The sequence below is a fragment of the Prinia subflava genome, chromosome 10 (assembly GCF_021018805.1).
Source record: "Prinia subflava isolate CZ2003 ecotype Zambia chromosome 10, Cam_Psub_1.2, whole genome shotgun sequence".
In the NCBI taxonomy this organism is placed as follows: domain Eukaryota; kingdom Metazoa; phylum Chordata; class Aves; order Passeriformes; family Cisticolidae; genus Prinia; species Prinia subflava.
The window spans coordinates 8,465,647-8,518,676 of record NC_086256.1 but is presented as its reverse complement, the minus strand read 5'-3'; the positions used below and the strand labels follow the sequence as shown (position 1 = coordinate 8,518,676).

At 44.2% G+C, this 53,030-nt stretch overlaps 1 protein-coding gene across 2 annotated transcripts; it reads right to left on the bottom strand.

Annotated features, from left to right (window-relative positions):
- Window positions 1-27,289: 27,289 nt before the first annotated feature.
- On the bottom strand, window positions 27,290-49,712 carry MKNK1 (MAPK interacting serine/threonine kinase 1). 2 transcript variants are annotated; one of them, XM_063407143.1, is made up of 14 exons: window positions 49,609-49,712; window positions 48,628-48,737; window positions 46,079-46,161; window positions 42,987-43,085; window positions 42,218-42,315; window positions 40,679-40,758; window positions 39,182-39,255; window positions 36,062-36,166; window positions 33,029-33,084; window positions 32,414-32,509; window positions 31,455-31,649; window positions 30,684-30,848; window positions 30,036-30,079; window positions 27,290-29,115 (listed from the first exon to the last, which is right to left on the bottom strand). In XM_063407143.1, exons 4-14 carry the CDS (start codon window positions 43,081-43,083, stop codon window positions 28,887-28,889), a joined length of 1,239 nt encoding a protein of 412 aa, XP_063263213.1. In that variant the 5' UTR covers window positions 43,084-43,085; window positions 46,079-46,161; window positions 48,628-48,737; window positions 49,609-49,712; the 3' UTR covers window positions 27,290-28,886. The 2 variants fall into 2 exon arrangements, with proteins under 2 accessions (XP_063263213.1, XP_063263214.1); XM_063407144.1 differs by having other exon boundaries at window positions 30,036-30,076.
- Between the last annotated feature and the right edge of the window lie 3,318 nt (window positions 49,713-53,030).

Here is a 53,030-nt window from a genome sequence, read left to right as displayed (position 1 = left end):
CTAAAATTAAAGGCTAGATTTCCCACTGGTATAAATCAGAGCAGATTCATTTCCTCGCAGAGCTTTGATAGCTCATGAGCATTCATGATTTGCCAAGGGGTTTCTGCCAGACTGATGGTTTCTAGCTTCAAACTTGCCAGCAACTGGGAAGCCCAGCCTTCTTTAGAGGAAAGATCCCAACCCTGTGCAGAATAGAAATAATATTCCTCTGGGAGAAACTGTTTGTTCCCAGCTTCTGCTGAATTCAGAAATTAGCTGAAGTCAGAAATTTCTGAATGTGAGGAAACATTGCCTGCTTGTCTTTTCCCACTGCCTGTTCCTGACTGTGGTTTCAGCCCTAAGAAATCTGTCTCAGGCACTCTTGCACCCACCAAGGCTGGGCTTTAGTGTCACCATGTCCTGCCCTGAAGCAGGTCAGCAGAGAGTGCCACCATATGAAGCCCTTGGACATCACACTGCCTCTGAGAGGTTTTTCTCCATGTGAAAATGACTGAAAAACAGTGGGAAGGGTGAGCATGTTCCATAGAGGTTCCAGAGGATTTTGGTAGGGACTGACCCTTGAGGGAAAGCACACAAGCAGTGTCCATGAGAAGAGCAGCAGGCCAGCAGCCCAAGCCCTCAGCACAACACAGCAAACTGCACAGCCCATGCTGCTGCCTGCTGTGCCCATCACAGGCTCAGGGTCTGGGAATTGATGTCCCTTAACAAGATCATTAGACAAAGGTCACTGCAGAAACCTCCCTCTGCAGATTTCCATGAGGTCTCCAGATCTGGCCCTCTCTGTGAGTTTACACTTTAATTGCCTCCTAAGGGAAGGGAATGGCAGGCTGAACCTGCTGTTGCTCCACACCAGCTCTAAATGCCATCATGTCTGTGTGAAAGTTTGCACTGCTTCAAGATCCTCACTGGCTCGTGGTTCTGTGTTGCCTCTGGAAATTCAGAAGAGGCAAAGGCCAATTTCTGCAATGTTTATGGGTCTATAGCATAAAAAAAGAGGCAAAAAAATAGCATTTTAGCAAAAAAATATTAGTCATTCCTACAGGCAGCTGTGAAATTACTATGCAGAAGATTTAAACTCATGAAGGACACACCTCCTTGTACATTGTATAATTAAAATCACAGGACTCCACTGTGGACAACAGCAGTATTAATGTGCTCAGACCCAGAACACAGACACAGCTGGACCTGTCCAACACAACAGACCAGCTGCAGCTCCAGGAACATGATGTTATCACTGGGAATGACCTGGGGAGGAGAGCCTGCTCTAGGTTTGCCACCGTCCTCCTAATCTGTGATACTGACAGCTGTTGAGGCAGAATAATAGGTACCACCAGCCTGACATTCAGCATCATTAAAGCTTTGCCTCTACCCTCTGATCTGCTGGTCTACCAGAACACTTCTGTGGTTTTTTATGAGTTTTTTTAATAATCTGGAGATAGTTTTTTCCCCATCACACAAACAAACAAATGAACTAAACAGGCTTCCAGAATTTCAAACAAGTTTCTCATTCCTATGACATCTCCTCACAACACTGAAAGATTACTGGACAGGAAACATCTGTGCAAGTGGCTGTCCTGTTACACAAACAGCTCAGTAATTTTTTATAAAGCTTTCTCAAACCAGAGGAAATCAGTGGGTCAGTTATCAGCCAGGGGCAAATATTTTTAATTACCTTGCAGGGAGGATTGGGTCTATTCTGTTTAGTTCTCAAAGGTTCCCACTGACAGTCTAATTAGCAAGCAGTGTCACTGGAAGAGAAAGGCTGAAGTTACATGGGTTTATTCACCCAGGAGGCAAACACCCAGTTCATCCTCCTCTGTCACATCGTGGTTCCTTCTCTCTGCCAGCCAGACCACACCAAAGTGCAGCTAATCTGGAAGAGAAAAACCCACACACTGTGCCCATCAGTAGCTCCACTTCATCATGTCAAATGCTATTCATCAGACATTTCAGTATTACATCTTCTTCTTTAAAAGAAGTGCTGGTAGAGATTTTAGTTGAAGGACTGTTTGTTCTTCATGAACTGAAATCAGAGTGGGCTTCACATCTTAGAGATTATACATTAGAGGTTACACATTACATATGATAATAGCTTTCCTTCTTTTCCCCTGCTTCCCCAGGAAGAATACACCAATACACCTGACCTGCATTTGGGTATCACCACAAGAACCACTGATGTACATGGGAACAGAGTCAGGACCCAAACATGAGACATCACGTGGGCAAGGAACTGTCCTTCCCAGAGGATTTATGCTCTGCTGTTGGGAGGATGCCTCAGGCGAATTTGAAGACATTCCTGAGGATGGGATTCAGGTGGCATCACAAACCAGCACTGGAATTTTGATGCTGAAGAAAAACAAAGATGATGGAATCTGAGAGAAAGCAATGCTTGGGGCTGAGCACTACACACAGGGAAAGGCCAGCCAGCTCTGCCTCTTTCTGACTGTTCACTTGGGAACCAAATCCACCCAGGGATCCATTGTCCTGCCCACAGAGTTTCCTGTCCATCCGGGCACTCCAGTACCCCTTTGAGCAAGGCTCTGCTGCCCAACTGAGCCATGGACAGCATCAGAGCCTGACTGCAAACGTGCTCTCAGGGGCCTCAGATGCAAATACATTCACTTCTCTCATCCCTGTGGGGAAAAGCAGCCACATGGTGATTGACCATGGAATGGTCCAACAGAATGGATTTTCTAGTGGAAGCAGGCTAAGATACTATGTGAAATGAGGGATTGATTGATACTATGTAAAATGAGTAAAATGAGGGATTATCACTTTCCACATTCAACCTCTCCCTGGACATGGAGACCAAACCCCCTTTGGAACAGGTCTGCTCCTGCTTTGTGAGCCAACAAAAAGAAACTGAGTTTGTGCCTGTTACATCCATCTGATGGTCAACTTGTAGCATGCCAGAGCACAAGAGATACTAATTACCAGCAGCACAAATCACATTACTCTCGCCAGTTTGGGTTCCTGGAAAATCTTGCTTTGGGGGATGTCAGACTCAACATCATGAGCAGATGGTATTTCTGTCTGAACAGGAGACATGTCCTTGATTAGTCTGTCACTGCTTAGGGCACTGACATTTTTGTTTCTCATCCAGCAGTCTTCACCCAAGGGCTGAGGCTTCACAAGGCAGCCCACAGTCTACAGGGACAATTAGGACCTGGAAATACAAGCAGGAAAGAAATGTCGGGGTGATAGAGTCCATGTCCCTTCAAAATATCTAACAGCTTGGATGCACGTGTGACCTCATAAGTTTTTATGGCTTGCAAAAACTCGGGCCCCCATGGCTTGATCTGCAGTATAAGAGTAGAACAGTCCTTAAGGTGAGTCCTTAATTCTTCAGCACAGCAATATAGGCAAGAATTAGGTGAAAATTAAAGATCAGAATTAGAAGGCCTTATGTGAAGGTCTGAAAAGCTTTTCACTGAGTATCTTATCTCCTCAGCTGCGGGGTACATGAAGAACCAGACTGTTCGGATCCTTCTGGGGCTTATCCAGATCCCACAGAACTTCATGGAAGTGGCTGCAGTGACTTCAGCAGGCTGTGAACAAGGTCAGTAGATGCTGTCCTGTGAGTATTGACCCTGTGGCAGGGAGCAGATGTCTGCCACCTCAATGTGGGATATCAAGTTATACCATGACAAAGCACAGTCATTAATCACATCCTTCAGTGAGGTGGCTATAAGGTCATCACGTCAATCCCTGCCTAGCACCATTGTGCCTGCACAAGTTTTATTTTACACACAGCCTGGGGAAGCATCTGTTTAAAGCACTTGACTCCAACTCATTAGCTCTGCCACAAAGCCTCCCTCCTAATACACTTAATCTTTCTGCCTCTCTGTTCCTACATCGCCCTCCCAGCACCATCAGCGGACACTGTGAGCAGCTTCTCCTCTCTCTCCAAGTACCTGCTGCCAGGAGGGATTCAGGCCTCAGACACCACAGAGCAGAAGTTCTGTTTTTGTGTGCAGCAGACACAGAGAAGCACAGCCCCCTCGAGTCTCCAAAATCTCTCACTGGGCCACAGGGAGCACCTGCTTCCCACAGGTTTGAGGTTCACTGCTGTGGTAGACGTGCAGGTAAGGCCTTCAGGAGCAGGATCCAGGGAAGGAAAAGAAATCCCACAATAATTATGTGCTATGAAAACAATGGCAGCTCATACATGATTAACTCAGCAGGCTTTGGCATCAGATCCTCATCAGAAAGCAGCACTGTGATCCAATAACTCTTGCAGAGTTTTATCTACAGCAGCTGAGGAGAGAGATGAGGTATCCCAGGTCAAACAAGTTCCAGGTCCTGGAAAGTGCAATCACCTCTTCTTTCACAGGCACACAGCAGAGCTTCCTGTTTCCCCACACCACTTACAGAGTGATGGGGTCCATAAACCAGTGAGTTAGGAAATGTACCTCTCTGCTGTGACCCCATTTCAGAGAGGTGTCAGGAGGTGTCGTGTCAGTGGGTTTGGAGCAGAGGGATCTGCATGAGCACCACCAGCCTGTAACTCTGCCACAAGGAAGTGCTGCTCCCCTGCTGCAGCTGAGTGAATCACTGATGGGGCAGGACAGGAGCCAGGCAGAGACACCTTTCTGGAGACACTGTTTAGTGCTATTTAATTTTGTAAGTCGCTGACATTGCACTATTTCCCTGTCCCATCCCACAGGCAGGCAGGGAAAAGCTGCCATGAGCATCAGTGAGACCCTGCTAACTCCTCACCCAGCAGACTGATTCAAACCAGTGAGAATTAAACACAGGGTACTCAGCTATCATCACTTCCAGGATAATGTGAAATTCTGATTAAATCTGACATACACTTTAGCAAGATGTGTAGAGCCAGGAAATCATAAAGTGCCACTGAAAGCAGATGTTGGGTTACCAGGAGCAATTTTCCAGCAGCACAGGTGTGGTCGCAGCCACACTGCCCTTCCCTCATCACCTTTCAGTCTTCTTTATGTAACACTAACATTTCAGCCCTTCCACAGAGCTCAGGGACCAAACGTGTGTTTATGTGCCAAGTGCTGCACAAACACACGGATGTGAGGGATTTCTGTCTCAAAGAGCACAGGGGAATGGTGATACACACATTTGGCACAGGAGGACACTGAAGTGCAGAGGCTTCCCAGAGTTTGTGCATCATCCAGAGACACAGCACAGCTGCAAAGACACTGTGAACATCCCACCCCATCCTACTGCCAAGGGGACTGGCAGCCAGCAGCTGAGCACTCTCTAAGGTCTGCAGAAGATAAAGGGTTTCACACCTTTTCACACTAAATCATTGGTAAAAGAGAGTAAGGACACAACCTGTCTGTGTGAGGAGTCACTGTTTATCTATTTCTTGGGCAGTAGAAGTGGTGCCTAGAATTATTCACCACCATTTTAACCGAATTGAAAAAAGTAGTCCATGTATTCAACATCTTGAAGATCAGACTGCAACAAAAAACCAGCAGCTCAGGCTGAGGGTAAGAAACTGGGGCTGGGAGAGAAAGCCTGGCCAGCACTGGTTTGACTGAGGGATGTGCTGAAGCAAAATTCTGGGGAGAGATCTGCAGGACCTAATGAAGCCAGAGTGGAACTGCAACCATTTCTCACAGCCAGCAAGTGAGAGATTGCCCTGAAAATACTGCAACGTGTTTGGACACAGGATGAACTCACCAGCCATTTTCTGAAAAGCCTGAGATGCTGCAAACATGATTAAGGAAGAGAAAGAAAAATGAATAAACCAAACAGATGGAAAGATACTGGAAGATTGTTTCTGTGGCTATATAGAAAGAGTAAAAGGGTCTCCTTTGAACACAAGGTTCCCCTTCATCTTTCACATGTGCTCTTTAATTGATCATTCATTGCCCTAAAAGAGGACAGAGGTAGGGGAGCATTCCTCTGGCTCTGTGGTAAGATGAGGACTGAACATTCCCTGCCTCCTCAGAGACAGGGATGGGGGTCTGAGCTTCTGCTTAGTGCTCATTTGCAGTCCTGACCTGTGGCCCCTGCCCAGCCAGCACAGAGCTTTTCTCCACTGAAGAAACCCCCTCCTTAGTGACTGCTGTTGGTTTCCATGCAGACTTGCCTCTCTCATCCCTTCCCAGGATCCATGGACATTCCCATCCCTTTCCAATTAGCAAACTCTGTTAGCAGCACCACGCAGCAGTTTCACTGAGCATGGCACAGGCTGGGAGCACACACAGAGGCAGCTCTGGAGATTCAGCTAACAAGGGGCACCTCATTAGGTACCTTGGGGACACCTTTCAGTTGATGTGTTTCCTTTGCACCCAAGGCAGAGCCCTGGAGCACCCTCGAGGAGTGCTGCAAGGAGCCTGCTCATGACTGCTGCCTCATTAAGTGCAGTAGCTCAGTGACTTGCCACATCTTTACAAAAGTCTGTAAATTATTAAGCATTTCCCTCATTGCCTCTTTCTGCTCCCTTAGCAAGTTTCCTAGCCCAGCTATCACCTTGCTGTCATCTTTCCTCCAATGGAATTACTGTGGGGGGACTCCTTGTGTGTGTCCCCAGCCTTCCCAGGATGCACACAAGAGCAGTCAGCACTGCTTTGGCAGGGAAGAAGCTCATCAGATGGTCTCCAGCATCTTCTCCAAGGCCTCCAACCTCCTGACAAGCTTCACCTTCCCAAGAGCCTCTCTTCTCTGTCTCCAGGCTTTTACCACCATATCACCCACGAGGGCGTTCAGGGCATCCCCAGGCACAGAAGGATCACTGGCTCACCTGGGTGTTTGTCACATTTAGCCCCATTTTATAAAATCAGAGGCAAATGCTCTCCCCATCCCCAAGTCACAAGGGAGGAATCTTCTGCTGGCTCCCCGGCGTGCTCAAATGGGTGCAATTTGGTGCTGGGTGGATTGAAAGGGCACTGGCACTTCCCTGTGAGGTTTTCTGCTCACTGCTGGGGCTTGTACAACACCTACTCATCCCAGTGGGAAATGGTGTGTGCTTCATAGAAAGAGCAGAAAGCCAGAGTACTGAGTATGTGCATTTTTCAAATAGTTATTTATGCAATTGCAGCTTATTCCTGATTCAACAGCATGGTGATCCCAGGTTCTGGAGAGGCAGATTAAATCAATGATTAATTTAAAGTAATTTATACCTTTTATAACCATTCAAGCCTTTTTCCAGGCCTGAGACCTGCAAGCCAAGCTGGATCAATGCCTGGAAATCTATGAGCATTATTTCAGGTGTAACTATTTATCCCCCACAACACAGCAACATCCTCGCTGCTAAGGAAACAGTTCAGCCCTTGGCTCAGCCAGAGTGCTGTTTTCTGGCATTTTGGGTTCAGTTCACTGGTTTGCTCCCTCCAGGGATCACCCAGGGGGTGTACAAGTGCAGCACACACAGAAATGCTCTTCTCATCTAACTCACTGCTGTGCTTCCTCCAAATCTGCTCCTGTGCAGCCTCAGCCCACTCCTGACAGGGGCCCTGATGAGCACAGCTCCCAGCAGGCAAACTCTCCAGGGGCTGTGGAACAGCCTAGGGATCAACAGGCACTTGCAAACTCGAGCCCTCCCAGTGTTCAACGTGCAACAGAGTTTTGGTTATTTTTCCTTGTCAGGAGATTTTACTCAGTTCCTGTTGATTACCACACCCACAGCACAGAGCAGGGATTCCTGCACCAGACAGGGGCTGAGAAAAGGTTGGTGTGACTTTGGGAATGAGGGGATGTGCCAGTTCTGCCTCTGCCCTGAATCCCACACGACACCTTTAGAATGACACGAACTCTCTGCACCTTGCTCATCCCTTCTGCAGCTCATAGCTAGTTATATTTGGAGCCTTTCAATCTCCCTGGATCACCCGTCCAGCCATAAACTCTGCTGCTCTGCACCTTGCCCCAAGTCTGCAGAGATCTGAATGACCAGAGGAAGAGAAACAGCTGCAGGGGGATGAACTGACAACGACCTGGTTTTACAGACAACATAAAGCTGATTGTGATACCCTTTAGCAGAAGTGTCTTAGTGACAGAAGTGTCTGTGTGAGGAGGGAGGACCAAAAGGATTGATTGTAGGAGAAATAGTTTGGGTTGGTTTTTTTTAATGCAACACACTTTCCCAGATAGCATATGACTGACTTGTTATACCACAAGTTTGTTAGAAAGCATTAATAAAACTTGCAGTATAATCCAGGAGAATTCATAGGGAACATTATACTGGAATTTATGGGTTTGCTGCAAAGTTTTCTATTCTCAGTACTGAGGCTCATTTCCAGAAGAGAGACTCTTGGGTGGGCTGGAAGATCTCTCTGCTCTCCAGGCAGAAGGAGAAAAATATGGGGAGAGAAGACCCTTTTGGGGTGGCAGGAATCTCTGTGGGGTTTAGCATTATGCCAGTAAGGAACCAGAGCATTTGGATTGATTGCTGGTCCCTCGAAGGCAGACAGAATTGCCCCACACATCGATTCAGGTTGTGATGTGGCTTTTTCATCTGCCAGAGCAGAAGTCAAATGAGTATTTTCTTTGATCCCTCCCAACCATACCCCCAGAGCTTGTGAGAGCAGGAGGCAGGAAAAGGAAAGGCAAGAGCAGGGCACCCTCAGCATGAACAGAGATGAACAGGCAGAAACAAAAGCAAAGCAGGGAGACACACAAAGACACATGAACAGCACTCAGTTCTGAGGGAAACCCGGCCAAAAAAATAATTAAGACCTATTCATACCCTTGCCAATTGGACCCAGCAACATGCATTTGCCTCTGCCCAGGCATTTCAGAGCTCTCATTTCAGACCAACCACAGGGCTGTGGCAGTCAGTGAGCAGCCAGGTGTGGTGGGGATGGCACAAGGGAGAGGTGATGCTCTCAGCCTCCACCTCACTGTGCACTGAGCAGGGCACCGAGGCACCCAGGCACCCAGAGATTCCTCTGCAGCAAAGGGAAAGAAGGAGGCTGGTGTAAAAGATGGAGAAAAATAGCAGGAATCAGCCAAGAATGAAATACCCTGAGAAAGTGCCAGCAACCACCCCTTCTGCTTGTTATCATTCCTTTTCCATTTGCTTTTCATTTGCTCAACCTATAATTTGTTAAGCAGGCTGCCCAGTAAGTATCATCTCAGAGCTGACTGCTCTGCAGGTGCTGCTTCTAGCCTGGAGCAGAGAGAGCTACATATCAACACCCAGGCTGGGGCTAAGCCAGCAAAGCTGCTGATTTCACTGAGAAAATACTGAACATAACCCGTGCTCTGCTTCCTGCTGCTAACAGCAGCAGGAAAAATCACAGTGTGGCCAGGACAGCACACAGACAAAGACAAAACATGACAGGAGCAATGCAGGGACACAGATCACACAGGAGACCTACCTGGAACACAGGAGACCCAACCCACACCAGAAAGTCCCAATTTTTCAAGGCAGGAAGCTGTCTCTCTGCTCTGCACTGGCATACCAGGGTTCCTTGGATGGAGATGTGAGGAGCAGAGCCAGGCAGAGCTGATCAGAAACCTTTCAAACCCTCGTTGCACCAAGAAAACCATATAAAACTTTTTAGATCTCATGAATCTCAGGTGATTTTTTTGCAGAGACTGGATGCTTGCTTTCCTCCTAGACTGCCCAAGGACTGGCACCAGGTCCCATAGCCTGCTGGAATGTGGATTAAACAGGGCAGGGATCCCAGCTTTCCAGCAAAGACTTTGGAGCCTGGAGATGGCTACAGAGATCCCACAGAAGCATCAATGCCTCAAAGGCTTCAGCAGCTGCTAAAGGAAACCACACTCAGTGTAAAACCCACAGACATCGCGAGCAGATACCAAGCCCGAGAGCAGCAAGCTCACACAAAAACATGACTCCAGACTGAAGTCTTCCATCCTGACGAAAATTTGGATTTTTAAGATTGCTTTAGACTCTCAAGGAGAGCTGCAATCCCCCAGCATAAATAACAAGGTCTATTTGGCTGTTCAGATGTTTTGTGATGGGAGAAAATCAGCAAGGCTGAGACCAGAGCAACCATCGGTTTGTTTGGAAAAGGAAGCCACAATAAGGAATCAGCTCTGACACTTGCTGCAGCCTTATTTTCTCTGCCAGGTGCCCCTGGACACCCGGGGAATGTGACAGGTTAGACACCCAGTGCCTGAGGGCGACTCACTGGAGTGTGAAGGACACAGATTGACTTCAGGCCAGCTTGCAAAATGAGCCCAAGCTCACATTTTACCTTTTTTTTCTTTTGCTTTCTGTAAAATTTCCTTGGCTGGGCAGCACCACTGTATTTTAGACCCTTCTAAAGACATCCTTTTTAGCTATTTTTCATGCTTTTTGGAGTGCAGTCCCATGTCTCCAGCAGCTCCCACCCCCACTGCATTCACGTCCCCAGCCCTGCTGTGTGGGCACCCACTCAGGTCTGCTAGGTCCAGACCAAGACATAAACAGTGTCAGAAGCAATTTCTGTCAAACAACACAGCTCAGCTCACCCACAGGTGAACCCTCAGAAAGCAAAGGAATAAAGACAACCTGTGGACAGCCTGCAAGCCCTTTATAAATCAGGATCTCGTAATGCTCCCATAGCTCCCAATCCCCAGAGCCTGCACTCTGCAGGTGTGTGAGAAATGCTGTTTGTCTCCTCTTTCTCCCTGCTTTTCAGTGACACAAGGCAGTTTTGTGGCCAGCAGTTCCCATCAGCTCCAGCCAGAGCAACCCCTTTGGCTGTAGGGTGAGGATGGCAGAGACAGTTCTGGCATCACCAAGACCATTCACCCCAGAACCCCATCCCAGCCCATCCTGCCAGACCTGAGCTCTCAGGGTCTCCATCACCCTTTGGTACCAGCATGATTCCTTCCTCTCTGACCCACACAGAGCATCCTTGAACCCACACTGCTCTCCTCTCTCTGCTTCATGCACAAATTTCACCATCCTGGGCCTCTGGGCTGTGAGAGCAGAGCAAGGCTGCCTGGGGAAAGGGGCCACGAGGGAGAGGAACACTTTGTGACTGGTTTTGGTGAAGATCTGCAACTAGAAAGCAGGAGAGGGAAACATTTTCATCACCTGCTGAGCTGAACTGTCTGGTCACTGATTCAGAAGGCAGGAACTCTTGGCAAGACTGCAGCTGGCACATCCCACCTGAAAAGCTTCAACTTTGCAAGTGATGATTGCAGGATGAAGATGAGCTGCTATTTATCTCTGTAAATCTTGTGAGAGCAGAGTGACCCAGTGTTTTTACCCACTGTCCTCCTGTTTTCATATGTCATAGGAAGCAAACATCAACTCTCTGAGCCCAGACAATTTCCACTCAGGTTTCACCACCACCTAATTATTACAAAGGGGTAGGAAATAGAAGCCAGCCTGGGATTGTATCAGAAGTGGGCTAGGAAAATTCTCAAGTTCATCTTCTGCAGTTAAGCTCCCTTATACAAGCTGAACAAGAAAGATTATTAAAGATAATTGTTATTGCAGTTTTGAGCCAACAGAGACAGCTTGTACTGGGAGGACAACACATTGTGCCTTAGAAAAGCTGCTGTAAGCATTAGATTACATTTGCTCAGAAGGGTATCAAGCTGAAAGATGGAAAGGCTCAAATCTTTGGTGCCCCAAACAGCAGCCAAACAAAGAGAGAGCTGGATGTCCCTGGAAATGGGGAAGACTGGGGAGAGCAACAGTGAGTGTGGCTGGATCGCATCTTTTAGGCACTGCTAAGCCAGAGCTGCTGGGGGAGTGGAAGCAAGAGGCTGCAGCAGTGAGGGAGAAGATGCAGGATACCATAAACACTTTGCTACCTGCCCCTTGCTTCTGATGAGCAAGGCCAGGTTTGTGTCCCACAGTCAGGCCTTGCAAAGGTTACTGGGGTGGGCAGGACTGCTGTGGTCAGTGCAGCTGTACCTGCACCTCAGGACAGCACCCAGTACAAGAGGAGCTGACAGACAGCTCGGATGTGCCACAAAAGAAATCCCCCTGCCCTGTTTCATGTGCTGAAATGAAATGGCTTCTGTTGGATCTCCTCACCAGGCTGTAGTAGGGCTGAGGACTAAAACTGCTCTTTTCCCAGCTGTTCTCCTTCACCCAAATCATACTGACAAGGTCTTTGCCCTCATTTTCTCTCTCTGTAGCAAACCATATACCAACTGATCGATCTGAATCTGCTGCTTGTAAAGACAAGTAATTGAAAATTATTGCATCTAGTAATGCTGAAAAGTACACGTGCTGATCCTAATAATGCACCAAACTTACCTTGGGGCAGCAGGAAAGCCTTTGCAAAGCCCTTTTCCAGTCCCAAAATCTATTTCTACTGTTCTTCCTTAAGTCAGAAGCTGGGAGGGAGCTTGAAGAGGTTTTCTCATCCTGGTGAGACAAAGAGGCAACGCCAATACAAGGCCAGGTGCTGAAGCAAGCAGACAAACAAGCACTGCTGACCTGCACACGGCACACACATCTTGCTTCCTGCATCAGCTTTTGCCAGTTTTACAAATGACATTTAATTAAAGAGAGTTTGTTTTGGTTTGTTTTTTTTTCAGGTTTTACTAGATCTGGCTTTTTTCACCTTTTGCATCACCTTTCCAGATGCTCAGGGCAGAAGAGGATGAGGTTCTCTAACAGCTCATAAAACCCCCAGCCAGCCTGGGAGAGAGGTCATGTTCTCACAAGTTTTTAAGAAAACAGAGGGAGAAATGCTCTTGCTGAAGAAAGGGCAAGAGTCATGTTATAGATACACACTATAGCATAGGCTTTTTGCAAATATTAAAATTATTGTTATATGTGTGGTGTTGAAATAATTTGGCTGTAAATATATAGATTTTATGGTTTTGCTTAGTCATAGTGAATAGTTACGCTCACAATTGAGCTGTTTGGTTGGGATATATGTGTGGTGTTGAAATAACTCTGCCGTAAGGATATCGATTTTATGGTTTTGCTTAGTCATAGTGAATAGTTATGCTTGCAATTGAGCTGTCTGAACATGTGAAGAGGACCCTGCTATTGATATGCCAAACTATCAGCACCTGAAGAAAGCATGGACCAGAACCCAAGCTGGAGGTGATAATGAGGACAGAGCCAATAAACAGACATGCTCTAAGAAGGCGGGCCCAAGGAGGAGCCATGCTAAACAATTCCTGGAATATGGAAACTAGTTTGTGGAAAAGTTTGAATATGCAACAGCCTGATGCAACAGAAAGGGTATTTAAAGAATGTCTGTAAAATAGCAGGTGTGCACTTAGCTAAGTGCCAAGTCACCTGGCCTTTAATCCCTTGCTTGATTTCCGTCTCCTGGTTGTCTATTTTTTTTTAATTATTATTTTATTTTAAATTTACCAGGCAAGTGGACCTGGTTTTTCACAATTTGGCTTCTGTTAAGGGAACCCAGGTAGAAAACGAGGCGGTCTTGGCCAGGTCGGGCTGAGGCTGCTCTGCAGATGCTCAGGGCTGGGACAGCTGAGGCGACTGTCCCAGCAGCAGGCAGGAGCTGGCACAGGGACCCTGCAGTCCCCACCGCAGCTCACCCTGGCCACCAGCCAAGAGCAGAGACAAAGCTTTCTGCAGCCCCCGTGAGGGGACACCCAGGGCTCTGCATCCCTGCCAGAGCAGCACAGGAATAGAGAGAGCACTTGTGAGGAGAGGCAGCCCATCCATCCCTCCCACTCCTGCCCGCGGCGCAGTGAAGGACCTTGCCCCCGGGAGATGTGCCTTGTTTTAGCATCAGCAGCGGGGCCCCGGTGACCGGGAAGGAGGAAAAAGGAACAAGCAGCGGTGAGAGCTTTGTGAATCCTGCAGCGATGCTGCCCGTGAAGTGCTCTTGGGCTTTGAGCTGAGGCGGAGGGGATGAAAGGAGGAGAAGCTGCAAGGTCGATAAACAGCCCGGCTCATCCATGCAGCCACAGGGGCTCTCCAGTCCCAGACTCCTCCCAGGCCATGCAGAGGAGCATCCCTTTAGTGCTGACACTGCTTTGCTAGAGTGAAAAAGGGACAGTCCTGCTGTGCTGGGCTGTGTAAAAACACATCCTAGAGAGGATGTCCCAAATTAAACAGGGAGGCAGAGGAGGATTAATTATCTCGTTTCCTTTCTTGAAACTGGAGGTAAACTGAGGCACAAAGCAGTTCTCAGGACAGGCATCTGTGTGCACAGTGAAGTTAAGGGTGCTAGGGAAAGCAAACGTGCTTCATGCCTTAAAATCTCCAGGGAATCTATCCAAAAGAAAGGAATACTGCTTTCATTGACTGGGTTTTTAAAATACTTTGGGTGTTTTATTACATTTCAGAAATCGCAGCACGTATGTTCTTGTGCTGTACAGACTCAGCCCCTGTCAGGCCTCCAGCTTCTGTCTGGAAATAAAACAATGGGGGAAATCTGCATTCCTCTGTGGAAATGTTCCCACAAACAGTAGCACAACTTTAATTAATATAATTAGCACTCATAATATATTCTGTTCTCACAGCTGTGGCAGCACAGACACCTCAATCTATACTGCTGCCTCTCTGGTGTGAGCTGGGACGTTTTGTCCTTTTTCAGAGCGTTACGCCACTGCCCCAAAGGAAGTTCTTCCTGAATGTTTTCCAAGGGAAAGTCAGGACAATGGAAGATTTGTAATTTCACAAGGGTTTCTGGTTCCCCACCCCAGCTTTAGAAGCAGCCTGGTTAGATCCAGTCCTGCCCACGCTGCTGGGAAGCCCCGAGATGTTCCCCACTCCCTGAAGTGGACAAGCAGGTGCCACAGTCTGCATCCCTGGAAAAGGCTGCAAGAAACCCTGAGCTGGGCTTCCAGCTGAGAGGGCTGAGGTGTGCTATCAGGCAGGTTCACACATTGCTAGACAGATCAACAGGCATTGATTTTGATGAGCAAGCCAGATACAGAGAGCTGAAGAGTTACTGAAGTTATTTTCTGTTTCCCCTTTTCAAAACAGCCTGTCAAGGTCTGTGGGTTTTTAGGTTGGTGGGTTGTTCAGTCTGTGACTGAACAAGATACCTAATGTCCCCAAGGGCAGCAGCTTTTTCTGGAAGTGGGGAGCTTAAAATATATTTGTTAGAGTGACAGAGACAAAAATGGCAGGGAATAATGGACAGGAAATGTGGGAAGAGTGCAGGCAGAGGCACCCTCCAGACCTCCTTTTCTCACCTTTTCATTACCAGCAGGCTCACAGCTCCCTTTGCACTGCAAGATGCAACTGTGGGACTGGTGATAGCTCTGGAATAAATACTGAGGAAGGACCAAGGATGCAGATTGAAAGACAACATGAATATGTGCCCAATGGGCAAGAACCAGAAAGACCCATTATCCCTGTGGAGCGTGCAGACACGCAGCAGCAATCATTAACTGCAGCCAAGTGTATTATCTCTTCATGTGCTCTTCTCCTGCAGACCTGACAATCCATCTCATCCTACACCTTCAAACATCCCATAGCTGGGAGATGCAACAAGTGACATCTCGCACCACAGGACATCATTAGTCTGACTGCATCCACTCAAGGCTGTTTATTTTTCTTCAATACAAAGCAGAAACATTTGAAACCTTGATGTGCAGCCATGAGAACAAGTGAACCGAGCACCCAGCACATCTGACAGTTCCCCTCTTTTGCACACTTTGCTAATTCATGCCCGTTGATGTTACGTGACAATTCTTCCCCTCATTAGCAATTAATTATTAGCCACAGAACTCAGTCTCCTCACTGATGCCCTGTGAGATCCTGGCTGTTCCCTTTCCCAAGGGGGCAGATACACCTCTCACAGCTTCACTATCCCCTAGGCCAGACTTTTTCCCTCACCCTCCTGCTCTTCTTGTTGTTGTTGTTTTAAGAAATAAATTGAAATGAAAATGAGATTGTTTCTCCCAAGAGATGGTGTCAGCATCTCTGAAGCTTCTATGCACTAAACGTCAAAGAGGATGAGCCTGCTGGGAATGGGAAGATATCACTTGCTGTCATCAGAGGACCTCCTGGGGAGAGCCGAGCCCCGAGTGTCCCAAAAATTAAGAGCACAAATTGATGTGTGCTCCTTTGCTTCACAGAATGTGTGCGTCATATGAAGTAGGGGTAGCTGTTACCACGGTAACTAATCTAATCTTTATTTTAATTTTTGCTGTAGTCAGATCACAGCAGATAGGAAATAGCTACGCTCAGAATTAGAGCAGCCGTGTGTGCAAACACATGCACGGAAAACATGCCACTGCATAAGTGGCTGTAACTAAATGTGAAAAAAAAGGAGACCTTTTAAATGGGGGATACACTTTTTGATCTGACTTGATCTCAGAGATGCACAGAACACAGATAGCTCCATGCACAGCTGTTGTGTGCAGAGTAACTGAGCCTGTTGACATCCTGGGGAAAGGACAGTGTACAAGTTCCACACCTTCCTTTTGAAGAAGGACCTCACCCCACCCTAAACTGCCTGTCAGCTCATTCTCCATCCCATTCCAGAAACAAGGCTTCTTTTGCAGAAGAAACATAGGCAAAACTCAGTTGTGTCCTAAAGCAAAAGCTCTGATATCATGTTCCCTGGGATCCAGGTATCTCAGTGATGCCCTGGTTTCAGGACACTCTATCCTCTGGCTGGGATAGAGTTAATTTTCTTCCAAGTAGCTGGTATAGTTCTGTGGTTTGGATTTAACACCAGAATAACGTTGCTAACTGATGATTTAGTTGTTGCCAAGCACTGCTTACACTAAGTCAAGGCCTTTTCTGCTTTCCCTACTACCCCACCAGCAAGGAGGCTGGGGATGCATGAGAAGTTGGGAGGGGACAGTCAGGACAGCTGACCCCAATGGACCAGAGGGATGTTCCAAACCACATGGAGTCATGCTCAGCACATAAAGCTGGGGGAAGAGGAAGAGGAAGGAAGGGGAGATGTTTGGGGTGATGGTGTTTGCCTTTCCCAATTACCATCACACACGATGGAGCCCTGCTCTCCTGGGGGTGGCTGAACACCTGCCTGCCCATGGGATGTGGTGAATTCATTCCTTGTTTTGCTTTGCTTGTGTGCATGGCTTTTTTCCTTTGCCTATTAAACTGTTTTTATCTCAGCCCATGAGTTTTCTCACTTCTACTCTTCCAATTCTGTCTCCCATCCCACGCAGGGGAAGTGAGCAGCTGCATGGAGTTGAGCTTCCCACTGGGGATAAAACATGGCAGTGGTCACAGTCAGGTACCACCTTAGGCCACTGTCACCACCACAGGCTTCCAAAATGACAGGCCAGATCCTCTCCTGCTCTGAACTGAGATAGTTTTCATTACATCATCAACAAAGCTCCATTGTTTTACATTAACTTCCTTTCATCAAAGGGTCCTTTTACAATGACTTTTGAGCTGGCTTTTGGGTTGTTGTTGTTTCCTTTTACCTGGAGAGCAGGATTTTCCATGAAAAGCTCCCAGCCAGAACACCACAGTCTGACACGTCTGCTATCAATCCAAATCTAGAGGGCAGCCTGCCAACTTACGACTTCAGGAGACAGCACACAGCAAAACTCATCACCAACAGAACCCACCCTGAAACGTCCTGATTCAAGAACATCATCAGCTAAAATTCAGCCTGTCTTCTGAGCCACGAGCCTGACACAGAGCTCAAGGAGGGTTGTGCAAGGAGGGAAACATGGAATAGGAGGCCTTTGTTAAATTTCATAAAAACAACACACATCTCTGCCTTTTCCTGACTGCACAGCACACATGAAGTTCTTAAGCTGCTGATTGCCAAAGGCTGGGGGTTACCAGCAGGAAAAGTACAGTAATTACATTTCTTCTTTCAACATGTCCTCCTGGCCTCTGACTGAAAAAGGATCCAGAGATACACAGGATTCAGCTCAACCCAAAACAGCCCTTCTAATTCTCAGCAAGAAGCCGGTATGTTCCAACACCCAATTTAGAAGATGATGGCATTATCAGCCTTCCCTTCAGCTATTACCAAGCCAGACCCCTATCTTGAGGGCCAAATGTCCTGTTAGCTCAGGAGGAGGCAAGTCAGGACTATGGAATAACAGGCTCCCTAAAGATGAAGTTCTGCTTTGAAGCAGTGACTTAATTTGGGCAGAGGAGAGAGGTGTTTAGAGAGAGATGGATGTTTGTGCCTGGAACAAGAACAAGCAGAGGAAGCAGCTCAGAAAATGATATGATTTTAGGTATTTTTAGTAAGGTAATGCAGCAGTAAGAGGAAAACAAAGAAAAAAGAGCAAGAAACAACAGAAATCAGTTTGGCTTGTGTGGGATCATAATGGTGCATCAAAGCAAGCTCCTGGTCACCACCTTTATGGGCAGGCAGAATAAACCAAATCCTCTGATCCCACTGTCCGACACAAAGCCTAGGCCTGGAGTGGGACTGAGCACACCCCATCCCAGTGGATTTTAATCACACCCCACCAATCACACCCCTCTTCATCCATCTGCTCCTGGTTGCTGCTGGGAGCCCTCCCATCACCTCTGACTGCAAAAACAGCAGCTGCAACTTAATAACATGGAGACACTCTCAAATGCTCATCGTGGCACCATCTGGCTTCACATCACACACATCCCTGCCAGGCAAAGCAGAGAGTATTTCATCTCCTGCCACCAGTGGCTGAAGGATGGACTAAGACACGAGCAAGACTGATGTGAAACGGGAGACAGATTATAACCGAGCAAGAAGCAGAGGGAGCTGCTCAGCAATACATCCATGCAAACAAAAGGGGATCTGTCTTCCAGAAGCAACAACTGTGAGTTTGCATTCCCTGAGGGCCCATTTTGAACAATGCTCCGTGAGCTCTCAATCACTCTTTTTGTCTGTTTTCCCCTGTTTTTCCTTACCATCATCATTTTTGCTCATCTCTATTTCCCTTCTCCAGGCTTTGAGTGCAAACACAACAAGTCAGATCTTTAACCGCTCTAATCTGATGCAATTCCCTGGGTGTCCATACAGCAAGGTTGATTTAACTCAGCCTTGTATCTTCAAAGGACTCTTTATTAGCAATTACAGGCCAGATGAGTGGGATTTTATTTTCCAATCAAACCAGGTTAGCTCGATTCAGAAGTGCCAAATTTTGCCCAGCTGTGCCATTCAGCATGGAGTTCTGCATTTTGTGCAAATGCTGGCAACATAACAGGAAAGAGATGAGAAAACACACTTCCTGAGACCAGAACAATCTCTTGGACCCTTGTTTGTACAGTATAACTGGGACCTTGCCACATGTGAGGTTTTTAGATGGACATTTTAAAGTCAGTATTTGAGATAAAATCCTCTTATCAAATTAAGCATCTCATTATACATCCACGGGTGAGAATTTGACCCCAAGACCTAAGATGAGTATCTCCCCTGTGTGGTAGAAAACATCACGACATTAACAATGTCAAACTCAGATGCAGCACTCGGTGTAATTTTAGCTCAGCTGCAGAATTTCACTGGGAATTTGAGATGAGAGTTTTGGTGTCAGACAAGCTGCTGGCTTGGGAGAGGAATCACCTGAGCCACATCAGCTTGACTTTCTGCCTGCTCCCCACTTGTGGCACTTATTGTCCTGCAAAGGAGATGAGGGACCTTGCAAATGTCCCCCCTGGTGGGACTCCTCAGGCACCCAGAGCTGCTGTACCCTGGGCATCCAGGAAAGGACAAATGCAGAGAGGACCACAGGTTAAACTGCTTGTCTGAAACATGTCAGTGTGGATCTTTATCTGAACAAACTCAAGACAAAGTGATATCAATGTCATTTTAAAGGGCATTCAGCAATGTGCAAAAAGGCATCACATATTTTTTTTTTAGTCCCATCTCTCTCACATGGACCATAAATCATCCAGCATTTTTAAAAAAATAATGAAGTTGGCAAAGAAAAAAATAGCTTTCTATACAAACCTTTATTCATTAAAATATGGCAAGAAACAGAGCTGCCAACAGCTACACCTACACTCATCCTCTGAATTAGGTCTCTTCAGCAATTTAACATCCTTTCTCCCATCCAGTTTTCTGCTTGCAGATATTGAGACAGAATGAGGTTGCAAAGAGATTTCTATTACCATCACTTCCTTCCTCTCACGCTTCACTTTCACACTTTGTTTTCCCAGGCAGGGCTTGGGTTTCTTTTATTTTGTTTATTTTTTCTCCCTTGCCCTTAAGTTAAGACAACAACATTTTGTTTTGCATTGCCACGGCTCTTCCATGGTGATTTGTTACTAATGTTGGGTTTGCAGTCAAACGACTGGAAAGATAAAAAGCTGGCAAGCTGCTTCCCTCATTAGGGAACAGCTCTCAAGTGCTCCAGTGCCAGCCTATTAGCTGAATTATTCAACAGAAGAAAAAACACACGACAAATAAAAATAATAAAAAGCTACAAGAGCAGGGAGGGAAGGGCAGTTCATCGAGTTTGGTGCTGTTGTAAAAGTTTGGCAGCATTCCTCAAAACTCACTTTGGGATTAAACCCATCTATGGAGCTCCAGCAAGGCTGAATGGCTGCACACAGCAGACAGAGGCTGGCATTCATAATTCAGATACAGGACTGTATTGTTGCTGTCTTGAACTGGTAATGAAGTAGCCCAAGGGGGAAATATTTCCAAAACCATAATGCAAGGGATCTGTTTGTGTGCACTTTGTGAGTAACTGGTGGTGTTGGAAATCTTCCATATCCAGCCACAGGCTTTAAGCATTGAAACAACTCACCATGAGCAGTCACAGTAATAGCCTGTGTGTGTCCTTGTTGTGCAAAAAATACTGTGTAATTCAGGGGAGCTTAATCACCCATGGCAGGGGAGAGGGTTGCCTTGCATGTGCCAGTGGCAGGAGGAGATGACATGTGACATCTTGTGCCACAACAAAGCTGTGAACTGGCCCAAAAACTCTGGTGGGAAAGTCGAGATTGCCCAGCATCTGTTCTTGTGTAACCTAAAAAGAGAAAGTGCTTGATTCAGACACAGAATTAAGCAGGGTGGTGAAGACCCTGAGGATCCAGCTGGGAAGCTGCATGGAAGTGGGCAAACCTGGGGTCTCAGTCTTAATTCTTGAAGGAGATGAGAGGTAAACCAGAGCTGGTAACCTGGAGATGCCTCCAGGTTAGGGACCAAGTCCTCCCCTGCAGAAGTCAGAGGAGCATGGACAACTGTCCACATTCCAGAAGCACCATGGACAGGGAGAAGGGTGTGAACTGAAGCATAAATAAGGACTGTGTGATTTAGATATCAACTGGTAATCAAAAGGAGGGAGAATTTGGACTTCTCAAAGCAATAATACTCAAATATTGGGAAGAAAACAGGAAAAAACACAGATGAGAGCTCTGAATTTTCTTACAGCTTATATCATTTTCTGTGATAAAGCAAAAGGCATTGAGTTTTATAAATTTTTGTGTTATAGGCATCTGCTTATTTTAATTGGCATGTGATATCAGGAAGGTAAACCCTGAGTCTAGAGGGCAGGAAAGCAGATCCCCTAGCTACTGCAGAGCCTGAAAGAGCAGCACTGCTTATGCAGCGGGCTGCCACCCACACACTCATTGCCAGGCAGGTTCTTCCTTTCACCAGAAACACTGTACAAATAGATTTGTGTGTATTTCTGTGAGGAGATTGGTCATACATACATTTTGTGTAAAAGTAACTTCAGCAATGTGAGCCCCTGAGAGGAATCTGCACAGAAGCCAGAATTTTATCCCATGGTCATGCTGAGAAGACAGGATCTAACAAATGAGGAGAAAGCAGGAACAATGGAATCAAATTCCATTGGAATGGAGGCAATTAAATAACTTTAGCTGATGATCCAGACAGAAAGAGAAGCCAGACAGTGAGACCTGGTGATGATACTGAACCCTGACTTAGAAGAGGACCCAAATATCACAAGCATGATATTAAAGAGCACCACAGTAATGTAACAGGGCTGAAAGTCTACAGCAGACAGCCCTGCTCTTAGGGAGTAATTAGAATTTTTGCTGTGAAAACTTGACCTCTGGTCTATTGCTCCCAGAGGGGAGGAAAGGACCGGATAAACAGAAGCAAGCTAGTGGCTGCAGATACCAAGGTACCAGAGAAATCTTACAGTCAGCTGAGAGATTTCTGTGGGTCAGGGAGGCATCAGGGTAGTGTGTATGGCAATGACTCACCTTGGTGCACACAGCTGGAACCAGAATGGGGGGATCCCACCCAGAGGGCTCAGAAGGAATGTGATTACAAGGAGTAACATTTAGAAAAGTAGAGATATTTACTTTGGAAGATGAGGTTATCGCATGGGCTAAGGGGTAGACAGGCTACAAATGTGTTCTGATGTTCCCTTCAGGCTCTCCTCCAACCTTCACAGCCCAAAATTTTCATGGAACCTTCTCAAGAGCCCAAACCTTTCATGGCCCCTGGACATGGCTTTGAAGGCGAGAAAGGCAAGTAGCCCTTACTCCCAACAAACAAGCTTGTATCGCTTGCAACCCTGTAAAGAAGGGAAGGGATGCCGTGAGAAACAGGCTGAAAAGATGGAGCACCTTGGAGAAGCTCTGGGCCAGCTTAGTGTCTTTCCCAGAGATCCCATAAGATCACCATCCTTTGGGGTAATGTGTGAGGAAGGACAGCACATCAACACCAGCAGGATCACTTTCAGGTGACAGTGTTTGCAATGTTACACTGATGATAGCTGATGTCTCCATATCAAGGAGACAAGTTCAAGTTGGCACCTGATTTCCTAAAGATCTCCCTCATCACCCCAGCTTTTTTAGAATCAAAAGCAAAATGGCTTCAAATATTTGGTTGAGACTTCTGCAAATGTCTCCAGAGAATCAACAAGGCAGGAGAGGAACTGTTGGTGCTGAGGAGTGCATGGCTTTGCCATTGATTAAAGTAAAGGCCTTGCTGCTCCACACACCTCGGGCAATGCTTTTGGCAGTAGGAGGGGTGCTGACATGGTCCAACAAAGGGTAATTAATCAGAGCCAGTGTAATTGAACATTCCCTCTGCTGCTCAATTAATCTGATCACTTCTCCTATAAAACCACAATTGCAGCATGTGACTGCAGCAGAGCTCATTGATATGCCAGCAAGGTTTCCAGTCAGGATCAGACAGACTGTCCTGGCATTTCCAGCCCAGGCCTTAGGACTGTGTTCATGCCACCAGCACAGATAGCACTGCTGGCTTCCTGCAATGCAAATGCATGGGGAAATCAGCTGCTCCAGCAGCACATTTGGTGAAATGTGGGATGAAGGCCTTCCACGCTGCCCAAGTTGTTTAGACCTAAAATGAGAAGTGGGATAGTCAAACCTTTAGGACCCTCATGGTGTTTCCTGCAGGAGTGGGAACTTGCTCCAGTTTCAAATAAATTTTGAATTGCTCAGAGCAGGGCAGTTTTACAGCTGTCCTTCCCTGCTTTGCAATGGATCTGAGAGCAGGTGTAGGGATGGGAGGGAACACACTCCGTGCTGATGGAGCACTCCCAAAATGGCTTTGGAGGGCATCACAGCACTGTGAGGCAGTTTAAGGCCAATCACAAGGCAAAGCTGTATCCTGATGCTGCTGGAAGAACATGTGGGGGATAAACAGGACCTTCCCAAGCCAGGAGTGACACGAACTTTTCACAAAACACAGCAAGAAGTTCTGGATGGTGTACTCCACTTAGCCTGGAGAATATTAGAAGATGGCTGTAAACTGAGCTTGAACATACCAAAACTAGGTTAAGAGTTCTCTGTGGAGCAGCAAAGATATGATGCAGCTCAACATAAGAGGAACTCAGCCAGCGTGGGAGCAACACTTGCTGAAGTCAATTGGAAGTTTATAACAGAGCTCGGTGCTTAGGCTGAGCACAGAAAACATTTGCTCCACAAGTTTTCCATGGCAGGTGTCCTGGGGTGACAGGACATTTTCATGCTTTGTATCCCAAATCGTGTGTTTCTGTTCCCATGTTCCCAGTTTGTTTTGTCTATAGCTGAGCCCCTCCCCCGGCTGCTTGCTTTTGGCTTGCTTGCTGCTAGCTTTAGGCTGCTTTGCTGGCTTTGCTCTCTTGCTTTCTGCTTTTTTTGCTTGCTTTCTGCCATTTTTCTGCTTTTGTCTTTCCCCTTCTTTCCTTCCTCCCTTCCCTGAAGACATCGGACCTGCTTCGGGCCCTGATTCGGGAACGTCAAGGGACCCCCTGCCCCCGGAGTCTGCACCTGAGAGAAGCTTTGGCACCCTCCCCAGCAGAGACTGCTCACCCTCTCTTGGACTGGTGAAAACATTTGTTGTCATCTTGGACTGGTTTTCTTGCGTTGGGGAGTGTTTTTTCGTTGTTTCTCAATAAACAAGTTTTTTCCACTTTTCCTCTGAGGAAATTCCTCCCGAACCCGGTGGTGGGGGAGGGAGTTGTGGAGATTTTCCCCTAATTTTGTCCTAAACCAGGACAGCAGGGAAATACATTTTCTCTGAAAGCAGCACGTCCCCATGGATAATGTCACACAGAACACAACATTCAGTGGTGAATTATCAAATGGAGTCCACTCCTGTATCATCCCAGCAGTGATGAGTGCAGCCCATTCTGCCCTCCTCTCTCCAGCTCTACTTCAGGGGGTCTCAACCCCTCTGCTAGAGAACAAAAGCCAATCTGCTTCATCCACCACCACCAGAAGTCCCAGGATTATTACTGTCACCAACAAAATCCCAGGGCAAACTTTAGTGACAAGCAGGACCAGCCTCATAGGTCTCCAGTAAACAGCTGTGTAATTCCAGGGGTTGTTTCTCCATTCCACACCAGGCTGCAGGAACATCCTCTGCCTAAGTGGAGCTAGAGCTGCTGCAAGAACATCAGGATGAAAAGGAGGAATGAAAAAAGGAGCAGGAAACAGATGAAGCAGCTCTGCTTTCCCCACAAGTAGTTTGGAACTGGGTGCAGGCATTACAATTCTTAAGGCAGCTGACAAGAAAAGCTCTCAAGTCCTGAGGGTGATGATTTTGGGCAAGGGAACAATGAGGGAAGAAAGATTCCCACCCACATACACACAGAGTGCTGCCTCAGAATTGGCCACAGGACTCTAATCAGATGTGGTGCCAGTTAGCTTTGTTCTGGATCAAAGAGAAAGCAGAAACATGAAGCATCTGACTCCAAGCTCCTCTGTACCCTCTGCTCTACAGAGTCCTTGCCCTTGCCCTGCTTCTTGATTAGCAAAACATTTCAGGAGGCCCAATTCCCCCTTCCCTTCCACTCCAGGCTGAATCAGAGCAAAGTTGCTGAACTGGGGCTGCTTGTCAGCCTGCCAAACTTTGCTAACCAATCTTAGTGTGAAAGCAGCTGTGACAGGCAGCAACAGAAAATCTGGTGTCAAATTAATTAGCTGGAAGGGACCCAGCAAAACACTGGTACTGTGCTCACAACCACTGGATAAGTCAATTCTCACCCTCCTCAGTATTACAGATGTTGGGCTGGGCGCAGAGTCCAATTTCTCAAATCAGCCCATGACAGCAAGCCCCCACAAAACAATCTAAAGATTGTTTTAGAGTTGGGTTTTTTTGCACATTGGAAGAGAATTTGTGTCTCAGTGACATCTCCCTCCAGACTTGAAAGAGGTTTTTTTTTCCTCCCCAAACAATGGCAATGAAATGGCACCATTGGTTTTACAACTTTTTTTGTTCTTCCCAGAGAAGTGACTTTCTATGGTTGGAGAATTTTAAAAGTGCTGATGAAATCTGGCAGGGCTAACTAAACAGGGAAGGAGGGAAGGAGGGAAGGAGGGAAGGAGGGAAGGAGGGAAGGAGGGAAGGAGGGAAGGAGGGAAGGAGGGAAGGAGGGAAGGAGGGAAGGAGGGAAGGAGGGAAGGAGGGAAGGAGGGAAGGAGGGAAGGAGGGAAGGAGGGAAGGAGGGAAGGAGGGAAGGAGGGAAGCCTTTCAGTTACCATGGCAGTATGTTTCCATGGAAGCCAAATTTGAAGCCTGTTGCTGCCACTGGAGTGGCCTGAAGAAAATGACTAGTTTAGAAAATTAACAAAGCTACCTTGTAAGCCAGCCCACCCACAGCCCTCCAAATAACAAAGGCATCTTTGCATCCCTGATGAAGGATTCAATAAACATGTGGGGAAGGAAGAGAGAGCAGAAAAAAAGCCACACAATGAAATATGGGAGCCTCCTTTTATGCAACCAGCAATGCAGAAAGCACACTGGTAAGCACAAGGCTGAGTGCACTTTGTGAAATATTGCATATAAAGGTCAGCAAAATCCTACAGAACATCCTGTGTCACTGCTTCCCAAGGGGACTGCTTTGAGACTAAAGCTGCTTGGTTGCTATTTGTTTGAAATTATTTCCCCATAGGCTCTCCCTCAGTTTGCTCACTTACCTCCCAGAAAAACCATGGGAATGGAAAGCAAAATTTTCTTGTGGGTTGCCTAATCAAGATTAAAGATCATCTTAGCTGCTCTGATGCTCTCCTTGCTGGTCAGACTATCTTTTTGAATTCTTGAAAGTCACCTTGTGCCTTCCCAACCTGGTTTCCTCACCAAGAAGACACTTTTCCATCATTTTCCAGAAGCTAGGGAGCCCATCCAAGCTGCCTGGTATAGTTTATCATACATAACTGGAAAAACATGACGGATTCAGCCCTTCCCAAAGGGGAGGCACTGGGATTCAGAGATGAAGTATTCATGTTCCACAGGCTGCCAAACAAGAGATTCACAGGCAACACAAGCAGATCCAGCACTACCTCAAAAGCACAGATCACAGAGTCCCTGCTTTAGTGACCTTCCACCCAGAAGCAAGAACCTCGTCCTCCCTGACATGAAAAGAGCATTGTGAAGGCCCTCTAAATGAGGCCCTCTGAGGATAACTCACCTGAAGAAAGCTGAACTCTCAGTGAAAGGTAAAGATCAGAAGGAAACAAGCACCTCTTGGATCATCAGCTGAATCTGACTTCTCCTTTTGGGGCAAAGAAAGATCCAAGACCTGCCCCACTGAACCATCACTCCTGTACCCCTGCCAAAAGGGCTCCTGTGCTCTCTGCTACCTCTGTTGTCCAGGAGGAAAAGGGAAGATCACTTTAAAGCACAGTTCAACTAAAAGCATCTCCTCTGAAATAAAGGCAAGTACAAATAAAGGGCCTGGCACCTGGTTTGGGATTCCTGTTCTGCTCAGATTTCACCCAAGGCATGAGCTGCAGAGAGCACTGGGGAGTGCTGCATCCCACGCCTCTGGGAAAACAACCTTCCCCACCCAAGAGCCACAGACCTCCAAAGAAACTAAAAAATGACTCTGCAAGAGGCACTCAGAACTGGACTACACACGAGAGCAAAACAATTGGTTTGAGTTAACACCTCTTCCCTGCTTGGGGCGCTTTTCTCAGTTCCCAAAAAGAAATCTGAGATCACAGACTGATAAATAAAATAAATCAATAGAAGTGGGAGATATGCCTAGTCCTCAGAGACTTCAACTGTCTTAAATCCAGTGTCACACAAAGAAGTAATTCTCTTTTCTGTGTCACCAAAAATAAAGAGGAAAAAAACCACAAAGAACTGCCAAATGTGTTAAATACATAACTTAGGGCATTTTAATTAAAAAAGCAAAATACATTTCATTATTCATCAGCTGGCACGACGTATAAAAATTTTAAATAACAACTTTAATATTAGTCACAAAATACAGCATGTTTTATAAAAATAGCTGTATGCACTGATATTACTGATAATGTAAAACCACTCTGAATAGGCCATGCAAAGACATTCAACTTTGACCTTTCAACTTCCAAGTGCTTGTTGCATCTGCTACATTATCCCTTCTCACTCTGCTTGGGAGAGTTTTGTGCTGGCACCTGGGGGCCTCCTGCTCCCCCCCTGCACACAAAGCCCTGGCAAAAGGTTTCAGAAAGGGCTGACAAGTTAAGGTGCATCATGGGCATCTCAGTGGCCCAATTTTCACAGCTTATGTTTCTGAAAGTGCTCAACATCTGTGTCCTTCTCCATGGACCTCCCTTTGGTCACTTAAAATCTTCAGCTTTTCAGCCAAAACCCTTCCAAATTATTCTTGGCTCTGTTGCACCACAGTATTGAAAGTGGAAGCAAAAATCTAGACACCCAACCTGAGATTACTGCAGGAGGCAGAATTCTACAGCTGCAGCACCATTTTTGTACAGTTGTTCCTCTGCTTGTGGCATTTCTAAATTATTCACACACCAAAGTTCACATTAGGAACTCCAGGTTGGACACACAAAAGGCCATGAAGAAATACAATTTTACAGAAAGGAAGGTTTGGCTGAAGATAGCATTAATAAAACCCCATATTAGTATTAAAAGCCTACCTAGCGGTAAATATAAACTGTTACATAAACAGTCTGTTACACTGCAGTTATCAGATTTAAGAATGTAACTGTTGCAAGGGGACATAATGGACATCAGGCTCCAGAAAATTAAAAAAGATGGTATGGAGTACATTATAGTTAAGGGCAAAGATATGCCAGATAAAACCCCCACCTCTCCCAGTTTTCACCCCACATGCTGACACACCAATTGTCAACAACATAAAAAAGCTACCCAGAAGTTCTCTCCATCTCTAGAACTATGAGCAATCCTTGTACCTTCACAGTACCATCCTCATTCCATTTAAGCCCAATGAATGTAATGGAGACAGAGATCCACCCAGTCATCTCCATTCCTGAATCTACAGAAAGAGAGGAGGGTGCTGTTGGTTGAGAACAGTCCCTGCTGCTGGCAGTAACAGCAGCACCTTCAAAATGTGCCATCGAGGAGGGCAGCCATTGGCAGGGAGAGGCCTGATGCTCTGCTAGGCAAAGTGTAGGTTTTTCCTGATGCTTTCAAGTTTGCATTTTAAACTGTGCTCTCTTAAGAAGAAAATGAGGGAAACCTAGTGATTTATCGCCTCATATAATACTGCAGCAAACTCATCTTCTGCAGTTAAAAAAAAAAATCAGTTGAATTATCTTAATGCACTAAATCTGACAGGCAAAAAACATTCCCATAAAAAGCTGTCCCCTTAAAGTTACAAGTCACATCACAAGAGCAAGCTCCTAATCAAAGTGTCAGAAGCAGAGCAGCTTTTATCAGCGCTGAAAATCCACATAAAAACACAGACTGTTCCTGCTCCCCACACAGCAGGGAAGAACTTTAGAAGGCTTTATGGGGAAGCGGCTGGAAGTCGCTGGTTTTGGTGGCGTGTGCCATGGCCCTGCGCCGGGCCAGGCGGGATTTGGAGGGAGGGGACAGTTTCATGGAGCACACGGTGTGGGCGGTGCTGTCCTGCTCCGCGCTCAGCTCGCTCTCGTGCTGGGACAGCTGCCGGTTCAGGGCTATGGCCTCGGCAGCGAACAGGGTCAGGTCCTTCGTGCTGCTGTTCCTGGCCGGGGAAAGAAAAGGAGGAAGCAGTTTCAACACAGGCACTTCACCCACTTGCCCTCACAGCAGAGTGTCTCTTTCCAGGCGTGTTTATTTCTTCTACCGAATCCTTCAGACAGCAGGCAAAATGAGCAGTTAATATTTGCATTTATCCTCACTCAGAGGACCAGCAATACATGACAAAAACACTCTGGGATTTTGGAAACAGCCACAGTTCTCCATCTGCCAAGGACTTCTGATTATAAACCCAGGAAGCCACTTGAGATATCACCCTTAACTTCTGCCTGTTCTCAAAGGATGGGTATATGGGGCCATTCTGCTGTCCTTCTCCAGAGAACTGCAGTCCTACTATAACTGCACCTGTAAATTCAGGAAATGCATTTCTGATGGGAGAACCACCTGAAATCACCAGCAGCACACAGAGACAGAAAGAGCTGTGTGACTCAGGCTCTCTGGTGTACAGAATCTCCCATCAAATCACCTCCAATGAGGCTTGCCCTGCTTGCAGTAAATGGATATTGTGAGTGCCACCAACTACAACGAAAGTCAGATCCAAGTCTGTGTTTATGGTGATTATTCACCCATCAGAAAGCAGTCTCTTTGGGTAACACACGCCTTTATGCCTTTTTCTCCTCCTCCTGGGCAGCAAGCTGAAAAAACCCATCATTATTCCCTGCCTAAGATTAACACTGCACTGCAGGAATTCCCTCTAATGCTTTTCCCACAAACAAGCAAGATTAGATCATAAAGAAAATTCAGCGTTTTAATATTTCTGATGTTCTTAACAAAATTAGTGTGGGACATGAAGCTCCATCCTCAGCCAGGGATGTTACCTCCTAATTTGTCAACTCCTCTCTCCCACCCATTCTTTCAGTAATTATTTTTGGCCAAGTTTACAGATGTTTAGAAAATAAACCCTACCTTTGAAGGACTTGAGGGGTGGGCAATCCCCTTTCAGGAGCCTGCTAGAAGAAGCAGTTAGGAGAAATTAGTTACATATTAGCAGCTGGGAACCAAACTTTCTCAGGAGTGACAAAAACCAAGTGATTCCCCCAAATCTTTACAACTATATTGCAAATAAACTAATTCACTGTGGGCTTACAAATCACTGTTTGCAAAGCATATTTCATAATCTGTCTCCCCTCAGAAGATTTCACAGCTGGCAGGTATAAGACTAGAGCTTTGGAAGCTCTCCAGAAGGTCTATTCCTTCTTTCCTGAACTAGGAACTGACACAAAAGAGGACACTGCTGTTCTTTTATAACCGTATTTACCAGGATTCTGCATTACTGTATTAGCATAGTAATTTGTGTACTGCAGTGCTTGCTATTCACAAGAAAGCCATTTGAAATACACAAAGCAATAATTAAACAAAACAAACACTTAAAGGCTGACATATTCATCCAAATATTTACCACGCAGAAAAAAGAAAGCCACCGTGTATCATTTAATTAATCAAGATACAAGCACTGAAGCACACAAGGACTCTAATAAAAGGTTCAGAGACAGGGAACAGTTTGTTTGTCATTTTGGAAGAAGAATAACTCTTAATAGAAAGGGAGATACGTACTCCTTGAACCCATGAATGTTGCAAAACTTGAGCAGCACTAAGTCGTTCTTTGGCATCACAAACCAGCAGCCTTGAGATGAGATCTTTGGCCTCAGAGGAAATATGTGACCAGTCCTTGTCAGGAAATTCATATTTGCCTTCCTGAATGCTTTCAAAAAGCTTGTTCTAGTAAAGGAAAAATTATTCCATTGAAAAACACTGCAATCAGAACATTTCTCAGGTGAGAGCTCCCACTCACTTTTATCCACCTAATGGGGAGGACAACAACTGAAACCATCCAGTCTCCTTTTGCAGTCACTGGAGAGGGACAGGCAGCTCCACAGAGTGGCTCAGTGCAGCCTGAGATGGACACAGTACACTGTCTGCTGAAAACACTTCCCCCCACCCCTAAGAGGGCAGCTAAAATACTCTGTTTTTAGAAAATAAATTCAGGCCCTGCATGCCAACACTCAGGGCTCAGCTTTTATTTGAGGAATTGCAGTGACTACCATAAACCAGATCAAGGGAGGATTCCAGAGCGGGGAAGAGGGTGAGGAGAAGCTCTGAGATCTCACAACAGGGGAAAGGAGAGGCAGTTGCCCAACCTTAATTTAGAAACCGGTATCTCTCAACTTCTATATTGCCACCCTCACTTCTCAGTGACACCTCATCCTCCCAGCTCCCTGCCAGCATCAGGCACAGCTCTCCACTGCTGATATTACAGCAGGTCCTACACCCAGAGCTCAGGGGAGAGCTCTGCACTCCCCACACACCCAGGAAATGCAAACTCACCTGGCAAACTCTGCAGACTTCTCCTCTGTCCCAGCCACAGTCTGTGCCACAGTTGCCCACGAAAGGGGGGTAACCACTGAGCATGATGTACAGAATCACCCCCAGGCTCCACAGGTCACATCTCTTGTCATAGAACGTGGCCTCCTCCATGAAGACTTCCACCACTTCAGGTGCCATGTATTCTGCTGAGCCACACTAAGAAACCAAATTCAAGCAAGTTTTCAAAGGGAGGGTCACATCAAAAGAAGACTCAGGTTTATCATTTTCCACTCTTTATACCAAGTGGCTTGGTGTAAAAGCAGAAATCAGGCATCAGTGAATACTGGAGTTCTTTAGCAGCACCATAATCTGTTCCACATGGCTGTGAACCTTTAATCCAAGGTCAAAATATTAATTTACATCCTTCAGGTTTTTAAATCTTATCCATTAGTTATCATACAAGTGTATCAGGGGAATAGATTTTTGTAAGACTTCTGCAGCGCTGTCAGATTTTTCTTTCACAGTAAATGGTAAATGCACAGGACTGTAGTTTTTCAAACTAATGTGTATTATAAAGCCACACACTGATTAGAGAACCTGCATTCTCCTTAGCTCATTGGCTTGGCTACAGAACTAAAACATGAGGAAAGGAACACAAAATTAAGGTTCAAAGTCTGTCCATAGGCACACAAAAAATGGGCACAAAAAGTTTCCCCATTTGATTGTTCAAGAGATAAGCAGGACTAATGTGTCACACACCAGCCAAAAGGAGAATTAACACTGTGAGCTCCTGTGCTTTTGTGTATTTGTCCTGTGACTGGGAAAGAGAGACAGTATTTATCACACATACACTTGCTTGAAATGAACTGTCCAGCACTGGGTAGAGTGGCAGTGAGCTCTTTGGAAGGTCTTCTCTGGAGATAAGAAAAATTGGTTTACAGTAGAACAATAAAAGCACAAAGTCACACTAGGTCTCTCACCGGTGTTGTTAATTCAGGAGTAGTTATGGGAGTACATGCACTGTTCAGCTTCACCCCACTGCCAAGATCAAAGTCACATATTTTTACTGGTGATATCTAAAAAAATAAGAGGTCAGGAAGACTGGTATTAATTCAAAATATATGAATATGTATATATGTGAAGTAGAAAACCCCAGGACAGAACACAAGTCCCTAGTGAGACCCCGTCTCTTACAGTCACCTTCCACTCCTTGCATTCACCTGCCCTGCCCCAGCTGCACCCAGCACCTGGTCCTGCTAGATTATTTTTCATTTGTTTAGGCAAGTGCCAGTACACATCAGGGCACTTTAAAAACTGGTCATATAATGTGGCCTCTATATGCTGCTTGTCTGTCTGGGTAATGGCTCAAAAAAGATGAGGCACTAGGGTGTCATTGTCATCCCTCTCTAAGGCAAATTGTTTACATTTTCACAGCTCAAAAAATAATTTAGTCTCTTTTAAGCTTCAGTTCTGTTAAATCTGGTTGAAGTTCAGTAATGGGTTCAAAAGTTTTCAAGAAGAGAAAAAACACAAGGACAGTTTTTGGGAACCAAGTTTAAAAAATAGTTCGGAAAGTTAAGAGACCAGAGCAGCACCTTTTCTGGAGATTCACACAGGATGTTTTCAGGCTTCAGATCCCTGTGAGCAATACCTAAACAGAGAGTACAAATGTTCATTAGAAAGGATACTCCCCTGTTTTATTTCTCATAACTTCTCTTTATTAGAAGGTGGCCTGGGAAATATTCTAGGTCTGAGCCTGCTACACACTCCTGCCCCTCTTAAATATAATAATTTAATTATGAAGTGCAACTGTTAAAAGTCACTGTTGCATCCTGGGGTACCTTTATCCTCCTTAACTGTACAGGAGAGTCTGTCAAGCAAATAAGAACCTGCTCACATCAGAACTTTTTGTTAGCCCAAATTAATTATGTTCCTCAAAACCAGCTTATTGAGATGACTGACTTGTAGGAAAGTTTAATTCTTTATACAGTTTAATGGAATTATTTTTGTGCCTTTTAGAGTAAACTTTTTGTTTCCAGATGGATCAACTGGCTTGCTGAACTCCTATCAGCACAGACAGTACTTGAGGAGCTCTCCTGTACAAAATAATCCCAAGTTCCCAGATGAAAATACTTCTTTGAGGTACATACTTAGCGTTGAAGCAAATGAAAAATTAAAGGTTCAGTTAGAGATGCAGAGGAAAAGCTAAAGGAAAATAATCAAAGGGCTTCTTCATTTGATTCCTATCAGAATACGCAAACCTACCAGGGAAGCACAAAGTTATCTGTGTAATCCACATGCCAGGTGGTTCTCTGTTGTTAAAGAAGTTCTTCAAATGCCTAAAACCACAATTTCTGGAAGTTCTCTGTTTAATATGATCAAACCAAATTGGAAGGTAGAAAATGAGAGCTAAAAAGATCAAATCAAATGAGCAACTTGGCTGTAATTTAACTGCAGCCCAATCTTGATTTAGAAACTTACACTCCAAGGACACCTGCTATTACTTCAGAGTACAAGAAGGAAAATTCCACCAAACTCTAGGCAAGGGAGCTTTTAATGTAGTTTCTTCAGCACACTCCACAAGGCGTGGCTGAAGATATAACAGCCCCAATCTAAAGGAATCAGTGTTCATGCTGACACAGTATGGCTTGTGGCTTTGGCACAAAAGATGGCACAATGAACCCAGAAGGGTGGCCTGTGCTGACATTTACAACAAGGCTGACCAAACTCCCAACAGTTGGCTTGGCTCACAATGGGAAAGCCAACAGTACCTTTTTGTGTTATTGTGTGAATTCAAATGTCTGATTATGTAACATTTGATTTTGCAGTTGCACAGAGCACTGAGAAAACAACTGCCTTTAAACACCCCCCCAGCAGATTATTAGCAATAAAGCACACACATCCCAAGTGGGTGTAAGGCAGGATTATCATCCAGCTGAGTTTTAAACTACTCCTGGCAAAAGAATTAGTTGTCCTCATTCAATTTTTTTAAAAGCATTTAGCTATAGGACTTCACCATTAAGCTGTGCAATAAAACTGCTTTAATTTCCTGTTTACTTTAGTGCTCTGTATCCTACTTACTAATTATTTTAATGTCACACGGAAGAACCATAAAGAGAACAATAAAATGAAAAGGGGATGTAGCTGATTCTGCAAGCCATGTCCCCACTGTCCCAGTTCACAGCAAACAACAAGGAAGCAGATTGCTGCTCTACAGCTATTTTAATCAATCACTATCCTCTTGTTTGGGAAAAGGGGAATTAAAACTAAAAGCTAAGGCAGAACTACAGAAAGGTATTAGCTCAGTTATGTTAAACCTCTTGAATGGGATACGAGGACTTTCAGCTGTTGAGAAACCCACTACAGTCCTGCACATTAAAAAATAATTTTTCCACATATCCAGACTAAGTTTCCTATTTCTTATATGTCCCATATCTCAAAGACAAAATCTTCTAAATGCAGGTATTCAAGAAGCACCTGCTCTGAAGGTTTAACAATGAATTATCACATAGACAGCCTGTGGTGATTACCAAAACCCTTGGACCTAAGTAAGTTTGGTTTCAAATTCAAATTAACTTCTTTAACAGTCACACCATGTGACAAGATTCACCTTCCTCAGGTTTGCCCCTTTTATGCTTATGCATTGCTAAAATTTTCTTTTTAATGGGTTCAACTTGTTGAGGTACCAGTGCTGTGATTCCAGCTCAGCATATAAACAGTCCTGTGACTTAAGAGTACAGACTACAACTAAACATTCATTGAACCAGGGCCAGTACTAAGCAATTCAGGCAGCAAATGCAAATCTGCTGAGACCTACCAGGCTAATCAGAATGGCAAAAAGGAAAAGAAAAAATATATCAAAATAAACAACCCATAAACAGTCTCCAATGAGGTGCCATTCTATTCAGAGCTAGTCACTGTAACACTAACTGAAACTGCAAGGCCAGATAATCACAACTTAGCAAAGATTTCCAAAGTATCCATCACATTCAGGCCAATAATATACTCTGGAATAATGTACAGAAATTTCTGAATTTAAACCAAAGTATTCAAAAGTCAAAGAATCAGAGAAAAACACTAACATAAAAACAATCTCTACAAACATAACTGCTTTAAATCTGAGCAAATTCCAAAGGAATTGAGGACACCTTCAAATAAAGACTATGGTTCACTTAGGTCTCAGTTTAACAGTGAGAGTCTAAATGTGGGGGCCAAAAGCTACTACAAACCAACAGGCCTTGTGACCAGCACAAATTCTGAGTAATTATAAAAAAGTAACCTGATGTAACTCTGTTGACCTGAAAGACGAGGAAATTAAAATTTTATTAGATCCCTTTTGAGTAACCTTTATATGGTGGCTTGTGTAACAGGAACAGACTCAACCCTAATGTTAACTCTCTCTGGATGCTGATTCAAGTTTGCATCTTGAAAAGCCTTTACCATTTTAACACTCCCAGTTACTTAAAATGCTACAATGTGAAAATAATATCATAGAGGAAAACAGCTTAAGTCATCTGGCATTGCTGTAAATGGAAACACTAGCAAAAGCTGGCTACTTAGAGATAAATGTGCTTTATAACCTAGGTGTACAGTATTAACTAGTAAAGATGGAGGCAGCCTTCTCTCACCTTTTGTATGAAGAAAGTCCAGAGCAGAGGCAATGTCTCTCACCACTTTGCTTGCTTCTCGTTCATTGAAGTGCTTCCTCTTTTGTATGTGGGCCAGGATTGAACCTGTCAGGGGAACAGGTGAAAGGGAAAACCTCAGTATGAATGCTGAACTAGTTCCAAGTATCATGAATCCATAACCTCATTTTCACACTTTATAGCAGCCTTTCACAGCAGGCAACTTCTGTGGAGCAAAGAGGGGAATGACTAAGAAGAAAAGCCCCAACTGGGCAGCTTCACCACTTAAGTGTGCTAGAACATAATTTTCAAACAGTGCAGCTGTCTAGTTTAAGCACAGCATGAGAGGCAATCACTGCCCCAGGACATGACTGGTCTGTTTTCCACACACTGATAGAGCAGAGATTTGCCAATAGTACCAGTAAAACTCAAACATCAGCTAGGGAGATACACAAACACTTCAGCAAAGCCCAACCTAACCCAGGTCATGGGTGGTCATACCCAAACTCTCATTTTCTAGAATGTCACCATTGAAAACGTGCACTGAAAGTCAAGGATACATGTTTTATACCTCAACACCATCAAAGTAAAAAGAGATTTGACCTTTAAATACACATCAAATTTCCCACAGACATCCAGGCAAGGCTTCTGCACTGACTTGAGGCAAAATTTGCCCAGGGACATAGAATCTGACAAAAGACCTCTAAATTAAAATATACTGACAGGCTGGTAGCTTGCAGGCAGAGTCTCACTGGTATCCCTTTAACAAAGAATAAAGGGAGGTTTGATTCCTCATTTTCTTAAAGTGAATTTAATCAAACCTCTCAAAAGATTAAAAATGTCTTAAAAACCCCACGTAGTCCACAGAGATCCCAGCTCCCTAACTGGCCTTACTATTGACTTCTGTTTTCTTATTCAGAGAGATGTATTTGTAAAAGCAATCAAGCAAAGAAATTCAAGAAGTAAATGCCATTTGTTACTAGCCCCAGTACACTCAACATTTTCTCTCTCAAGTGATTTCACTTTTGTTCTTCAGTTCTAGACGTGGAAGGAAATCTACTGGGTAATTCCTATTCTAATACCACCAATGCTACTGCCACTCCTCCACAGTGAGCATTCAGAGAGGGAAGAGAAAGGATGTTCAAAGAGAAGAGAGATGGAGAAAGGACTGCTCAGATACGCACAGCCGTGCTGTGGCAGGTGGGTGGAGGAAGGCCCAGGGTATGAGATTTCAAACTCAGACATTTTCCCTTGCCAAAAAACAACAGCTAGTTTGCTACAGAATTCTTGAGAGCACAAAGTTCAAAGGGGTCTCCTGGTGTAGTTATTCTTTGTACCTTTAGGAAGCAGTAACAGTTCTTCAGTGTTTCCAGCCCTGTGGAAAAGAGCCCACACTTTGCAGGAACAATACAGTGCTCATCTCACTCAGCAGGTTTATCTGAAATGACCTTTCTGAATAGAGCTGATGTTCAAACTCTCTCAGATAAGAATTATATCAATAAAAACATACTTTGCTGACTTTATATTCAGCCCACATAGAGAATTCTCATGAAGAAAGAATAGCAGGGCACTCCTACCCCTCCAGTACTCATCAGAGAGAAAGCATCATATAGCACCTCTCAAAATGCATTTCAGAGGAGGAAAAAAAATGAAGAAATAACTCTTAAATCATGCAAGCTCAATCTAATCAGTTAGTTTTAACTCAGTCAATTATAAAATATTCAGACAAGGATACTAAAGGGACTCTGGACATCACAGTGAGCTGAAAACAGAACACAGGTGTAGAGCTCCTTCAGTTACCACAGCTACTAGAAGGCAAAGTTGAAAATAGAAAGCTCAAATTATGCTCCAACACTGTAACAGCAACCTCTGAGACTGGAGTTACTGAAGTAAAGCTTGCATTGAAGATTTATGTTCTCATTCCTGCCAGCCTTGCCACTCACATCAGAATCTGCAGTGCATCAGATCTGACCCTTGTTCCCATTCTTTGTCCTCAAACCACTTCAAATACTGTGTTTTTTTTAAGAGAAAGATAGCCTCAGCCCTAGCAGAGCTGGTAAAAAGCAGTAGCTAAGAGGGAAGGAGTAGCATTATTATCCTCTCAGCAGCCATGCAGGTACACAGACAATCCAGACTCACAAAGAAGAGGGTTAACTAATGGAAGAATGGGGAGATGAAAAAAAAAAGACAAATGCAGATTCATCTCAATCAAGCCCTATTACAGCTAATTTCTCAGAGACATCTGTGCATTAAGACAAAGTGTTATGGGAAAACACAATAAAAAGATGCAGCAATTTTGAGAAAAGGTAAACAAAAGGTTTTGCTCAAGAAATATATACATCCATCTCCTTCAAAAATAGTTCTGCATCTATGCAGAAAGAATTTTTATTTCTTGGATATACAGTTTGCTCTTGGAAACCTTCTTGACCAGAGACCATAGATGATGTTCTTTGGGCAGGATACTCCAGAAGCTGAGTTTTCCTTTGAAGGGTTGGCCACATTAACTCCTGGTTTTGCACAGCCATGCAATTAGTGTGTACTGTAATTATACTCCATGCAGACAAACCTGAGACAGTCCACAAAGTGCTTTCTGCAGCTTTCTTATTCCCCAGGTGAGTGGGAAGTGCTGGAGCCCAGTGACCACTCAGGTTCACTTTGGTGGGCTCTCAAACACCCACAAGCACAACTGGCTCTCAGCAGCAGCAACCCCAGGCACAGGCAAGATGATTTTCATAACAGAGTTCCAGGAAATGAAGTAAATCCTACATCAAGGGGAAATTCTCCCAGAGTATACAGATGCTGCACTAGGATCACACAACACCTGACATCCTGAGTGTCTCCCCTGGCCTGAAGGTACTGTCACCTACTGACTGTATTTCAAACCTGCCACTTTGATGGAGCTGACATTCCCATCACTCAGCCACAGAAAGGCACTGCAAATGCATGACCAAACCCATCAACACTCAAGAATAACCATGCTTCAAGCAGTGTATAATACTTCCTCTACTTCTTGTCTTGAAATTATCAAGCATTTAAAGTAAGTTCTTCAATTTCTACTTTAAAACAGAGGCAAATAGGAGCAGAAATGATTCAATGAGCAAAGGCAGAGTTTCTGCACAGTACCTCCTCGCAGCTTCTCAAAGACCAGGTAGTATCTTGTGTCATCTTCAAAAAATTCTATTAGCTCCAAAATGTTCCTTTAAAAAAAGAAACAAAAAAGAAGGGAATTAAAAGAAACAAGCACAGAGTGTACGCACAGCAATTAAGAATTTCAGCGTGGCTAACTAGGAAGTGCCAGAAGTAATCAAAAATATAAATTCTAGTTCAATAAGTTGCTTTGGTTGCCTGTGGCATGAAAACCACATTTCCAACTCACACTGAAATTTCAGCATGGGAAACAGGCCAAACACCATAGACAGGATTGTGAGAGCTCTGCTACTGCTCAATTGACAGGAAGATAACTGGTAGTAGGTCGTATTTAATAATTTAAAACACTGCATTTGTGCTGAAGGCACAAATAAAGATAAAATTATTAAACTGGCATTCTTTCTCTCTGGAAATCACAAAGCAAAACACATAGGGCTCAAGAGAGACAGGCATCTGTCAAAAAGATATTAAATCCAGCTCCTTGATTGCCATTTTTAGACTAACTCCTGTTTAGCTCATGTAAATTCTTTGCAGCACAAATATCCCAGGTTGCTTTGAGAATGTCAAATGTGTAAGTCAGAATTTTTAACATTTAATGGTACACCCAGCCCCAGAAATCTTGCATGTGGTCATGTGAGCTTGAGTTCTTCATCAGTTGTATACTGGATGACCATTTACTCTTAACCTCACAAAAGAAGAAAGACATGGTTTGCTCCTATACAACACAACATAAGCCCAAGAGTTTGGTAAACAAGTTGGTTTTAAAATTATTTCTGTATGTTGTAAATATTTGTTTGAAAAATTGAATATAGGCTGCACAATTGCAATATTTATACTATCTGTTGTATATACATTCTACATTAACAGAGACATCTAAAAGTAGCTTCAGAACTAGCTCAAACCCATCACAGAGCTCCCAGAGCATGCTGCCAGTGCCTCCACAGCTTTTCTTCCTCTTCAGACAAGAGCAGCAGCTTTACAGCTGCTTCATCCTGTAGCTACATGAAGCCAGCACAGATCCAAATGAGACCTACGTTAGCTTTTTGCTGATCTAAGAGTTCCAGTGCAAAATAGGAAGGATGACACGAGGAGGACACACCACACAGGAGGGAAAGGAATGGTAAGATTTCCTTTCCACAGCAGCTGGTATCATGTCAGCTTTTGGTGATGGTGAAATCACAGAGGAGAGTGTCAAAATGTTAATTTCTCATCTGAACAAAAGCCATGGATCATTGAAGCACAATCAAGCTACATTGACCTGGCTGCTAATTGAGTTATGTAACTAATAATCTGTAAATAATTCCCCTAAATTTCACAGGTGAAGAAGGGGAAATTCTCGCTCTGAATATATCAAGTCTAAATTTCAAGTGGTTTCAAGGAGGCTACTGCAAAGCTTCTAACCTTGTCACACATAAAAATTTGAAAACAATTTATCAAAACACTTCAAATAAACAAAGACCAGACTATACTTACTTGTTACCCTGACACTGGTACAGAGTTTCTATTTCACGAAAAACACGACTCCGACTGTGCCCAGCATTTTTTTCAATGATCTGTGAAAAAGAACTTTAAGAACTCATATTTGAAAAATTACTGCAGGAACTATGCATGTAGATCTGGAATTAGGTAACTGCTCCAAGGTTTGAATCTAGGGCATACCCACTGGAGAAAAACACTCCACCTTTGTTTGTTTGTTCAATTTCTCATCTGGCATTTGTTTACAGAGCACAGCAGTGTCAGCAGAGCTCTGGAAGGCATTCAGAGGACAAGAGAAATTAGGGCAGGAAGAGAAAAAAGGAACTAAATCCATATGTTACACAGCCAGTGACCAGCTACCACAAGCTTTTTCTTACAACATTTTAACTTTGCAATATGCAGAACAGGATATCCTCTTGAGTTCTACCAAAAATAGATTTGAGTCACATCAGACACTGAACAGTCAAAAAGAAGAGATTTGTCATTAGAGGCATTTAAGCAACAACTACCAAATTCACCACAAAATGAGAGTTAAGTTCTTAGTGTAAACTTTATGGAGAACCAATACATAACCTGAAGAAAACATACATTCAATCTCAAAGCCATCAGAAGTCACCTTCCTTCACACTGTCTTCAGGTTGAAAGGGGACAAGAACAAGGCTTTCCACAGAGGCTGAGCCTATGATTGCTGCATGATTATGCAGAATGATTGCTGCATAAAGTGAAAGCTCATAACATTACCAAAACACCACCACCATCTGTATCCAGGACTGGTTTCTTATTTCTGCAGCCTGAGTTCTCTGGTGGAGAACAGGCAACCATTTACCAGTACTACACAGCTCTCTGTATCTGATCACATCCAACTCCTAATGCAGAGCTTTGTTTATTGCAACCTTTCAACTTCAACAATTTTACAAAGTACAGACAAAATTTCAGCATCTACAGAACTACATTTTAAGGCCTTAAAATGTAGTGCCTGTTTTTGAATAGAATCAAACATAAAGCTTCCTTATTGCTGTTATTTGTGTTTGTAATTAAATGGGGGACTCAGGATAATAACGAACTAGTAAATGAGCCCTAACACTTTACAGTGATGTTACAGAAAGAAGATTGGCCTCCATCAAAAAATAAAGACAGCTTTACATGAACACTGGCAGCACCTGATGCTCTCTGAACTTGGAGCAGCACCCAAAAACTTGCACTATTTGGGAGGCCATGCTGTACAATGACTCAACCTCTTCTTTCATAAGAGATAAAGGTAGACTACAACCAAAGAGAGGAAAGCTTGCCCTGAGATCCACCCATCACAGTGATTTACTGTTTGTGATTTCCACCTGCAGCTGATACACCAGTTCACTCTGGCACAACACTTACGGTGACAGGTTTTCTCAACAGTTATAAAACAAGCGCATTTCAAGCATCAAACGTTTCCTAGAAGGATTTGTTATTACCCAGTCTATTGCAGGTTTTCAGAGATATTCAGAGGAAGAAGACACATCACAGACAGAAGTGATGCTGCTTTTACTCTCTACTTACTTTCACTGCATATTCTTTCCCAGTTTGGAGACTGACAGCACCCTGAACTTTGGCATATGCTCCCTCACCAAGCAGCTCAGAAGTCAGCTTGTACAAGTCTGCCAAAGAAATCCAGAAGAAAGGACACATCCATCAAACTGAGTTTTGAAAGTGAAAGTTATTTTAATGAATAACATCAAGACAAGCTCTTTATCTGATAAGCACCCCTCAAATTTATGTAGTATTAAAGCAGACATGCCAGTCTTAACTACACTTCTCTCTTGCAAGTTCCAGAAAAAATGGAAGTAAGCTTTATTACAGCATCAAAATTACACTTTTGTTCACACTAGAAATGTTTTATATCTCAGCAATCTCTAGGATTTCAGCCACCTTCCCTGTCTTCATGTAAAATTCAGAAACATTTTCTTCAGGTGGAAAACAATTAACTCTTTGCTCAGAAAATGCCTACCATACATTATCTACTTGCAGAGATGGTGTTTTAAGTATAACAAACTTGAACATTTAAACCTAGAATACTACTACCATCTTTATTTGAAATGCACCTTCCATTGCTACTTGCCCACTAAGAAGTTTTACACTGCTTAGTTTTCTCACTGAACTATATTTCACTTACAAACCTTCACAGTATTTGTGCATACGTCTATTCAATCAAAACATTTTTATATCAGCACTGTTCCTGCCAAAAAATGAAGTGTTTAGCTAAGGAAACAGAAAAACAGAAGAAGCAAAGCAGATTGTAACAATTAAAAGCTTTTAAATTGTCACCAACCTTCAAACTTCCCAGGGACCTGATCTGTGGCTCTGGTTCTTTTTTTCTTTTTCCTTTTCCCACTGTCTGCTATGGGGACAGGCTGACTGCTGACCATCTCTGTGTGGCAGAACAGAGAGGTGACTTTAACAATCAGTTACTTTAGGAGAAAATGCACATGCTCTTGTTTATGTTCTTATCTGTCCAAAAGTTCCTCTGCTTCTCTTCATCACAGGCTGCCACCTCTTTTTCAAATATAAGAGGAAACCTAAAAAGGCAATTTGGGTGCCAATTAACAGTTGGGGGGATGTTAAATAAATGTAAAAACAGGAGGGAACAATAATGCATCTATACTGAATCCTTATCTCATGCACAGTAAGGCAAAGCACAGAAATAACCCACAACAGAACACGTGATGACAGCAGACAGCACTTGCAGCCTCACAAGGGCACTCTTCTCTGAGCTATTCTACTGTTTTGCAAAGAGATTTTTTCAAATCAGCTCAAGAAAATGAGCCTCCAAAACAGCAGGAAGGTGTGGGGAAGTTTCAAACCACTCAGTGAAACAAAGCAAACACAGGTTAAGGTATCACAGGAGCAATCTAGGCCAGTTGATGCTACCAAAAGGCCATAAGGAAAATAATTTCTCACAGAACCATAATGTACCTTCTAAACCACAGATCAGTGGGTAATTTATGCTCCAAAACAAGAAATGTTTATGGCATTTAGATTTTTTTCCTACATTGCTGCAGATACTACAAGAGCTTAGTCAGAGATAACAATTTATTGATGCAAGATAATATGGCAAAAAAAAGCACCTGCATTCTGTTATTGAAGGCTTAAATAAAAACACTGCCATATTTGTAGAGCTAACCTATATCCAAAAAGGTTAAATGATTCCACACTGAGGTTCTAGGCAGAAGCACTTCACACCAGTCACATCCAGCTGAGTTTGCCTCAACAGTTTAAAATGTCAGCCGAAAGTCCTCAAAACAGTAGCTAAGTAGCTAAGACATTTTACAGCCAGGAGGAATTCTTACTAAATTATCTTTTACTATCTTGTACTACAGAAAAGGCTAAATCAATAGAAATAGTGTAATTATGAGAACACTGGTGATGAAAGAGCAAGTCCCAAAAACTTGTATCAATTCTCTTTTTACAGAGATTGTGAAGAGCAGTTTTTCTGCCTTTCACTGTTTGTAAAGTACTCAAAACATGGGAGAAGCTTCAAGGCAGAAAACATTCCACAACAACCTACCAACACACAAAATACTTCTTCTATGCTCCATTACATTTTTCTTGTTCTGATCTGTCAGTAATAGCTACTGTGAGTGTCACTTAAAACCCACGAGTCTGAAAATCTAGGACAAGTGTTATTTTGAAAGTCCTTTCTCCTTAACAACTTAGTGAAACACTTAAACATATATCACTCAAAGCCTCAAAACAACAGTAAATCCTCATTTTCAAGTCTTAGGCAGACTATGTTCAGAAACCATCATGATGGATGTTATATGTGACTTCTTAAATACAGAAATATAAAGCACATTTTACCAAATTCTGAAGAAACAGCTTCCTTTTAACTCAAACTGACACACACACAGCTTCAAATTTTAACATAAAGAGAAGGTGAGCCTTTGGCAGCTAATTGCAGCTCTCCTCTTTTTCAATTCAACCTGCCTCAGGAGTTATTCAGAACTAGGACTGAAATGACACACATGAAGCTGCTCAAAGATAGGGCTGCTCTGCTTGAAGGTGGTGCTTGATTTCCAGAAGGTGTCAAAAAAGTAACTTTAATGACCTGACCTTCTACACGTCATAGCCAGACAGGTTCTATTCCATTTCAAATATCACAGTTTCAGAGCTTGAAACAGACTAAAAATCGGCAAAAACTCCAGAATGTGAATCCTGTCTCTTACTACAGCTGACATAACCAGCTTCACAACCAGCTCCTGCACTCTACCAGCTGGCTCTGATATTTACAGTCAGCTGTTTATTAACTCACTACATTATTTCAATTCCCTTTAGACTGACTCAATTCCTAAATTACAGAGAATTGCTTCCCTGAAAACAGGAAGTTCACTAGTCATGTATATAGAAACCAAATTGCTGAAAAGTTGACATTTTTAACCTATAGTCTTGACTAAATTTGCCATCATATTAAAGCATCAAATGTTTGCTGCATCAGATTCTTATTACTGCTCTGGTCTGCTATTTCACATCATTGCTTAGCTCACTGCTGTCAACACAGCTTATCCTTTAAAGGTATCACAGCTTCACTCTCATTACTCACTTTGTTATAGTGAACCAGTACTTAAGTAACAGCTGGTACTACAGGAAAACACCTTCAGTCCAGCCAAACTCTTCAAAGGTTTTTAAAGCTTTTAAACAATTTTTTTTCCTGCAACTGTACAACCACAAGAGTTTCTGCTGACACTGAAGGACAGCGTGCCTCAAGCATCCAAGCAATGCTGAGGTGTCCTGCATACTGCAGGAGTGCTTCTGGTGACAGGGACACTGAGGGTTCTGAGGTGGCTCAGCCTGCCAGACACAGAGTTCAGCATGAACTGCTCTGGAGGGAAATGGCCCGTGGACACATCAGGTCCAGGATGAGTGTCTTCAAATTCTCATCTGTCCTTCTCCAGTCAGGTTAGGATTACTACTCACAGAGTAATGTTACCAGTAAAATCCACACTGTATGTAAAATGAGAGCAGCTTTCTGTCTTAGCTATGGTTTTGTTGAAGCCCCTGAATATTATTACCATCACTGTAACTCAGCATTGAGGCAATATTTAACACACACATTATTCAGAGCCTGTGTGGGAAAAGCCTTTCTCTTTTACTTTAAAGAAAACTTGCAAACAAAGCCAAGAGAAGACGAAAGGGAACAATTACCACGAGTTTCACTTCATTCAGGCCTTAAGTCGTCTTTCATCTGACTTCCTAACACTCCACATATGAACATGCCAAAATCCCCCACCCAGACCTAACTCCCTTCTCATTCTAATCTGCCTCCCAAAGCAAGGAAGAGTGTATTTGGAGAACAAGCACATGTGTGTAACAGGAAGCACTTGGAGAACACAGAAGAGATGCCTTTTTCTATTAAGAAGAAAATACCTTGTTTGTGTGTTTGAACACAGTGGAAGAAAGCAGAGTCCACCACCTGCTCCAAAACTGGGTCTTTCTTGAGCCAAGTTGTTCTGGAAATGAAAAGAAACACCATCATATTCCCACTCAGAAATCATGGAAATGTTTTTCCACACATTTAGGTAGTGCCCAGAGCCTAAAGACATTGCAAGGACCTGTTGTGCTGGGCTTCACACAAACACACAGCAAAAGCACAGCCCTACAATTTCACTGCAACAAAATGGAAACAGACTTCAGTCCAGTTTTCCTCTCAGCTGAGCGTCTCACATTGTTCCTGGACCCTCCCTTCTCCATCAACACTGGTTCCTGTAGATGTGGCTCATAATGAAACTGGACACTGTCAGCAGGTGCTGATTCTACAAAAACCATCCAGTTGCAGGAAGCTCAGAACAACCCAAGCTGCCTTTATAAAGCAACTACGTAGCCATTAATTGTGTTTATAATGTTACACATCAAGAGAGATACAATTTGAAGAGGAAGAATGTGCAATAATGAATGATAGTCCTGTGTCAAATCAGAGAGATTATTTTATACTCATTCTGTATGAAGTATATTAATTTCAAATTGTAGAGAAGTGAATACTCTTCAAAGTGATTTTTGCACTAGTTTGCCACAATTCATTCTTAGCTGGCGGAGTTACCTTCTCATTCCACCTTCAATACAACTTTTAGTTTCATTTAATCTGAGTTATCCACGAAGGGAGACGAACTTAAAAACATTCCAACATCTTCTTAATAATATACAAGAGCATTAACATTTTCAAATGAACACGCAAAAGTTCACAGGAAGCCCAAGCAATCCAATTTCATGAAAGAGCAAGTCTGACAAAAATTATTGATCCAGCCTTATCAGACATTACTGTAACAGCTCACAGAGTGTCACAGCTGACACCACCTGCCTGAAACCCTTCACGCTGGGGAAAAGGTTACAGCAACCTTTCATTTACGTCCATGCTTCTCCCTGCCATTCCCTCTGTCACTTTCAGAAGATCGGTGTCACATTATCCCCTGCTTGCGCAATTTGCAAAGGAACTTTTTGGTCCCCTCAGCTAACACTTCCCTTGCAAACTAAGTGGGGGTTTTCTGAGGATCCCAGTCAAACCCTCCAGCAATGGGTGGATCTCACTTTTCAGGATAGCACATCAAGTTATTTCAGATAGATTCCTCCCACCCCAATTTCTTACTTCAGCAGAATTACAGCAGGGGAAGCAGGGAGAACCATAATGGAGAGGAGAGCACACAGCCTCCTTTCCCGCTCGTGCTGGAGGAACAGCATATTTTGACACACATGCTGCAGACACGAGACCTCCTGAAATCAGCCTGTGTTTCCCCAGGCACACATGCACTTCTTTAAAAGCATTAATTATCATTCAGAATGACAACAAAAGAACTGTTATCATCCCCACTGGAAAGACAAAGGCAAACAAGACAAGTGTCCTCCAGCTAAGACGTAACAAGTAGAGAGAACAAATTAGACTGAAGGTGGCTTAAAAACACTGTAATCTTTTTAATTTCTTGTTCAAGGACAACGTGTCTCCAAGGCAGCCACATGGATGGGAGGATATACTAGGGTGTATTTCACAGGGCTAACAAATAGTTGTGAATGGTGAGCCCTGTCAGAGCAACATGGCACACACACTGGTTATTGCACTACAAAACACCCTCTGTCTTTCCACATCCAGCAGAACAAACAGAATATTTAATGCCACTGACCACTGGCAGATAGTTCATATTTAAGACTTACCATCACTGGGCAGTAAGAACTTAGCAGCAAAGTTATTTTAAACTCCATCACACACATTCTAAATGAGAAAACTCTTAGCAATAGTGTGTTGACTCACCTACTTAAAGGTTCTCCAGCCCTTAGAGCACTTTTAAATTAAGGAGATACCCAATGTAAGTAGGTTTTGAGGGCCCCTTACTAAACAGCAAGCTGTTTACTCTCTTCTACATCTGATGGCATGAACAACTCTCAGAAGTCTGCCTTTGCATCACCAAGTAGCTCCTCTAATCCCCCTCAGCTCCCCTGCTGTTGTAAACAAAAGAGAAAGACTTCCTAGAAAACAACTTTTCATTTCATGCAGATACAAGATAAACATTTCCTGCTCTTGCTCCACACTCTACAAATGATCAATCAGATAATCACACTTGTTGCTGGAAAAAAAGGCTACACAACATACATCAGCAAGCAGCCCTGTTCGGAGAAGCTAATCTAATTTAATATTTTTCTAAACTTTGAAGGCTGATTTTTCTTTGTTTTCCCTTCTTTGTACTTTCAACTCTAAAATTACGTCATTAAACTCCGCTGCATTGTCACATTTGATGTCACATAAGATTTGTTCCAGTGTTCTAACATTTGTTACCAGGAAGGTCCTAGAAGGAAGGAGGAAATTCCTCACAGCAGTAAATACTTTTTTTGAAAAGTACTGGTACGATGAAATGATGTCATAGAAGCATTTTGGCTGAACAAGACATTTAAAGAACCAAGAATGGTTCAAATGCACAAGGCACCCACTTTACCTGGAAGGCTGCCAATACAAAACACCTTTAGAACTGAAGCGAGAGGTTCAGCTCTGCAGGAGTGTTTGGTGTTGCTTTCACCCAGCACCTGGGAGGCATGAAGAAGAGCCCTGTTTAAGTAAAAAGAAAAAAAGGCAAACGATAGTTCTTTGAAGTTATCAGAATGCACACCAACCTTCCCAAGCCAATTGTGAGTCGTAACATTGTATGAGAGAGGCTTTTAGAAGCAGTCATGCGGGAAATGTAAATGTAAATGCGGGAAAAAAAAAAAAAGACAGTGGCTTATTTCTCAACAAGTCTGACACTTCACAGACAAGTGCCACTGGTGTCAGGGAATGGGCTGATTTTTGGCTATCACAAGTCCTGCTGATGCCAGCAGCCGAGCTGTCATCCAGGACTGTCCCGCTGCTTCTCCTGCCTCGGAAGGTCACCCTGCTCAAACTAATGCCACGAAGTACACATTAGACAGATTTTCAGTGTTTCTCGGGTTTCACAACTCTCGTTTTATGCCAGAGGAAAATCACAGAAACTAAAACATTTCTCGTGGTCACACTAAGGAGCTGGGTTCATTCGTCTTTGCCTGCTCTTTTCCCACTCCAGCAATGTCCTCAATAGAAAGCAGCTGCCGTAGGAGTGTACAGACTAACCACGCTTTATTGAAAAACGCGCTATGTATGAAACAAAGCACTCTAAACCTTCGGGGAACAAATTTCCAGCTCCAGACACGAGGAAACTCCCGCATTCCTTGGGGAGGGCCCCCAGACCCAAAGCTGCCGACCGGAGCTGAGGCACCTTCCAGCCGTCCCCGGGCAGCCGGGGCTGCCGCCGCTCCCGGCGTCCCAGCGCTCTGCCCGCCGCACTCCCGGACGAGCCGCAGGAGCTCCTGTGGTCACGGACCGAGCCCCTGGGCACTCCCCTCCCTCTCCTCCCCTCAGCCAGCCGAGCCGGGAAGCCCCGCGGTCGCAGCCCCCCTGCCCTCACCTCCATGGCGGCCGCGCTCCCTCCTCGGCGGGGCGGCACCGCCCGCCCCCTGCGCGTGAGGAGCGGCGGGAGCGCGCCTGCGCGCGGCACCGCCCCTCAGCACCCCGCGCGGGAGCGCGCCCGGGGCGGGGCCGCGGCTCCTGTGAGGGGACGGAGCGGGGAACGTCAATGGGGGAACTTCAATGGCGGAACAGCAGCGGAGCGGGCCCGGCTCCCCAGGCTCGGCTGGCTGCTTGCAGTCCTCTCCCTCCCCCATGACCAGATCACAGAATCACTTCGGTTGGAGAACCGAAGATCCTCGAGTCCCACCAATGACCGAACACGCTGTGTCAACCCAGTGCCACGTCCCGTTTTTCCTTAAACACCTCATGTTCAGTAACCCAGGCGTGCCCTCAGGCAGGACAGACTAAGAACGGAAAAGAAACGTAAAGTAACAACAACCAAGGGCTTGGATAAAGCTAGGGAGGCACAGCATGGAAACCCTGCTGTTGGACAAGGTGTCCAAGGGACTCCGAGAAGGTGGTGCTGAAAACCTCCTGAGCAGCAGCTCTGTATTCACACCCACACTTGCTCCTGTCCCCCTCGGGATAATCAAAGTCCTTCTGCATTTTTTCTACTCTTCCTTGAATAATTTAGATGCAGCCTATTTTCTTCCAGCTAATTCCTTACCTCCCCACAACTGATCTCTCTTTTTACATTAGGAGTGAATCATATGTTCCCTTTGTGTCCAATACAGCTACAGAAGAGAGGGAACAGTGTAAAAGCAGAGGAGAAAAGACAAACATGCCACTCAAATACTTTTTAATAACTACGATTGAATTAGGCTTTTAATTTGTCAGTTTTATCACTTTTTAGGTTCGTTATATTGCTAGAAAATATATTTGATTGGAAAAACAATCAGGTTTTCTTCTCAGCGGAGACACAAGGCATCTGCTTTGTACAACAGCTCCAAGAGAAAAAAAAAAATAGTAGCAGAAACCTTGCTTTGGAGCTTGCAGATGAGTCCAGTCTTTCAGTTTTACAAAGTAAAGTTCTGATTTACTTCACAGGTGTTAAAAAGGCTCAGGAAGAGACACCTGTCAGTGGTATTTCCCACTGTAAGGCTGAGCAAGAAGGTGGATTCATTTGTGGAGATGGTTGCAATAGCTCATTTCCATATTAACTCAGACTGGCATTTTATAAGGTTATTCTCAGTTTGGGTGACATTTTGGCTCTCATTTGAGTAGAATAAATTAAAATACATAAATTGATAAATTTAGAGTTTGTGTTAAAAAGCAAAAAAACAGTAGATGGACTCCTCTGAGGTACTGCTCCCTGGCTCATTTGTGATATAGTATCATTTCCATAAGGATTTCAAACATCCGTGGAGATGCCAATTTTGCTGGGAAGTGCGAGATGTTGATGCCTAGAGACTGCAATCATTGCACTGTGTGGCTGCAGATTTCAGAGTAATAATGGGAAACTTTGAAGCTGAACATGCCTGGAAAAAAAAATCAAAGTAAATTGCAAGTTATGGAGTTATCAGGACTTTGGAATTCACGTATAGATGTTCATTTTAGTTTGCATTTGTGAAGATCTGGGAATTTTCACACCGTGTTACCCCTTTTCACCTGGGAGATGGAAACTGCCGAAGATTGGCAGGAAAATGGATGGCAAAGGGAAATAGCCCTTTCCACCTACAGAGCACAAGAAACCAACTTCTTTTAGCTGTACTGACCCAAACCTTTCAACTCTGCTGCCACATACAGGGTTAGTAATTTGTTGATAACAGTATTTTTCACACAAAGCTGTTCAATTCCAGTAGTGTTAGCTGTTCAAATGGCTCAGGTTGAAAGACAAAATTCAGATTAGTTAATGACTTACAGTTTTAACCCAAAGCATTGCACAGTTTCCATCTGGATATGCAGCTTGATATCCTCAACTATCCACAAGCTCAGCAAATGTAAGCAAGTTCAGACAGATGTTACCTACTCTTGCTGCCTTCTCTGCCAAGGGGCCAGGAAGATGCACCACAGTTTGAGAGAGCTGCCAATCCCTCACCTGGGTTCAAGGGACACAGCTCAGAAGCACAGCAGTGCCTGAGACAGCCAAAGCCCGCAGGTCCCGGGACGGGATGGGCTTAGTGACCATCAGTGGTTTCTCTGTGGTATCCTCTCCCAGGATGAAAGCATGCCTTGTTCTTGCCACCAAGCTGGCAGTATAAACAGCAGAAGCATTGAAGCCTGTTTTCTGAGGGATGCACTCGTGCAAGTTGGTGCAGTGTCTGATGTCTAAGAAGGTGCAAGCCCAGGAATATTTCTCCACAGCAAAGCCAGCCCCAGCAGTTGTTCCCTACAGGAATCTCTGGTAGCTCATGCAGGCTGAGGATGTTCCTGTTTCCCTCTCTCCCCTCAGGGAAGGGATTGATAGTCTTTGCTCTCCACTAGCTGCCCACCTATTTCCACAACACCTCAAAACCTTTTATCCTTGAACGGTTCAGGACTCAAGTCTGTACAACTTCTCATGTTAATCTCCACTTGAACAGAAGTAAAGGGCAGACTGTGGGAGTAGCTCAAATCCAAACAACCACATCCAGACTCTCAACATCTAGAACTGTATCAATTCAGGGGAGGTCATGTCAAACTTCTGTAGAGTATTTTCCAATTGAATTCTTTGTGGTTTTTAATTCCCATTCATTGCTTTTTGTTCCACCTTTTTCTGCTGGGTTAAAGGGCTCTTACACAGAACAGCATCTTCTTACTGTGGGAGCAGATGTCTGTTCTCAAAGCAGGGTGTATGTACTTGAATTTTGTTTTTCTGTCCCTTTTGATCTTTGAAAGATAACCCAGCTGCACAACACACTTAACCAGAGGGCAAATCTTTTTTCAATCTAGTCTGTTATAAAGCAGGAGGGGAAAAAGAAAATAAAAAATAAATAAGTAGTTTGATTTTCATTTTGTTGTTTTTAATAGAATAAGCATTGTATTTCTGGGAAATGTTTATGCTATTATTTCAGGGGTAAGTCCCACGTAAAGTGAAGAAGAAAGCACCTCCTCAAATGGTATAATTAACTTATTAACTACAATAATTCGTTCTTCCCCATGACTCTTCATTTTATTTTTAATAGCTTTTCAAGTGCATGGCTGCTTTTTACCCATGCAGCACGCAGCAGAGAAGAGAAGGATCCATTTGTGTTGGCTGTTAGGCAAAATAAGAAGTAATTACCAAAGCTAGTTTTGATTTAGCAGTGTTACAAATGGATCACAGTACTCTGGCCTATGTTTTACTGCTGAAATTATTTCAAGCCTTGACTAGAATTATTCTGCTCTTATCTGCCCACAGCCAAGCACCTGAATCTATATTTAAGCACCTGCAATCTACTCTGATTTTCAGGACACACAGCATGTACTGTTCCCTCTGCTGTTCAAGGAATCTGTACAGGC

Coding starts and splice junctions, on each gene's coding strand:
- MKNK1 (XM_063407143.1), bottom strand. CDS start 43,083: ATGGTCAGCAGTCAGCCTGTCCCCATAGCAGACAGTGGGAAAAGGAAA. Junction 39,256..40,678: donor TACCAGTGTCAGGGTAACAA/GTAAGTATAGTC, acceptor CTTTTTTTAAAG/GAACATTTTGGAGCTAATAG. Junction 36,167..39,181: donor CTTTGAGAAGCTGCGAGGAG/GTACTGTGCAGA, acceptor TTCCCCTGACAG/GTTCAATCCTGGCCCACATA.